Genomic DNA, 68,521 nt, shown 5'->3' with positions numbered 1-68,521 from the left:
AGGCACCCAGTGGGGGCTTGGGGCACAGGAGGCATCCCCCAGGGTCTCAGCCACACCCTCCTCGGGAGCAGATTGCAGTTGTGACCTGGGCGATGGTTGGAAGGAAGCGGGGATGACAAGGGCTGGTGGAGGTAGGCTAGGAGAGGCCTAGGAGAGGGCACAGTGGGGGTGGCTTAGGTGCCCTGGAGGATGCCTCCTGGGTGGAGCCAAGGTTGCAGAGGGCCAGCCCAGGAGTAAAAGTCCAGAAATGAGGAAGGAGGAGAGGACACCCAGCAGTCCAAGAGCTTCCCACCACTCCAGACCCTGTGGTCGCAGGCACAGCCACCTGCCACACTCCCAAGGAGTAACCGCTTTTCAGACGTGATCTGCAGTGAGGTTCAGGAAGGTTTGCTGGCTCGCCTGGGGTCACACAGCGGGAATCACAACCACAGGCTTCGATAACATTCATTAGCTGAAGGTCCATCTGTGTGCTCCAAAGCTCGGTCACAGAAAATTACTGATCTGGGGGAAAAATGGGTTGGTGCTCAGATAGTTCACGACAAGTATTTTTAGAAAAAGGCTTTCATAATTTAAATTTTTAAAAAAATCACCATTAGTTGCCGCGGTCCGGCCGCAGCTGGGTCCAGGGGTTCCTGAAAGGTGGGTAAGGCGTCGGCGTTGGGAGACAGACGACAACACGCCTCAGAGGACGGTGATGCTCTGTTCCGTTTATTGCAAGTACAAGCAGGTTTTCATACTTTCATTTTTGGTAGTGATTAACATTTGCAGTTAGATGAAGCAGAAAAAAATTAATACAAAGGTAACCAGGAATTTGTACAAAAGTTTCTATGGATTCAGTTATATTAAACAAAGATTGTTTTGACCAAGAAAGCCATAAACCAGATAATTAAAAATAGCTGTACGTACAGAATTTGAATATCTTATTGTTTATTAAAGTTCTCAGAATTTGTCATGGGGCAAAAGATATGCTAGATTGAATAGAGGTCATAGGAAATTTATTATAAGGCCTTTGTGATGTTTAACTTAGCTATTTACCTTTTCTGTCTAAAATATTTCTCTATGCACCATGGACTCTGACTCCCTGGTAACTGTTTCTACATGCTTAGTTTATAATAGCTAACCAGCTTTTCTTATTTCTTTGCCTGTTTAGTTCTACTTGATATATACTCCTATTCAAGGTAAAGGCAGGGCTGTTACTCCAACAACTTTTAGATATTCAGGGGCTATTTCATTAGAGGGGATTTTATTCTCTAATCAAGAAATTATTTTATACAACTTCATTAGAATTATGCGAATCAATAAACCTGAGATACAGGTATCTAACAATCCCACCACCTTTTGATCACCAAAACAAACATGTAAGGAGAGATAAACAGGAAATCCAGCTACAGTAAACATTTTTTGTTCCTTAGTTAATAAACACCAGGGAGGTCTGCTTCCAGCTAGCCTTTCCATGAAATTTAGACTATTATAAGGCACTTGGACTCCATCCTTATTGACCATTCTAATGCCATCCCTCATTATATGCTCCTGTATAAGGCAATGGGGGATCTGGAACCCTCTGGAGACTATTAGTTCCTCTTGAAGGATACCATAATTTGCCATTGATCCAATATGCTACCCAGGGGTATCCCTGGGCTGTGGGTAGGGGTCTATATAGTTTTTTCTTGTTTTCTTGAAAGACTCTTTGTATCTGTGGGTAAGGAACAGGCGTGGGAAAGTCCGCCAATAATTCAACCTGTTGTAACGGATTCATGAATTCTTTTATGGGAACAATCAGGGATAATTTCTTACTCAGGTTTATAAACACCTTGTTTAAAACAATTTGGGCAGGATTCAATAGTCTAGGGAGAACTAGTTGTCCCTTCAGAATTTCCCTCAAAGTTAACTGTTGACTCACTTTGAGACTTTTTCTTCTCATGGCCTGTTCTTATGAGAATCAGGGTACAAAGTAAGACCATGATTAACATTAGCAAGGAAATTATTAAAAGCAATCCCCAGAAAAATTACTGCCCCCCTTTGTATGCCATGCTCTCTTCCAGGAAGATGGATTCCTTGAATTCCCTCTTTCCATGTTCAGACCTTGTCAAAAAACATGGTTGGAAGAGGGCGTGGCAGTTAGTGTGTATGTCTTACATATGCACATAATTAAGCTTCGCCAATTTTAAGCCCACAGTCTGAGTCGGACAAAGGCACACAGTCATGTAACCACAACCACAGTCAATCACACAGCATTCCACCATCCCCTGCAGTCAATCCTGCCCCGAGCCCCAGGAGTGAGGGAGGATGGAGGAGGAGCTGAGGTCCGGGCTCCCGGCACACCCGATCTGCTCCTCCTGCACACCCTGAAGGGAGGGTTTACCACCTCCATTCACCCCACAGGGGCCCTACAGTCCAGACAGCGAGTGTCTGTCTCAGGGGCGCACAGTCAGACCAGTCCCAACCCCAGACATCCTGGCTGCAAACCTGAGCCTTTTCTCCTCACCTGGGCAAAGATGGTGGTAAGTGCTGCCCCCTTCTGGAGGTTCTCCCTAGTTTTTGTGGGCACATTGGCTCCTCCCCTCTGTCCTTGGGGAGTCTGGTCTTGAGTATTCTTCAGAACCATCCCAGGTCGAGGCCAACTGAGCCAGGCAGAGACAGCTCGGGCCCGGTGACTAAACTCTTCCCAACTCGCCTTCCCCAGTGTTCCTGTCCCCATACCTATCCCCAGGTCCCGTGGTCTCCACCGGCGACCAGGCAGGCACGGCCCCAGCTTCCCAGAACAGGCAGCCCTTCCTAACCGTCCTCTCTCAGGCCAGGGCCCGATGACCAAGCTGGTCAGAGGTCTCAGGAAGGGGCTGCGACTTTCCTGGCCCCATCCCCGCTCTCTGCCTAGCTCCAAATTGCAGGCCAGATGGGAGAGTCCTCCTGTAGATGTAGGGAAACTCAAGTACAAGGATGGGTTGTCAGAGATGCAGCAGGACAGAGCTTCTTGGGGCACAGACTTGCCTCCTTCCTGCCAGCTCCAGGCCCAGAGCCTGCGCTCAGAAGTGCAGGGGCCACCTTCGCTTTGATGATGAACAGCGATGACAGTGGCGCTACTTCTGTGTGCAGGACTCAGCTAACCCTGTGACGGCCACACACCTAGGTGGTGCCACTCGGGGAAAGGAACTGCCCTCTCTGTCCAGCTTGGGGACATGGGGCTGGAGCCCAGCCAGCCTTCCCAGGCTCCAGAAGGCCTCCTGTCTCCCAGGGTGTGGGCTGGGGGAGTGGGTCTAGAGTAACTCTGGTTCTCTGCCTTCTGGACCCCCAGTGCCCTCCCCGGTGCCCACAGGAGAGGATGTCAGGGCCCTCAACTGTCCCGGTTCAGTTCCCCTAGAGCACTGAAGCCCTTCTCTCCCCACTGGCACCCCATCACGTGGCTCCTGGCAGGGCCCTTGCTCCCTCAGGGTTCCAGGCCTGCTGTCAAACCAGAAATTCTGAGGACCATCCATGTGGTCCCATCGGGGACTCTGTGGCTGGACTGGTTTCTGCCCATGTTGCAGGACAACACAGGGAGGGGCGTCGGGTCCCACACCGCCTTCCTCTCCTGGCCCTGGGGGGACCGGCCACCTGCAGCCCCAGAGCATGGGCCGTGTGGGTCCACCCAGGAGGACCCTGGGGGCACAGAGGGAGGGCAGTCCCCTCACAGCCACTCTGGCCCAGCGGAAGGCCAGCTTGACCCTGATAAGCCAGCACTCAGTTTCTCTGTCACTTGCCACTGGCTGAGCTGGCAGAGTTCCTCCAGATGCAGGGCCAGATGAGGGGAGGCTGTCCCTGCTTGCCCAGTCTGGGGGGGTCTCAGCCCCAGGCCCTGCCCGTCTATCTTCCTTCCATACCCACTGGAGGAGGCTGGTGGCTGCTTGCCCCTCAGTGTCCTCCAGCACAACAGGCACTTAGAGCTAAGTGTCCACGTGCTTGTGTAAGGTGGGCAGTCCGAGGAGGTCACCCCCCAACCACCGAAGCCACCTCGAGAGTGTGGGACGGGCGTGAGGGAGGGAGAAGGGAAGGGCCCGGTTCATCTACGTCCTTCACCTCCTAGGGAGGGCATGCATTCTGGCCACGATGAAATGATTAAAGATGAAAGGAAAACAAGGAGGGCTGGCACCTGCCCCATGGCAGTTTCCACAGCAGCGAGGGCTCAGGCTGAGAGGGGACAGAGGCCCTCCCCACCCAGACCTGCAGCATCTGCACCACCGGGGGCAGCCGGGCTGCCAGCTTACAGCAGCCTGTGTGTCCAGGAGGCAACCTGAGAGGCATGGCAGCCTGACATGGAAGAGCGACAGGCTCACCCACAGGAACAGGGCCGGGGAAGCTCGCCCAGGGACCAGAGTGTCCAAGGTGGTGGAAGCAGACGTGGGCCTGAGGGCGCTGTCCCCAGTGCTGCAGGTGGACAGTTGTCCCCTCTCCTGCCAAAGGGAAGGGCTTCACTTGTGAAGGGGCTGCCCACATCAAAACCACCAGAAGCTCATTGAAACTGTCATGAGGTGCCACCGATCACATAGACGTGAAGAGCAGCAGACACACGACTGCCTGAGTCCATGCACACTGAGGCCTGGGGGCGCTGGGGGGCTTTGGAGGGAGAGGCAGGGCCCTGCCTGGCTGGAGGGACACAGGGTGTGGAGGGGCCAAGGCCACATGCTGTGACCCCCATGGCTGGGCACCTGGGCGCCCCTAGAATTGTCTAGTAAATGCTCTGGGTTGCTTTCCGTGTCCTGAATACAGGCGGCTGCTCAGCACAGAGACATGAGCCCTGGGCACCAGGGGCTGGGGAGGGGGCTGTCCCCACCACAGTGCCCAGGGCTCAGGGTCCCAGGGAGCCCACAGTGACAGACAGTGGCTGTGCTGGCTGCCCCGGCCCCGCCCCTGCCCGTCAGGGATGCCCACAACCAGAAAGACTGCCACAACCACAAGTGTTCTCCATGAGCTTTAATGGGGGTTGGTGCTGCCACCTGCTCCCTGGGCTGAGGGTGGGGAAGGCGGGGGGATCAGCGCAAGGAACAGGGAAGGTGGTGAAGGTGCACCTGGGAGGGCAGGGAGCAGGGGTCTGGGGACGGGAGGGGGCTGGGTCCTCCACGGACCAGGTGGCAGCCCCAGGGGCAGGCTCAGGGCTTCTCAGGGACGTACTGGCGGATCCAGTCCAGGTAGTGGGTGACACGGGTGTAGATGCCGGGCCTGTTGGGCTGGGCACAGCCTTCGTCCCAGCTGACCACACCTGCCTGCAGCCAGGTGCCATTGACCTTGCAGACCAGGGGCCCTCCAGAGTCACCCTGGGGAGGAGAGGGGTCAGCAGTGGCTGCAGAGGCTGGGGTGGGTGGGGACTCTGGGGAGGACAGGGGCCCACCTGGCAGGAGTCCTTTTTCTTGTTCCCGGCGCACATCATGTCGTCATGGACGATCTGGACGTTGTCCCCCGTGTTCAGGCCAGTGTGGTATTCCGAGTCACACATGCTATTTTCCACAATGGGGACCTTTACCTGCTGCAGCGGGTATGGCGGTGGTAGGGGTTCTGGGGGTGAGAGGAGAGCATTCTGCCTCAGTGGGGAGGTGATCACTCTCCTCAGGCAGCTGCTAGGGCCCCTCCCCCAAAGGGAACCCCAGAGCTGGGTCATGGATGTGAGCAGTCCCCACTTTCCTAAGCCCTCCAGCTGTTCCCAGCACTCACCTGAACTGCTCAGATTGCCCCAGCCTGTCACCCAGCACAGAGTCCCCGGCGGGAAGGTCTCTGAGGCAGGAGGCAGAGTGACCAGCTGGACGTGGCTGGAGATGCTCACGGGGTCCGCAAGCTCCAGCAGGGCGATGTCCGCCCCATTCGGAGGTGTGTAGTAGTTGGGGTGAGTAATGATCCGGCTGACAGGCAGCAGTTTGTCCCGGTAGTAGAGGTGCTGCTCCCGCAGCTGCACCCTCAGGACTGCAGGATCCGTGGTCTCCCTGGAGAGAGGGGGCACCCACTCAGGGGGCTGAGCAGCCTCCTCTCCTGGACACCTGGGAAGGAGGGTGGAGCCCCGCCCTCTCCCACCCACCAGGCCCCCGGGACACTCACGGTCCAACGCAGTGGGCAGCGGTCAGCACCCACTGGGGGTGGATGAGGGAGCCCCCGCAGATGTGCATCCAGTACTTAAGTTTGAGCCTCAGGCTCACCTGCCAAGGCCATTTGCTCCCAGGGGCCTCCTGCCCCCCGACAATGCCCACTCTCTCCAGGGCCTGGCTTGGGGCTAGGGCAGAAAGCACACTCAGGACAGGACATAGCTTGGCCCCTGTGCCCACACAAACCCGGGCTTCTGTGAACCCACCCACCCATAGTGGGGCCTGGGGGTGTGGGGAGAAGGGCAGGGACAGGGCTGGCCTGAGTCAGGACTCACCAGGGGCTGCATGGGCCAGGCTCAGCAGGAGGGGCAGGGCCAACACCAGCAGGCTCAGCATCTGCAAGGAGCAAGGAGGGACTGTAGGGCCCAGCTGGGGGCTGGGCCAGGCAGGGGTCTGCAGGCTATGGGGTGCAGATGGAGTTGGGGACCCCAGGGTCAGGGAGCAGTCGGTTCAGGCCTGGTGGAGTCTGAGGCCTCGCTGCGGCAGATCTGAGGCTCAGCTGCTCCGAGTCCTGACACCCAGCTGTTGGGGGTTTGGCAGGGCGTGCTCACCTCGGCCGCTCCGTGCTGCTATTGCCCAGCCAGCTCTCCCTTCCCCATTTATCCTTGCGGGCCAGGAGGGGGTCAGAGGAGGGCTGTGCAACCCTCCTTTGCAGTGTGGAGGAAGTGGGCGATTCAGACAGAGACTTCCATGTGACATATGTCCCCACTGCCCAACCACTGATCTGGGTATCATAGTTCTCATGGGTCCCGATCACCCCAGCCTGTCAGCCAGCACAGATATGCACCCAAGCAGAGGTCAAGCCACCTCACTGGGTGGGTCCTGGCTTCCTAGGTTCTGGTGGCTGAGATGCCTAATCCAGTCTGGTTACGGCTGAGAGGAGAGGAGCTCTAGTACCCATACAGTGCCCTCCAGCCCCTTCCCCCCCACCCCCCCGTGTGCCCGGGCCTCCTGGTCCTGCCACAGACTAGGAACTAGACATTGAGCATTCCTCTCCCTTTCAGCCAGCTGACCCCTGGCACTGTGAGAGCTCCGCTTCCAGCTTCCAGTATTAGACCCCTCTCATCTGCCAGGTGCAGAGAGGACTCCCTCCAGAGGCCTTCAGGCATGCTGCATGCAGGGACAGTGGTGCTGTCCCGACTCTATGCAACCAGTCACTCCCACCCCAACCGTCTACCCACGAGGAACCCATGTCTGTGGGCCACCCTTAAAGAAGTGCAGCGTGGTGCTTTTGGGTCAATGACACCATTGTCACTCCTCCCCACATCTTTGTATTCACAAGTAGGGCTCAGTCGCCCCCACCTCACTGCCAGGGAGGGGCCGACACAGTCCCCCTGGTCCACTTTGGGAGGGAACAACCCTGAGCGTCCTCACCCTATTGCCCTCACGCCGAATGCAGACCCGATTCCAGGTCCAGCAGTCCATGTGTGCGGGCTATCTGAGCAGTTCTGCTGTCGCAGTGGGGCCTTGTTATCTTGGATGTGAGTGCCATCAGCGGAGGGCCAGGCAGTTGGAAGTGACAGTGAGATAACAAGCAGCCAGTGCCAGCTTCCCTTGGACACTGCCCCAGTCAGGCCTCACCACCCCTCCCTGCAACCTCCTGACCTTGCCTGTCAACCGTCCCATCTCCTCACTCTCCCCTGGGCCTCCTGGTCACTGGGGCCTCCTGCCAACCTCCTCCTTCCCGGCACTTTTGAACGGCCTGCGTGCCCACTGCTATCCAGGTCATCACCAGGGATGAGGTCAGGGACAAAAAATCATCTGACTGAAGCAGGCAGAAGGATGCCTGGAGCTCACAGAACACGTGGAATATTTTACGTTCCGCTCACCGATTTTGATTTGGGTTGCCTGCCTGCTTTCTTATTGTTGAGGTTTAAGAGTTCTTTGTATATTGAATAACAGTTTTTAATCGGGTATGTGCTTTGCAAAGAATTTCTCCCAGTCCGTGGCTCATCTTTTCATTCTGTTAACATTATCTCTTACAGAGCAGAATTTTATAATTTTTATGAAGTACAACCTGTCAGTTTTTTCTTTCATGGATCATACCTTCAGTGTTGTTTCTAATGTTATCTGCTAGAAGTTTTATAGTTTTGCATTTTACATTTAGGTTTATTTTAAATTACTAAACCTAAATGTTAGGTTTAATAAACCTAAATTAATAAGACTTAATTCAAAATGGTCTATTTTGAATTAATTTTTGTGAAAGGTCTTTGTCAAGACTCATTTTTCTGCATATGGATATTTAATTGTTGATGACTATTGGTTGAAAAGAGTGTATTTTCTCCACTGAATTGCCTTTGCTTCTTTGTCAAAGGTCAGTTGATTCCGTTTCTGGGCTCTCTGTTCTAGTCTCTAGACCTATTCTCTCTAGAGAGATCTAGTATCTAGATCTATTCTAATGATACGTGTCTATTCTCTCATCAGTATCATTATCGACCTATAGCAAGTCTTGAATAGTGTCAGTCCTCCAACTTTGTTCTTTTTCTTCAATATCATATCAGCTGTCCTGTGTCTTTTCCATTTCCACATACACTTTAGAATCTGCTAGTAGATATTCACAATGTAACTTTCCCCCAGTACTGCACCATCTTAATTATTAAAATTGGAAAGGATGAGTTTTCCATAATTGTTCTTTTTCCTCTAGACAGCCATAGATGGTCTTGGTTATTCCAACTCCTTTATCTTTTCATATTAACTTTAGAATTGGAATGTCCATTTCTGCAAAAAGTAAGGCTGCTGGGATGTCAATTTGGATCACATGATTTATATAAATCAATATAGGGAGAACTGATATCTTAATAATCCAGACATGTGACCTATCTCTATCTATTTAAGGCTTTTAAAATTTCTTCCAGCCCTGGCTGGCGTAGCTCAGTGGATTGAGCGCGGGCTACGAACCAAAGTGTCGCAGGTTCGATTCCCATTCAGGGCACATGCCTGGGTTGTAGGCCATGACCCCCAGCAACCGCACATTGATGTTTCTCTCTCTCTCTCTATCTCCCTCCCCTCCCTCTCTAAAGAAATAAAAATAAAATCTGAAAAAAAAACCCACTGGCATCAAAACAAAAATCTTATAAAAAAATAACATTTCTTCCATCACTTTTTTGTAGTTTTTGATGTAGAGACCTTGCACACCTTTCATTATATTTATTCCTAGTGTTTAAATTTTTGTATTCTATGGCAAATAGTATTATGTTTATTTCTCAATGATTTAGAAGTAGATATTTAGAAGTACAATATTTCTGCATTGTGTCTATTGATTTTGTATCTCACAGTCTTGCTAAATTCATTTATTCTTGTGTTGGTAGAATGCTTTGACTTTTCTGTGAACATAATCATGTTACCCAGAAATAAAGCAGGTTTGTTTTTGCCACAAGCCCAGGTCCCTCTGGAGTCCTGCAGTTCCCTGCTTGTCCACCAGAGGAAGCCCTAGTACTCCCCTTAACACCTGCTGGGAGGAGCTGTGCACTTGCACTTGGGGAAGTGGAGGAAGCTGGCTGCCTGCCCACCTCTTACCTGCCCATGGGTCATAGGGGTTCAGGAAACAGGGGGACAGGTCTGGCTGGGATGCAGGACTGGGTCTGTGACTCTGAGAAGTGGATCCAGGGCTTCCAGTCAAGATGGCAGCACAGGCAGACATGGCTCACCACTTTACACAACCACATCAAAATTGCAACTAAAATATAAAACAACCGTCACTCTGGACCATCAGAAATTGAGTTGAATGGAAATCTGACAACTATGGAATTAAAGAAACCACATCCATCCAGACTGGTAGGAGGGGCACAGATGTGGAACAGGCTGGTCCTACAAGCATGTGGTGGATAAAAATTTGGGAGGGATATCTTGAGAGCCAGGAGTCCTAGGCCCATACCAGGCCCCCAGTCCAGGGTTCCAGTGCCAGGAAGATAAGTCCCCATAACTTCTGCCTGCAAAAACCAGTGGGGATTGAGTTGGTAGAAGACACTTCTGGAGTTCCAAATGGTTACCCTTAAAGAACCCACATGTGGACTTACTCAGACTCATTATTTCTAAGCTCTAGCACCAGGGTAGCTGCTTGAAAGGCACCAGTGGCATACAGGGAGGACCTGAAGTGTCTGGGATCAAGGCAAGAGCTTTGCCTTGACAAAGGTGACAGTTTTCTCTGAGACAGAAAGGTGGGCAGAGGCCATTGTCTGTTTTCTGAGCCCTCTCTCCACAGAGCCACAAAGCTGGCAGGCAGGTGCCATATCTGAGACTCCATCAACATGGATGACACTGTTTGCCCCACCCTGGAGATCCCCTGTCTCCATTCCACACAATTTATGGGCCCATTCAAACTGTTAACTGTGACTTTCCTGTGTGAATGGCTGGTCTTGTCTCAGGCTTCACAACTTCCTAAATCCTATCAAACAAGCAACAGCCAGCCTCAGTGAGCCCTAACCCCTGTACCACTTGCTAAGTGGCCCAAGGCCCAGCACCAGCAGCAGTCAGCCTAGATTCACAGCTTGGCTTCCCCTGAGAATCTTCAAGCCTAGCACAAGTAGCAGCCATCTCAGATTGCTTTATAGCTCAGGCAGGATGACCCCAGGCAGAACCCAGGCAGGGTCTGACCTTGGTCTGCACCACCCAGAAAATCCTAGTGCTTGAGCTCACAGTGGAAGCTACAGACCATGTTGGAGAACTACCACCCTGCCTCTGCACAGGTGATCCTCCAAGGAGGGTGGAGGTGGGTGGTCACTGGTCACAATCAGTCCTTGCAGCTGACTGGCCAAGATAAATCCCTCCCATTGACCTGCCAACAGCAATCAAGGCTCAACTACAAGAGGGGGGTGTACACAGCCCACATGAAGAGTGCACCTTGAGTACCCAGCTTGGGTGACAGGGGAGGCTGTGCCATAGGACTCTAGAGGAAACCTACTATATTATGCAACACTATCAAGACAGGAAGTTGCCCTGGCTGCTGTAGCTCAGTGGATTGAGCACAGCCTGCGAACCAAAGCATTGCAGTTTCGATTCCCAGTCAGGGCACATGCCTGGCTTGCAGGCCACAGCCCCCAGCAACTGCACATTGATGTTTCTCTCTCTCTCTCTCTCCCTCTCTCTCTCTCTCTTTCTCCCTCCCTTTCCTCTCTAAAAATAAATAAATATCTTTTAAAAATCTTTAAAAAATATTTCACTGTATCTTAAAAATTATAAAAAGAAGACAGGAAGTCATAGCAGCTCTACCTAGTAAATAGAAATAAACACAGGGAGGCTCCCAAAATGAGGAAGCAAACATAGCTTAAATGACAGAACAAATCAAAACTCCAGAAAAAGAGCTAAATAAAATGAAGATAAACAATCTATCAGATGCAGAACTCAAAATACTGGTTGTAAGGATGCTCAAGGAACTTAATGAGGACATCAAGAGCATAAAAAAATATCTAGTCAGAAATGAAGAATACACTAATTGAAATAAAAAACAATTTACAGGGAAACAACAGTGGAGTGGATGAAGCTGAGAATCAAATCAATGATTTTGAACATAAGGAAGCAAAAAAGAACAACCACGCAGAACAACAAGAAGAAAAAATAATCCAAAAAAATGAGGACAGTGTAAGGAGTCTCTGGGACAACTTCAAGAGGTCCACCATTCACATCATAGGGGCAGCCAGTAAGAGAAGAGAAAGAGCAAGACATTGGAAATCTATCTGAAAAAAACAGTGAAAGAAAACTTCCCTAATTTGGTGAAGGAAATAGACATGCAAGTCCAGGAAGCACAAAGAGTCACAATTAGACAGATGCAAAGAGGCCCACTCCAAGACACATCATAATTAAAACACCAAGGGCTAAAGATAAAGAGAGAATCATAAAGCAGCAAGAGAACAGCAATTAGTTACCTGCAGGGGGCTTCCCATAGAACTGTCGGCTAATTTCTCAAAAGAAGCTTTGCAGGTTAGAAGGCATTGACAATAAACATTCAAAGTCATGAAAAGCAGGGACCTACAGCCAAGATTGCTCAACTCAGCAAAGATATCATTTAGAATCGAAGGCAGATAAAGAGCTTCCCAGACAAGAAAAGAATTAAGGAGTTCATCATCATGAAACTATTATTATATGAAATGTTAAAGGGACTTAAGAAAATGAAGAAGATCAAAACTATGAACAATAAAATGGTAATAAATACATATTTATCAACAATTGAATCTTAAAAAAACCTAAGCAAACTAGAAAAACAGACACAATCATGGATATGGAGAGCATTTTAATGGTTGCCAGATGGGATGGGTGTGGGGGAATGGGTGAAGAGGTGAGGGGATTAAGAAGTACAAATAGGTGGTTACAGAATAGCCATGGGGATGTAAAGCACAGCATAGTAAGTGGAGTAACTAAAGGACTTACATGCATGACCCATGGACATGAACAGTGGTGTGGGAACTGCCTGAGGGAGTAGGGGGCACTGGGTGGAGGGGGACAAAGGGGGAAATTTTGGGACAAGTATAATAGCATAATCGATAAAATATAATTAAAAGAAAGAAAAAAAGAAGTGGATCTGGCCTCGTGGGAATGATCATGGGGAATGAAAAGTGTGGATGGGGAATGCTGAGTCAGCAGACTCCTGCTTTATGACCTTGGCAGGTGATTGCATGGCCCCTGGTCTCAGTTTCCCCACTAGAAGAAGATACTGAACTGGGCCAGAACCAGGGCTGCTGTCATTATTTTTCCTCCAACCTGGCATGTAGCCCATGTCCTCATGCCATTGGTGCTCTTCCAGGAGGAGGGAGAGGGTCATAGGTCCAGAGGTAGGGAGAGACACCCAGGCTCTGTGCAGAGGCAGGAATGAGGCTGCAGCAAAATACTGTTCACCTGGCAGGCCCTATGCCCTCAGGAGTCATCCTGCAGGTAGAATTTGTTGAGGAGCCAGGAAGCTGGTGAGCCCTCGGCTTCTGCCTTACTCCCCTGGGCTCACCTGGCAGCCATCCCCAGGGTCCCTGGGCCAGCATAGTCCTGGCTGAGGGTCTCTGTATCCACAACAATGACTTCCACCTCCTGCGGACTCTCAGGGGGCTCCAGAGGCTCTGGGGGGACAAGCTGCAAGAGAAGTGGGGTCACCAGACCTGCACTGTGGAAGTCTCTAACAAACAAACCTGCGCATGATGACCCTGGCTTTCACTGGAGGGTCACATGCTGACACCTTTTAGACTTAATATAAAGCTTCAGTGATTAAGAGAGTGCAGTAAGAGCACAGAGTGATGTTTAGATCAACGAAACAACAGTCTAGAAAGAGAAGAGATGCCATATAAAGGACCAATCATTTTCCAGAGAGGAAAAAGATGGCTTTCTTTACAAATATTTCTGGAATGATTGTGTAATCCATGTGGGGAAAAAAAAACCGTGAGCCTTGACACTTGCCAAGTAATATACACAATTTAATTCAAAATGTATCATAGATTTAAATGTAGACATTAAAACTATAAAACATCTGGGAGAAACTGTAGCAGAAAATCATCACAACCTGGAAGAAGGCAGAGGGGACTCAAAAACTGATAAATGAGATGTCTTCAGAATTTAAAACTTACCCTCTGAGTGACACTGTTAAGATGATAAAAGTACAATCCATGGACTGAGAGAAAAATATTTGCAATACATGTATCTGACAAAGGACTTATATCCAGATTCAGTATGGAAAGAAGGAAGGGAAGGAGGGAGGAAAGAAAAGAGAAGAAACTCTTACAACTCACCAAGAAGACACCCTACCCCATTAAAAAGTAGATAACAAGTTGGTGCTGATAGTTTATCAGAGAAGATGTTCAAATGATAAAGAAGCACATGGCAAGATGCTCATCCTGCTTACTCATCAGGAAACTGCAGACTAGAAGGGACACTGCTACTCATCCACTGATATGGCTAGAACAGCAGTCTCCAACATTTTTGGCACCAAGGATGGGTGTCATGGAAGAAAATTTTTCCATTGACCAGGGTGTGGGGGGGTGGCTTTATAGCCTTCCACCAAAAGCAGCTTAATTGTCACTTACCACTCACTGATAGGTTTTTTTTTTTAAGATTTAAAAAATTTTTTTAGACAGAGGAGAAGAGAGGGAGAGAAACATCAGTGTGTGGTTGCCTTTCATGCTCCCCCTACTGGGGACCTGGCCAGCACCCAGGCATGTGTCCTGACTGGGAATCAAACCAGCCACCCTTTGGTTCACAGGCTGGCACTTAATCCACTGAGGCACAGTAGCCAGAGTCACTGATAGGGTTTTGATGTGAGTCTGCAAGCAATTGATTTATTATGGTCTCTGTGTAGTCACACCTCTCTCCACCTCAGCTCATCAGGCCTTAGATTCTCATTAGGAGCAGCAACCTAGACCCCTCACATGTGCAGTTTACAGCAGGGTTTGCGCTCTTATGAGAATCTAATGACACGTGCTGATCTGTCGGGAAGCTCAGGTGGCAATGCCGGCGATGGGGAGCAGCTGTAAATACACACGAAGCTTCACTTGCCAGCCTCTCACCTCCTGCTGCAGCCTGGTTCCCTACAGACCACGGACTTCTGCCAGTCCATGGCCTGGGGGTTGGGAACTGCTGGGCTAGAATGTTTCAGTCTCTTTCCACTCTTCTACCTCCCCCTCCCTTTCCTTCTGAATGGAGCAGTCTGAAGCCTGGAGCAGGGCAGGGCAGGTATGTTTTTGGTTAGGGGTGGTGCTGGGGATTATGCTTCCCCAAGTGGGGGCCAGAGTCCTCTGGGAGGGATTGACCAAAAACGTCAGTGAATTAAGGACAGGAACCAGGTCTCACATGTCAGACCAGGCAGGCCAATGTGAAGAGGGAGAAACTGAAATAAACTCTTTGCTTCAGGATTGGGGAAGGCTCATATTTCAATATATAGAGAGAAATATGGGTGTGGTATGTATGCACATATGTGCATACATGTGCATGCATGTTCACGTGCACTTGCTTGTGTGTGCATATGTGCACATGTGTGAGTGCACATGTGCACACACACATTCTCTGGCTCTGTCCCAGAGCCATCAGCAGCACCTTCTCCTGCATCTTGGGTCTGAGTACCATTTGGCCCTGGGAGGAGCTGGACCCCCTGAAGGGGTGACTGAATCTGGAAATTCTAAGGGCTGGTAGTAACCTTGTGCAAGGAAATAAAGACAGACCTCCACAAAAAGATTTAAACAGCAATGTGCCCCGCAGCTTTATTTACAACAGCCCAAATACGAAACAACCAGAAGTCCATCAACAGGTGAGTGGAGAAACTCACCGAACCGTGGTACTCCCTCCAATGGGGTACCACCTGGCAACACAAAGAAACGCAAATGCAGAAGGTGACAAAACATCTACCTGTGTTACCAAGGTGTGAAACGAGTTCCCTGGAGGGGGTGCGGAGAAAAAGGGCCGACCTAAATCCCTCCGGCAATGAGTGGTGACTGCGAGACTAGGAGCACAGGCACTTCACACAGCACAGCACCCTGGTTGACAAAGTTGATTCCCACAAGGGTGCAGGGTGACAGTCCATTAGGTACACTGGACAGGGACAGGGTAGGGACTGGACGGAGGGTGGCGGGAGCTGGGTCCTCCCTATCGGGGAGGGGGTTGCAGACAAGCACTGGAGGAGACGAGAGAGACCCGTGGGGATGGGTTAGAACTGGAGACACAAGTTTGAAGTTACGGATGGCTACGTGTGAAGACAACTTACATGCGTGTGTGTCTGCACACCAGTTAGTGCACACACACTTGCTTCTCTCAGCTGAGGGCCTAGAGGCAAGGACACCCCAAGAGCAACCAGCTCCCCAGTGCCCAGAAAGCATCTAACAGCATCTCCATGAAAAGGAACCGGGGTCCTTGGAGAAATGGCTGATTCTGGGACTGAGGCGGGAAATGTACAGGATGAGCCTGGAGTCTAAAAACTATCACAGCCCAGAGGAACCTAAGGAGACGGGACAAGTAGATGTCATGTGGGGCCTGGCTGGGATCCTGGGACAGGAAAGGACATTGGGGAAAAAGTAAGGACATTTGAATAAACCAGGGATTTTAGTTAATATAATGTATCATATCGTGTCATTAATTATAACAAATAAACCATACTATTGTGAGATGTTAATAATAGAGGACATTGGGTGCACGGTGTAAATCTAAATCTGTTCTAAATTTAAAAGTAATTATAAAAAAAGGAAGCACAGAAATACAGTTCCAGACTCAGCTGAGCCCGGCAGATGGCTTGGACCCCATGACTGGAGTCTCTGCACCACCCTGACCGCCCCAGTGTCCTGTGGTCTTCACCACAGATCAGATGAGCGCAGCACCAACTGCCAACCTGGGGAAGCCCTTCCTAACCGTCCTCTGTCGGGCCACAGCCTGGTGACTGTTATTCGGGGGCCCTGGGAGCGGGGCTGGACTCCCCCAGCTCCAGATCGCAGGTGAGTGGGAGAGTCCCTCTAAGTCAGCAATGGAGACTTGGGGAGGGGGCTGCCTGATGATCTGCCAGGATGAGGCTTCTCGGGCTACAGACTTGTCTCCTTCCCACCAACACTTGGCCAAGAGCTTCAGCTCAGAAGTGGGTGTTCCACCTTTGCCCTGATGAAAATAAGGGTGACAATTGCACCACCCGCCCAGGCCCTGGAGGCCTGTAATGCCCAGTCTGGGGGCACAGGAGGGTGTGTCTGTGGGAACACAGGTCATCTGCCTCCTGGACCATCTAGTGCCACCCCCAGATCCCCACAGGAAGGGAGTTCGGGGCCTTTGCCTGTCCAGCCTGTGTTAGCCTCTGGCATTGGGATCCCGCTTCCCCTACCTGCAGCCCATTCTGGAGGGGAAGCAGAAGGCCGGCCCTTCCTAGGTATCCATATTCTAACGCCCTGCCCCGGGGATTATGGAGCTCGTGGGCCAAGGACTTTTGCAGACATGATTAAGGTGATGGCCTTGAGGTGGGAGAGCTTCCTGGTTATCCAGATGGACCCAGTGTCCTCACACGGGTCCTTAAAACCACAGAGCCTTTGCCAGGTCAGGAGTGGTGAGGATGGAAACTCAGAGACATGCTCGAGGCTGCCTTTGAAGATGGAGGACAGGCCAAGAGCTGAGAATTTGGGGGCTTCTAGGAGCTGGAAGAGGCCAGGAAACTGACTCTCCCCTGGAGCCTCCAGGAGGAACACAGTCCTGCCCCCACCCGGGTTTTAGTCCCCGGAGACCCATGTCGTATCTCTGACCTAAGAACCACGGGAAAGTAAATGTGTCGTACCACTGAGTCTGGGGGCATTCAAACTCAGGTGATCTTCCTGTAAATTTATCAGACATTTAAGAAAGAGACCTGGCTGGTGTGGTCCAGTGGCTTGAGCACTGGCTTGTGAACCAAAGGGTCGCCAGTTCGATTCCCAGTCGGGGCACATGCCTGGGTTGTGGGCCAGGTCCCCAGTGGGGGGTGTGAGAGAGGCACCCACGCATTGATGTTTCTCTCCCACTTTCCTTCCCTTCCCCTCTAAAAATAAATAAATAAAAATCTTTTTAAAAACATTTAAGAAAGAAATAATACCAAATCTACATAATCTCTTCCAGAAAATAGAAGGGGAGGGAACACTTCTTTTTATAAGGTCAGGATTACCCTGATACCAAAATTAGTTCGACATTACAAAAAAGAAAACTACAGACCAATGTGCCTCATCAACAGAGACAAGAATCTTCAGCAAAGCGTTAGCAAATCCAATTTAGAGATATGTAAGGGTCTAGGAGATGCAATGTGACCATGAGAAGTTTGGATAAGAAAACCAAAGACATTATATGAAAAAACTACAGACCAGTGTCCGTTCTACAAAGACAAACCAAAATCCTTAATCCAGTTGTAGCAAATTGAGTTCCTCAGAAAACGGACAGGATGACGCGTCACCGTCAAGTGTAATTCGTTCCAGGAACACAAAGTCGCTTTGACATGTGAACAACAATCCATGTAATTCATCACATTAACAAACTAAAAAAAAAAAAAAAGCTATTCTCATATGCTTAGGTGCAAAAAAAGAATTTTAAAAAATCCAACACTCATTTCAATTCAACAGAAATTCTCAGCAAACCAATCGAGACGGCGTGCTCCAGTTACACGGAGAAACGGGCCAACGGAGCTGCAGCAGAGTCTGGGGCAGACCCACCTCCGAGTCTGAGGGGACGGAAATACGGACCCAGGCTCCACCGAGCCCCGCCGACCGCTCAGGCCCCGTGACTGGGGTCTCTGTGCCAATCTGCCCTCCCGATGTCCCTGTCCCCTCCCTCCTCGGTGAGCAAAGGGCAATCTTTCAACAGGTGTGCTGAAACACTAGGAACTTCTATGGCAAAATCAGAGGCTGGGCCCGACCTCAGGTCATGTACAAGACTGGAGTCCGCTCAGGGAGGTAGACTGCTGGAACAAACATCACTCGCACCCCTGCACGAACTGCAACTCAACACATTTTCTTGACCCCATCAGAGACCTGAGGTCACACGGCAAACAGTTGACCCAAAATCTGGACAGGAACACGACTGCACTTGGTCACCTGGGGCAGATGCTGCTGCAGCCAGCCAGGGGCAGGTGGGCCCTGGAGCCAGGCTGCTGTCTGGGCAGACTGGGGCAGGCTGAGGCGCCCCAGGCCACAGGGTGAGCCACCTGGGTGGCAGTGGAGTGATGCAAAAGCTGGCACTGGCTGCTTGTTATCTCACTGTCACTTCCATCTACCTGGTCCTCCACTGATGGCACAAGACAACAAGGCCCCACTGCGACAGCAGAACTGCTCAGATAGCCCGCACACACGGACACTGTGGGACCACCCAAGGAATCCCAGTGGGCGGTGCAGAAAGACCTTGGGTCTGAATCGCCCACTTCCTCCACACTGGATTGGAGGGTTGCACAGCCCTCCTCTGACCCCCTCCTGGCCCGCAAGGATAAATGGGGAAGGGAGAGCTGGCTGGGCAATAGCAGCACGGAGCGGCCGAGGTGAGCACGCCCTGCCAAACCCCAACAGCTGGGTGTCAGGACTCGGAGCAGCTGAGCCTCAGATCTGCCGCAGCGAGGCCTCAGACTCCACCAGGCCTGAACCGACTGCTCCCTGACCCTGGGGTCCCCAACTCCATCTGCACCCCATAGCCTGCAGACCCCTGCCTGGCCCAGCCCCCAGCTGGGCCCTACAGTCCCTCCTTGCTCCTTGCAGATGCTGAGCCTGCTGGTGTTGGCCCTGCCCCTCCTGCTGAGCCTGGCCCATGCAGCCCCTGGTGAGTCCTGACTCAGGCCAGCCCTGTCCCTGCCCTTCTCCCCACACCCCCAGGCCCCACTATGGGTGGGTGGGTTCACAGAAGCCCGGGTTTGTGTGGGCACAGGGGCCAAGCTATGTCCTGTCCTGAGTGTGCTTTCTGCCCTAGCCCCAAGCCAGGCCCTGGAGAGAGTGGGCATTGTCGGGGGGCAGGAGGCCCCTGGGAGCAAATGGCCTTGGCAGGTGAGCCTGAGGCTCAAACTTAAGTACTGGATGCACATCTGCGGGGGCTCCCTCATCCACCCCCAGTGGGTGCTGACCGCTGCCCACTGCGTTGGACCGTGAGTGTCCCGGGGGCCTGGTGGGTGGGAGAGGGCGGGGCTCTACCCTCCTTCCCAGGTGTCCAGGAGAGGAGGCTGCTCAGCTCCCTGAGTGGGTGCCCCCTCTCTCCAGGGAGACCACGGATCCTGCAGTCCTGAGGGTGCAGCTGCGGGAGCAGCACCTCTACTACCGGGACAAGCTGCTGCCTGTCAGCCGGATCATTACTCACCCCAACTACTACACAGCTCAGAACGGGGCGGACATCGCCCTGCTGGAGCTCGAGGACCCCGTGAGCATCTCCAGCCACGTCCAGCTGGTCACTCTGCCTCCTGCCTCAGAGACCTTCCCCCCGGGGACTCTGTGCTGGGTGACAGGCTGGGGCAATCTGGGCAGTTCAGGTGAGTGCTGGGAATAGCTGGAGGGCTTAGGAAAGTGGGGACTGCTCACATCCATGACCCAGCTCTGGGGTTCCCTTTGGGGGAGGGGCCCTAGCAGCTGCCTGAGGAGAGTGATCACCTCCCCACTGAGGCAGAATGCTCTCCTCTCACCCCCAGAACCCCTACCACCGCCATACCCGCTGCAGCAGGTAAAGGTCCCCATTGTGGAAAATAGCATGTGTGACTCGGAATACCACACTGGCCTGAACACGGGGGACAACGTCCAGATCGTCCATGACGACATGATGTGCGCCGGGAACAAGAAAAAGGACTCCTGCCAGGTGGGCCCCTGTCCTCCCCAGAGTCCCCACCCACCCCAGCCTCTGCAGCCACTGCTGACCCCTCTCCTCCCCAGGGCGACTCTGGAGGGCCCCTGGTCTGCAAGGTCAATGGCACCTGGCTGCAGGCAGGTGTGGTCAGCTGGGGCGAAGGCTGTGCCCAGCCCAACAGGCCCGGCATCTACACCCGTGTCACCCACTACCTGGACTGGATCCGCCAGTACGTCCCTGAGAAGCCCTGAGCCTGCCCCTGGGGCTGCCACCTGGTCCGTGGAGGACCCAGCCCCCTCCCGTCCCCAGACCCTTGCTCCCTGCCCTCCCAGGTGCACCTTCACCACCTTCCCTGTTCCTTGCGCTGATCCCCCCGCCTTCCCCACCCTCAGCCCAGGGAGCAGGTGGCAGCACCAACCCCCATTAAAGCTCATGGAGAACACTTGTGGTTGTGGCAGTCTTTCTGGTTGTGGGCATCCCTGACGGGCAGGGGCGGGGCCGGGGCAGCCAGCACAGCCACTGTCTGTCACTGTGGGCTCCCTGGGACCCTGAGCCCTGGGCACTGTGGTGGGGACAGCCCCCTCCCCAGCCCCTGGTGCCCAGGGCTCATGTCTCTGTGCTGAGCAGCCGCCTGTATTCAGGACACGGAAAGCAACCCAGAGCATTTACTAGACAATTCTAGGGGCGCCCAGGTGCCCAGCCATGGGGTCACAGCATGTGGCCTTGGCCCCTCCACACCCTGTGTCCCTCCAGCCAGGCAGGGCCCTGCCTCTCCCTCCAAAGCCCCCCAGCGCCCCCAGGCCTCAGTGTGCATGGACTCAGGCAGTCGTGTGTCTGCTGCTCTTCACGTCTATGTGATCGGTGGCACCTCATGACAGTTTCAATGAGCTTTTGGTGGTTTTGATGTGGGCAGCCCCTTCACAAGTGAAGCCCTTCCCTTTGGCAGGAGAGGGGACAACTGTCCACCTGCAGCACTGGGGACAGCGCCCTCAGGCCCACGTCTGCTTCCACCACCTTGGACACTCTGGTCCCTGGGCGAGCTTCCCGGCCCTGTTCCTGTGGGTGAGCCTGTCGCTCTTCCATGTCAGGCTGCCATGCCTCTCAGGTTGCCTCCTGGACACACAGGCTGCTGTAAGCTGGCAGCCCGGCTGCCCCCGGTGGTGCAGATGCTGCAGGTCTGGGTGGGGAGGGCCTCTGTCCCCTCTCAGCCTGAGCCCTCGCTGCTGTGGAAACTGCCATGGGGCAGGTGCCAGCCCTCCTTGTTTTCCTTTCATCTTTAATCATTTCATCGTGGCCAGAATGCATGCCCTCCCTAGGAGGTGAAGGACGTAGATGAACCGGGCCCTTCCCTTCTCCCTCCCTCACGCCCGTCCCACACTCTCGAGGTGGCTTCGGTGGTTGGGGGGTGACCTCCTCGGACTGCCCACCTTACACAAGCACGTGGACACTTAGCTCTAAGTGCCTGTTGTGCTGGAGGACACTGAGGGGCAAGCAGCCACCAGCCTCCTCCAGTGGGTGTGGAAGGAAGATAGACGGGCAGGGCCTGGGGCTGAGACCCCCCCAGACTGGGCAAGCAGGGACAGCCTCCCCTCATCTGGTCCTGCATCTGGAGGAACTCTGCCAGCTCAGCCAGTGGCAAGTGACAGAGAAACTGAGTGCTGGCTTATCAGGGTCAAGCTGGCCTTCCGCTGGGCCAGAGTGGCTGTGAGGGGACTGCCCTCCCTCTGTGCCCCCAGGGTCCTCCTGGGTGGACCCACACGGCCCATGCTCTGGGGCTGCAGGTGGCCGGTCCCCCCAGGGCCAGGAGAGGAAGGCGGTGTGGGACCCGACGCCCCTCCCTGTGTTGTCCTGCAACATGGGCAGAAACCAGTCCAGCCACAGAGTCCCCGATGGGACCACATGGATGGTCCTCAGAATTTCTGGTTTGACAGCAGGCCTGGAACCCTGAGGGAGCAAGGGGCCCTGCCAGGAGCCACGTGATGGGGTGCCAGTGGGGGAGAGAAGGGCTTCAGTGCTCTAGGGGAACTGAACCGGGACAGTTGAGGGCCCTGACATCCTCTCCTGTGGGCACCGGGGAGGGCACTGGGGGTCCAGAAGGCAGAGAACCAGAGTTACTCTAGACCCACTCCCCCAGCCCACACGCTGGGAGACAGGAGGCCTTCTGGAGCCTGGGAAGGCTGGCTGGACTCCAGCCCCATGTCCCCAAGCTGGACAGAAAGGGCCGTTTCTTCTTTCTGGAGCAGCACCCTCCCAGGTATGTTCCAACAATGGGTCCACTGCATCCCCCTGAGACGAAGCCACTGTCACCCCGTTCATTGTTAGGACAAACGTGGCACACACACTTTTGACTATGGTCGCAGCCAGGTGCTGGAGGGAAGGAGACAAGTCTGCGCCCTGAGCAGCTGTGCCCTCACCCAACCCCGTGAACCTCCCTCCCTGCCTCTAAGAGGGCATGGCAGACACAGGGGGACCTACAAGTCAGGCCTGTGATTTGCAGCTGCGTAGGGTGTTGGGCAAGAAAGCCCCGGCCCCACCCAGAGGCCTCTGATCAGCTTGGTCATCGGGCCCTGGCGTGACAGAGAACAGTTAGGAAGGGCTGCCTGGAACGGAACAGCTCTCTGTCATTTCATCTGTGGCGAAGGCCACGGGACCAAGGAACGGATGTGGCAACAGGGACAGTGGGGAGGGTGGGCCAGTGAGGCTGGCTGGAGATGTCTCTGCCAAACTCAGCCCAGGCCTGGAGGAGGGACTCTGAGAAACCCCCCAAGACCAGGTTTCAAGGACAAGAGGCTCATGTGGCTGCAGGGAAAGCTTGGTCCCTGAGAAGCCGGAAGGATGTGGGGCAAGGTCAGGGCCTGAGGGTTGAAGACCTCAGGGCAGGGAGACTGCTAGAGTCGGGCGCACTTTGTAGCCCTAGGCTGACTGCCCAGCTCCCTGTGAGGGTGGGTCTCTCCTGTCTCAGCCAGGAGCTCTGGCAAAAACAACTTCCCGTGTGGTCAGATGTGGTGGTTTCTCCAGCATGTCAATGATGCCACGTGGACTTGCTATGACGGGTTCAACTTTTCCTGCCGAAAAACTCTCAGGATGTGGGTCTGCCTGAGTGGGGGGCCAGAGGCACTGTGGAGCAGGTGCTTAGGAGGGGACCCTGAAACCCCAGTGTTGGCTGTCATCACCCAGGCGTGCCGCCCACTCATGAGGGACTGATTCTGATTGTCATCCAACTTGTTTAAATAAGTTAGTATTTATTCTGCTTTGCTCTGTCCTCCTTCCCTTTGAGCTGAATTTTCTGCATCAGATTATTGCAATGTTTAACCTGAATTTATAAAAGAAACAAAATGAAACAAAGGGGCCTCAGTGGGCACAGCGCCTCCTAGACCCCAAGATGGCCTTCGGGGGCGCGGGCACTGGGGGCGGTTCTTATTGCACGGCTCCCACTCCCTGGTAACGCGGTGTTTCAGGGAGACCAGAGTCAACGGGTGTTTTCTGGACGGGATGGTGGGGACGGGCCTGGAAGGGGAGGTGGAGTGACAGTGACGAGGGCGGGACAAAGCGATGGAGCTCAGGCCGTGAGCTGTGGTGAAGCGTGGCTGCAGGGGCCTCAGGGGCCGAGCTGCCACCCTCGAGGGCACGAGCGCCCTGTGTGTGTTCCCTATAAAAACAAGTGGACGTGAAGACGGGGATGTGCTAGGCGACCTCTGCCTTCTTCCTTTTGGTCACTTCCTAGTCCTGGTCCCACGAACGCAGCTCTCTCTCGTTCAGGGACTGCCGCCAGGGCTGCGGGCAGTCTCAGACCACAGCGGCGGGACTCGGGAAAACCCGGACCTGAATGGGTGGGCGGAGGCCCGCAGTCCAAGGAGCTAACCTTGTTCCATTTTGCCCAGAAGAGCATCTGCCTCCCTCTCCCTGGGCAAGTTTCTCCTGGCTCCTCGGCCCCAGGTGGGGCCCGACATGGGGTCCATGCAGGGCCCCGCCCAGGGCCACCGCCCCACCGAGTACATCCCACCCCAGCGCCAAGCCTGTGTGGCATCATGCCCCCAGCTACACAGGCTCGTCCACACTGTCACCCGCTGTGGGATTGGCTGAAGGTGACCCCACTTTCTTCGGGGGGCTCTGGGGGACTTTGAGGTATAGCCCCTGCCCCTTCTCTGGAGGGTTGATAGAGAGCACAGGAGACTCTGTTTTGTGGGGTTCAGCAGGAGATGGGACCCCTGAGGAAGCTCTGGGTCCCTGGGCCACCCTGTGGCCACTGTCCAAGAACAGGTCCCCAACGGGGCCAGGGGCCAGCAGCTCAGAGGCAAAGCTGGGGACGGTCAGGTGCTCCCCACGGCAGGAAACGGGGCCCCACCGCTCCCCCTTGGTGGCAGGGTCTACCCCCACACCCTCCATGGGCTCACAGGATGGGGTTCTCCGCCGCAAGGTGGTACTGCCACCCTCCGCTGCAGGGGGCCAGGCCGCACCCTCGTCCTCCGTGGGGGGGTCTACAGAGATGCACGGGGGGCTCATCTTCTTCTTCCTGCGTGCCCCCAGGGCTGGCTCAGCCTCCAAGGCTTGAACCTTCACCTCGCCAGTCTCTGCCTGGCTGGCCCCTCCGTCCGGCTCCACTGAGTGCTGCCGGTGCAAGTCGGCCAGGCTGGGCTGGTCCAACAAGGCCTGGGTGTCCACACTGTAGAGCCTGCACAGGTCTGGCTCGCCACCCGCCACGCCGTGGGCTTCAGGCAAGGGGCTCCGGGCTGAACTGGTGATGTGGCAGACCTCCTCGTCGGCTGGGTCTGGGGCCTCCGTCTCCTCCCCACCTGTGGCTGGAGGCCGACTGGAGATGCAGCACGGTCCAGAAGTGTGCTTTCGGGTATGGACACTGGGGAGCCTCGGGGAGAGGGGCGGGGACTGTAGGGAGTCCGCCAAGGACACCTGCCTCGAGGGGGTCTTCCCGCCAGGCTCCCCCAAGCTCAGGCTGCAGTCTCCAGAGCCTTCAACCTGTGTTTCCAGGGAGTTGGTGTGCACGGCCTCCTGCAAGGGCACAGAGTCAGGTCAGACCAGGCAGAGCCCAACCAGCAGCCAGGGCCAGAGACCCCTCCCCACGTGGGCCCACAGGCACTCAAAGCCCTGAGGTTGGGGCCCAGGGTAAGGCAGAGCTGAGTGCCCCTGGTATGGATGTCACAGCCCCACCCACACCACCCTGGGAACCGCCCTGCATGAGGGTGCCAACCATCCATGCAGGTCATGACAAGGAAGGGTCGTGAGGAGTGGAGAGCTGGAGCCTGGAAATCCTGCTGGGCACAGGGTGAGGCTGAGGCAACCTTGCGCGCCACCAGCCCAGTGTCATGCCCTGAGGATGCGGGGGTGGTCTGTGGGTGTGGGCGAGGCCCACAGGACCGGCTGCTGGGGTGCCGTGAAGGACTAAGGTTGCCGCCCAAAGAGGGGATGTGGTCCTTCCTGGTGGCTGGGAACTCTGTCATCACAGGCTCCAGTGACAAAGCACCCCCTTTCCTCAGTGTCCCCCTGGAAAGGATACCCCTGAGGCCCTGTAGGGAGCTTCTCCTACCTGTCTGCAGAGCAGGCGGCTAAAGCTGGGGGAGTGAGCTGTGCCTCGAGGGGGCAGGGTGAGGAGGGTGTTGCTGCTTCTTGCAGGGGAAGACGAAGCTGACGAGACCTGGAGGGAGGCGCAGGACTCCACAGGTGGTGAGTGCTCAAAGGTGACCAAGCCTGGGGCAGGAAGGTGTCTAAACCAGGCAGCTGTCGCCTGCCCTGAGTCTTCCCACCTGCCTGAGTCCTCCTGCCCACGGCCTCCCACCTGCCCAAGTCCTCCAGCTGCCTCCATGGGCCATACCAGAGGGAGTGCTGCCCACGTAGGTCTCCATTTCCACCTCCTGCAGCGGGTGTGGGTGCGGGGCTGAGGCTGGTGCCACGGGCCGGAACATGTAGCTGTCATTGGGCAGTGAGAGCATCCTAGACACGGACACCTTTCGAGCAACGGGCAAGTTGGGAGCGTCGGGCCCAGTGCCCGGGCCCTGCGGGGCCGTGGGCCTGGGACGAGCGGGGGACCCCTGTGCCAGCTCCAGCTCCAACTCGGCGTCCAGCTCGGCATCCTCGCGGGCCTCCTTGTTGCTCTCCTCCAGGTGCTTCATGAGCACGGCCACCACCACGTTGACCAGCACAAACTGGGCCACCAGCACGAAGGTCACAAAGTAGATGGGCGAGATGGCCGGCAGGTAGGTCAGGCAGTGCTTGTCCTCACGCGCACACTCCCGCAGAGTGTCCTGAGGGCAGAGGGGCGGCTGCAGGAGGGCGCAGGCTGACCCCGCCTCTCCGCCCACCTGGCCTGGGCTAGTACCTTCATGATCCCGTTCCAGTTGTCCCCTGTGGACACGCGGAACAGCGTGAGAAAGGCCATGCCGAAGTTGGAGAAGGTGGCGTGCCTGCTCAGGCCCTCACACGGGTTGTCCTCGCTGCACTCTGCAGGGCAGAGACCCTGGTGGTGAGCTGCACCGTGGGGGCAGGGCGCTCTTGAGCCTGGGAGGCCCTGGGGTGAGCCATGGGCCCTGCCCCGGGGCAGTCGTGCTCCTCTGGGCACTGGGCCTCGGCCTAACTCAGGCATCCCCGGCAGGTGGCACCTGCGGGAGGCACATCTCTTCAAAATCAGGGGGAGGGGTGCCTCCTCTTTCTTGGCATGGGGGCTGCCGGAAGCCCTGCTTGTTCCAGGTCTAGATGGGGCAGGCCAGGCCCTCGGTGCCGGCCGGCTCTGGCTCAGCCCCAGGACGCGCACTGACTGCTCCCTAGGGCCCCTCTCAGGTGAGCGCACCCTCAGCGATGGGGCCATCTCGGAGCATGAGGCTGGGCCAGGGGCTGGGACTCAGGCCTGGGGTCTTGAGCATCAGCTGCTGGGTCCCAGGGACCCCTCTGGGTAGGCCCCAAACTACCACCTCTGCCCCCTCACAGGCAGGCCCACTGGTGGCTCCTGGAACCACTGAGTGTTCGGTAACACCAAGTGTGCAGAAGACCTGGCACGGAAGGGAGGGGCACCCTACAGGAACCAGGCTGCCAGACAGGGTCCCCTCCTGCCCTCCCTCTGCCCCGACTGGCTCAAGGAAACCCTGGGCGACCATGAAAAAGGACTCGCTGCGGCCTCTGTCCCCTGGAGGCCACACGCAGACCGGGGCGATGTGTGTGTGCCGCGTGCACGCACTCAGGCTCCCTCGCGGCTCTGCCTCCCTCACCAGGGCCTGAGTACGTATATGGGTCCCTGTGCACGTCTGGTGGGGTGTGTCACAGGTGTGGCACAGGTGCGGCCCCACACTTGTGTGCGCGCAGATGCTCCTACGTGCGCCCAATCACGTTCGCCTGTGTAGTGAAGGGCTGAGGGAGCAGGGGCCCTGCCACGGCCTGTAGTGTCCTGAGCCGCCTGCGGCTACGCGTGTGGATGAGGCTGAGCTTTCCTGGACCGCACTCACCGAGCCTCCCGAACAGCTCCACTCCCAGGGCAGCATAGATAAAAAACAGGAGCATGAAAAGTAGGCCGAGGTTCCCTACCTACACAGGAGAGAAGCAGAACCAAGTCAGGCCTCAATTCTGCCTGCTGTGCACTCAGCACCTGGTGCCCTCCCAGCCATCCTTACCCCTGGCAGGAGGTCAACTTCCCAGAGTTGGCCTTGAAGCTTTGTTCTTAACCCTCCCCCGGCAACCCAGCCCTGGAGCTTCCACGGTATCTGGGGGCTCTTTGTCCTGTGTAACTGCTCAAGGTCCCTCCTCTGCCTCTCACACCCACTCTGCGCCCAGGGCCACCCCTGCCTCCAGGGCCCAGGTGGCCTCCAAAGGCTCTGACAGACTCTGTGTAGGGCTGGCCTCCAGCCTCAGGGTTCCCACAGGAAGGCCAAAGCCAAGCTCTGCAGCCCGAGTGACCTCTGTCCAAGGCTCTGCCACGAACCTCGCCGACCCATCCTCCCGGTGCTGCCCTCCAGGCAGGGCGCCTTGTCTTCACATGCCTCCCACGCCCCAGACTCTGGGACACGGCCGGGCCCAGGCTTCCCTCCCCTCCTGTTACTTCCAGACACCAGGCAGGCACGAAGGACCTTGGGGAATGCAAGTCAGGGCTGAGGGACGCTGGGAAGGGGAAGTGGGACTGGCGGAAGGAGGGCGCACACGGAGGGCTGCTGGGCACGTGGTCGACGGGTGTGTGGACAGGCACAAGGGTGAGTAGGTGATGGAGAGACAGGGTGTCAGGTGGGCACGAAGCTGTGGCATGAGTGCTGGCTAGAAAACGGACAGACGGACACATGGGTGGAGGGCTGGCTAAAAGGGTTAGAACCGTGGGCAGATGGACACATGGCTGAACAGGATGGGTTGGCAGAAAAACTGGATACTGCCCAGACGAGACAAAGGGTTTCTTCCAGCTCAAGCGGCCACAAAAGGTCAGGGTGGGGACTACTGACAGGAAGTGAGGACACAGGGCCTGAATTAGCTCCAAAAGAAGAGGTCTTCAGCCAGCACCTGAGCCTTCGGCGGGGTCTTCGGAACTGAGACAAGCCCACCTTGGCTACCTTCTTTGCTCTCTGCCCGAACCCCACTGTGTCCAGCACTGTGCCAGGGCAGGCCGGCACTGGTTCTCAGTCTCCCCCCGAAAGACGGAGGCCCAGGAGGCAGACAGCCGTTTCCCTCCCAGCACAGCCATCATTCCCTGCACACGTGGGGGGACACACGTGGTTTTCACAAGTGCCTATGACCCCACGAGTGACCGAATGAATGACAGTGAACGAGGCCCTCCCTGCAGCCGTATCTTCTCCGTGGCGTCTGTAGTGCCCCCCGCCCCCACCCCCACCCCCCCGCTGGGGCCGCTGTGCAGCTACCTGAGGCAGGGCTTGAACCACTGTGTCCAGCAGGGCCCGCATGCCTGTGGCCATCTTGAGCAGCTTCAGCACTAGGGCCAAGAGCCGCGTGTTAGAGACAGACGGGCGCCCGGGCCAGTCCGACCCCCCAGCTGGCTGGGCCCCAGGACCACCCGTCCCTGACAGTCCGCCCCCAGCACAGCCACCTGCTGAGGCCTTGGGGCATGGTGAGGAAGGAGGCTGCGGCCGTCCTGGGGCCCCTGTGGGTGTCTACCTCGGGCGATGCGGAGCACGCGCATGATGCGGATGATAGTGGGGTTGATGGGCAGGGCGGCGCTCATCTCGATCTCCTCCAGCGTGATGCCCATGATGGACAGCAGCACGATGGCCAGGTCCAGCTGGTTCCACCTGGGTGGCCGGCTGGGCTCAGTGCCATGCTGCTTCCTTTCCCTACTTGCCCTTTAGAGCAACAGGCATCCCCTCCCCGTCACCCTGGGAGCATCCTGGTGTCACCCACGGGGCGCATCCCACACCTCCGCTCAGCACCCTCACCTTTGCAGACAGGAGGCTGGGACCACGGGAGAGGAAGGCTGTGGCTCCCACCTGCCCCCTCCCCAAGAGCTCCATGGGTCTTTCAGGGTGCCAGGTAGCCCCACCCCACATACCTGTCCTTGAAGAATCTTCGGAACCCAAATGCCACCAGCTTCAGCACAGCCTCAAAGACGAAGACAATGGTGAACACGTAGTTGCAATACTTGAGGGCCTCGTCCAGTGACTGGGGGCAGAGCGTCAGGCTGCAGAGGCCACCCTGCCTAGACTGCCCCTCCTCCTCCCCCCCGCCCCATGGCACTCGGCCCTCCAGCGCCTGGGTTCTGGTCGCCCTGCCCCATCTCTCTCCTGTACCAATCTGAGTGCCTACAAGCAGAGGACAAGTCTGTCTGAGACCCCGCTGTCTAGCACTTACTGTGTGCGTGTGCCTGCGCCACGTCTGGGAGGCATCCCCTCGACTAGCCCTTGCACCTCTTTGGGAACAGCCCTCAGGTGAGAAGAACCTGCCCCTTTGAGCCCAGACTCCTGGCCTTGCCTTAACCAGGCCCTACCCACAGCCTGGAGCAGGGCCGGCCCATGCTAGCTGGAGCTCAGCTTCCCAAAAAGCTGAGTAGGTTCAGACTCAAAGGCTCTGATGCCCCGAGACCCCTCCCTTCCCGTGGTGGGGGGCAGGGGGATGCCCTGTCTTTAATGAAATGATGGCAATGCAGATGTAATTGGAGCAAAATAAAAAGCTGACCATTCTTGCCCGCCTGTCTCCTGTCAGCCCTTCCTGTCTGGCTTTTTCCTGGACTGTGGTATCCACAGCCCGAGAAGTTGGATTCATGGGACACTTCAACAGCCAGTTTCAAGATGGAGCCACTCGAGGTGTAGGGAGGACCCTCCGGGGCAGGTGGTCCTGAGAGCTTCAGCTGACGTTAAGAAGAGGACTAAACCCCAGTGAGGGCTCACCCAGGCCTGCAGATTTAGGATCCCACCCCCCAGTGCTCAGGGTAGCACCTCCTGATCCAGGCCACCCGCTGGGTGCCGGACCTCACCCATGGCCCTCCCGGGGCTCATCTCCCACACTGGTCCTGGAGGGGGGGCGGGCAGGGCTTCGCACCCCGAGCCCCACCTTGGGCTGGTTGTAGTGCTCCATGGACATGGTGATGACGTTGACCCCGATGATGAAGGTGATGAAAAGGTCGAGGTAGTGGCTGGTGCACAGCGAGTGGATGGAGCGGCGGGTGGGCGAGTAGTCGGCGTAGTAGGGCCGGCGCTGGGCCTCTGCAGGGAGAGGGCGCCTGTGACCAGGGCTAGATGACAGGGGTGGGGCTGTGGGGGAGCCCCAGGCTCAGATGCGAGGGGTTGTCAGGACTGTGAAAGAGGGGATTTCTCTTACGAAGGGTAGTCTATTCTGGATAAGAAGGGGCTCCCTGTGAGTCTGGCTCCTGCTGCCAGATGGGAAGGCAGGAGGGGAGGCGTGAGTGGGCCTCTGGGGCAGGCCACCCGCCAGGCCCCTTGGCTTCAGGAGCTGTGGCCTCAGGGCGGTGCCAGGAGAAGGCCTGGAAGCTGAGACTGCACCTGGCTCTGCCCTGGGGCCCTGCGCAGACCCTGCCCTGCCAGGAGCTCCCAAGCTGGGGACTTGGGGTGCTCTCCTGGGCTGGCATCAGGGTTCAGAGACACCTAGATGATGAGGGGTGGGCAGATGGGATCTTTCTCCCCTCCCACCATCTCCCAGTCTGGGCATGAGCTGTTCTCCGGCCACCAGGCCCAGAGTCCCTCCTGTCCTAGTCCTCTGAGGGACCAGTGACCACTGCCTCTTGTTTGGGGTTTGCCACGCTTGTGGTCCATCTGATGGCCATCACCTGGGGGTCATGCATTCACCAACTGGCCTGTCTGCACTACATGCTCTCCCTGCAGTAACCTCTTTAAGGCCTATCAGTACCCACTGAGCTCCCACTGGGTGAGGACACAGCTGCCACCACTGCACGTGAGGACCTGCCTCAGCCATAGAGTCATGCGCGGCTGTGGGCCAGAGGGTGAGAGCTCTGGTTGTCCCAGGGCCTGGGAGGCCAGGGCCAATGCAACTGACCCTGACCTGGGACTCTCATGCTCCTGGGTCTGGCATGCAGTCACTAAAGAGGGAGGCTCAGCTCACGCAGCCAAGGGGGCTGGTGGCCAGCAGGGCCGAGCCAGCACTGAAGACACGGAGCGGCCACAGGCTGACAGGCATCTCAGAGCAGGGCAGGGACGCAGACAGGCATACAAGCCAGGCAGAGGGTCACACATGAGCTTGCAAGCAGCAGCGTGGACACCAGGCAGGCGAGTGGATAACCCTTCCTCCCACTGATGCCTGGCGCCCAACCCTAGCTGTCCCATGCCCACCCTGCAGCAGACCCCAGCAGGCCTGGCATCCGCCTGTGATGTTCGCCCTTCCACATGGCAGTGGCAGGGGGCAGAGGCCAGGCCAGCCTGCAGCCCCATGCAGGGGCTGGCAGAAGCAAGGGGCTTAGGCATGCGGGGTGAGGGGCAGGTACCTGGGTTGGGCAAAGTGCCTGGAAAGACAAGGAGATGGTCTGAGCTGGCCGCAGTGGGCAGGACACTCAGCGGCCCTCTCCTGCAGGAAGCCCTCCTTGTTCCCAAGCTGGGTAGGGTCTCTCTAAGTCCCTCTCTCTCTCAGACAGCTTGGCTTATTTCCCGCCCCATGGCATGAGAATGCATGGGCGTGAGCCCTCCTCAGCAGTGATGGGGGAGAGAAATGGGAGTCTCATTCATCTCCTATGCTTCTTGGGAGGGGCCCCCTGCCTCTTGCTGCAGCTGCCCTCCTCTGCCTGGCCTCTCCTTGAGGCCCCAGCCACCACGTAGGCCCAGGCAAGGCAGGCAGAGTGCAGAGCCATTCGGTGAGGCCAGGGCTGGGAGGCCCATGGGAGCAGCGCCAGGTAGGGGGCTTTGGGTGCCCACTGCACACAAGTGTAAGCGAGACCCAGCCTCAAAGCCTGTCACTTGGCTGGCTCCCACTGCCTTGCTGCCCGCTGCCCTACCATGGGCACGCAGGCACCGACCCGCCACCGCCACCAGGAGTGCCTTACTCCTGCGTTTCCTTTCCAGGCGTCGCTGCCGCTTCTCCTCACGCCGCCGAGCCTCCTCGGCCTCCTGGTGCTGCCGGCACTTGTGGAAGTTCTCCACCACGACACCCACAAACATGTTGAGCACGAAGAAACTGACAATGAGCAGGAAGGAGATGAAGTAGAGCAGCATCCAGGGGTTGTGGTTGGGCACCGGCTGCAACACATGAGGATGTGTGGGTCCTCACTGCCCGAGGGTCCTGCCTGGGGACAGCCGCACCCCCCAGGGCCCCGTGGTGCTGCAGCCTGCAGGGCCAGAGAAGGGCCCCCGTGACATGGAACTGTCTGCAAGTTCTCAGGGATCAAAGACGGCATCTTGGAGGTTCTCCAAGATAATCCAGAGGATACCCAAAGGGTGCTCTTGGAGGGCCCGGCTGCCCACAGCCTGTCCGCACCTGCTGGTCTATGCCCACAGCGTCCAGCCCGTCATACATGATGTTCACCCAGCCGTCCTTGGAGGACAGCACGAACAGGGACATCAGCGCCTGTGGGGCCACAGCAAGGGCGGTTACTCCTCACCGCCTCCTTCCTGGGGCACCCCCACAGGCCTCCCACGCTGCTCCACCCATGGCACCAGAGCCCTGCGGCCCCCCCCCTTCTCTTTTGTCAGGAGACTAGGACGAGGCCACTGAGGATCACCTGAGGTACAGACCTCAGGCGCTCCAAATCCAGCCCTGCCCTCAACCCGCTCCTTTGCCCTCCCCTCCCGCCCACCCTCACCCCACCCACCTGGCCCAGGTTGTCGAAGTTGTACTTGCGCCGCACCCAGCGATAGTGGGCCGCCCGACACTCTGCCCTGGTGGATATGTTCCGGGTATCAGCGCCCTCGCAGTAGTAGAACTTGCCCTTGAAGAGCTGACGGGGCAGGCGGTCATCCAGAGGGTCGACCCTGTGCCCCCCAGTCCACCAGCCCCCACAAGGGGCCTCCTGGGCAGCAGGGTGAGGGGCAAGGCTGGGCCTTCCTGGGGCCACCCAGTGGCTGTTGACCACAGGCCACTGTCTCTCGCACAGGACACCCACGAACAAGCGGGGCTGCCCACCTGCACCCCCAAGATGCCGAAGATGATGAAGAAGGCACAGCAGATCAGGACAATATTGCCGATGGGCCTAAGGGATGATATCAGGGTCTCCACCACCAGCTTGAGGCCAGGAGCACGGCTGATGACCCTGCACAGGGCGGAGGGGCCTGCTGTTGGGTACCCCAAGGGGGCGGCCCCTGTGCAGAGGGTGCAGCCCACACAGCGATGCTGCCGAATCCCAGCCCCACCTCCGCCTCATTTGTCTCTGCCTCCTTGCCGGGCCCAGCGCCCCGCCCCCCGCCCACCTCAGAGGCCGGAGCGTCCGTAACAGGCGCAATACACGCAGGATGCCGAGGATCTTGGCACCGCCAGCGGAGGCCATGGCCACGATGATGTCGACAAGAGACACAAGGACTAGCAGCCCATCCAGCACATTCCAGCTGCTCTGCAGGTAGGCGTGGTCACCTGAGACCAGGCCTAGGGCCACCACCTGTCCCGGTGCAGGGGAGGAAGAGCCCAGGTGTGAGGTGCTGCAGCAGACGGGGTGGGGGACGAGGGCACAGCAGGTGGGGCTGCTGGGTGGGGTGGGGGGTGTAAGGCCAGAGGACAGACCCCAGGTCTCTCCCGGATATGCCGGTACCTTCACCATCATCTCAGCCACGAAGATCGCCGTGAAGATGTAGTTGGAGATGCTGAGGAAGACACGTTCCTGCAGAGACAGGGTGGTGGGAGGGGCGAGCTGCACCCAAGAGACCCCTCCCCTCCCCAAAAGGAAAAAGGGGGCCTCACGGTGCTTCCTGGGTCGATGTCCGGCCTCTCCAGGGCAATGGTGATACAGTTGAGGAAGATGAAAACCAAGACAATGTGATCAAACATCTTATGAGCGATGATTTTCTGGCAGGAGGCACGGAACCTGGGGGGCCAGGGGTCCTGGGTGAGGGGTCGGGGACAGCCTTGCCGAAGCCCTTGCTTCCCCTCAGTCCTCAGACGGCAGGCGGGAGACCCCGAGGCCCGGGAGCTCCCTGACGGCCAGGCACTCGAGGACTGAGAAGGGCTGTGCTTCCCCCACCCAGGCACTCCTTACCTGTTCTGCGGGGAGAAAAGGTACAGTGCCCAGGACTCACGGCTCCGACACCACTGAGGCTTGTAAGGCTCCAGCACCTTGCGCAGGCGTGAGCAACAGCTCTGGGGAGAGGGGGCAGACTCTCAGGCCCACCCCAGACTCTCCCAGCCCTGCCCCTCACACTCTTGGGGTCCCAGTTGTCCCAGCTCACCCTCCTCACACAGGCACTGGGTGAGTGACCCAGGCTGGCATCCGCGGGGCCAGCTGAGTGGACGTTCTCAGATTCCCACCCACAGAGACCCCCCATGCCTGACAGCCCTCTGCCTGTGGAACTGGCCTGGGGAATGGAGTGAGTGCCTCACCGAGAAGGTGGCCCTCCCTCTTCTCCTCCCCCTTGAAGGCCCACCTGTGGCTGAAAACTCAGGGCTCAGAACTGCCCTGAGCTGGAGGTGGAGCCAGCCCTGGGGCTAATCCTGCTCCTGCTCTCCTGAGGATCAACCGGGACCCATCACCTGGGTCAAGGCCTGCTCAGCTTGTCCACTTCCTCCCCTTCCTCTTGGGATCGCCCCCATGAGTGCTGTGCGGGGTCTGCTCTGGGGACCAGCCCGTGACAGGAGGGAGGCATGGGCCCCAATGCCCACTCACGTCCTCCACATCGTCGTCCAAGTCGGCCAGGTCCTCCTTGTGACCATCTATTCGCAGGAAGAACTCGCTGGGCAGGGCCAGCATCTGCCCATTGCAGTCATGGAGCTTGGTGGGCAGCAGAGTGGCTGGTCGCAGGAGCTGCACGTCCCGAGCGCTGCGGTGGTCCAGGGACTCAGCACGCCGCAGCGGGGTGGTGCGAGAGCAGGGCGAGGCCGCCACCTTGGGCCGGCCATCCTCGGCCTCCTCGTCTGTGCTGCCCTTGCCCTCGCCAGACAGCAGGGACTCCCGCTCCCCGCACTGGCTCCGGCGCTTGAGGCTGGGTGCACGACCCAGGCTGTTCCAGCTTGAGCGCCGGCTGCTCCAGGCACTGTTGGGGCCCCAGTGGGCACAGGGTGAGCTGCGGAGGCTGGGCTGCAGGGGAGGGGGGAGGAGAGAGGTGGTCCAGTCCCCAAGCACCCCGAAACACCCCAGGCTCCAGAGCACCCAGCCACAGGAGCCTTTCCCACCGGGGCACCCCAAGGTGGGATTTACATGTTGACCACCACCAGCACTGACACCTGTGAGTAAGATTTGCGAGTGCAGACCACCCTGCTAGGGGGAGGCAGCAAACAGCTATTCCTCGGACCCGAGCCCGAGTTGCAGAGCAGGCTAACAGTGAGCAGGAGACACAGCCAGCAAGTGTTATGGGGCAGGTCTCCCGGAGAGCGGGCGCAGGCCATCGGCGGGCCTGGGACCAGCCACTGGCCATCCTCGGACACTGCCACAGCTGACCTTGATCTCTGGGGTGCGCTCCAAATCAGTTTCTAACTGGCAGACCACGGCCTTATGAAAAGAAGTTCGGCCACCGTCCTACGAGGTAGATCGACATCGATCGAGGGACTTACCCTGCCACGGCATCCGTCCTCTCTGTCGGTGTTCCTGTCCCCTCCCGGGTCCAGCACGCACTGACTTAACCCTGCTACACCGTCCCTGCCCACCGCCCGCAGGGCTGCACCGCGTCTCGCTGCCGAGGCGCCGGGCCCACCCCAGGCTCACCGGGGCAGCCCTTCCTGCTCCCCGCAGGAAGACTTCCTCCGTGTCTCACCCCACAGCCCTTCTCCTGTCAGCGTGGCTTGCTCTGCCCACCCCTCCTGGGCCCTTCTGAAAAGCCACTGTGGCCACGTCCCTGGGGACGGCAGGCACTTCCTGCCTCGTGTGGGAAGTCCCCACGGGACACTGCTGGTCCCGACTCAGGGAGCCCTTCCTGGGCCGCTGTCATGATTCACGTGCTGTTTTTATGCCTTTTTGCCACCTCTTTCCTGTTTTTCCTTCTGATCTTGCTCTGCTACCTTTTATCTTTTATTGTAACTGGGAAGATAAACTTCCGCCCAACACTTTACCAGAGAAAACAGGTCAAACGTGCGTGTCCGAGGCCAGTCTCTGCGCCCCTCCCATACACACGGTGACTCCGGCTCTGTTCACGGAGAGCAAGCGCTCGGGGCCAGGGGCTCAGGAGGGAACTCGAGGGGTGGCAGGGGCGGGGGCGTGGAGCCCTCCCTCATCTTTGGGGAAGGCCCAAAGGTGCCCTGAGGCTGGGCCAGGAGACAGTACCCACCAGAGACTTCTGGTCCCCCAGCGGGGGGTCCACGGAGCTGCTGCTGCCCCGCCGTGAGTCCAGGAGACTATGGGCTGTGTCCAGGTTGGGGGAGCTCTTGGGGGTGGGCATGGGTGTTGCCGCCGTATGCATGATGACAGGAGGTGGCAGGCTGCCTCGGCCCTCCAGGTGCCCGTTGGGGGTCATGGCCAGGGAGTACATCTTCATCTCTGGAGGGGAAGGGGCCACCAGTGCCTACAGGGCTCTCGGGAAGGGGAATCTGCCCCCACAGCACTCACCCAAGGGAGTCCCCTCTCTGCCAGGCCAGGGCAGGCATCGCCCCGCCATCCCCCTACACACCTGAGGCTCTGTGGTCTCTGAACTTGTCGAAATCCTCTTCCAAGTGGGTGGATGTTTTGTCTTCGTCTGTATCAGATCTGTTGGCGTCTCCCTGTGTCCCACAGAGCAGAAGGCATGTGTGAGGTTCCCCTTGGGTGGCAGCCACCTGTGCCAAGCAGCCCCTTGTGGAGCTCCCCACAGGGAGCTCAGAGAGGTGGCACTGGCTGTGCTGAGAGGCCCGGCAGGTAAAGTGAGAGGACGGTGGGGTCTCTCCGTGTCAGTCTGTGCACAAGTCTCACCTAATGTGCTGGGGTCCCGCCTCCCGGAAGTCCCCCTCACCTCCGCCTGGAAGCCCTCCACCAGGATGGCCACCAGCAGGTTGAAGAGCACATAGTTGCCGAAGGTCATCAGGGCCACGAAGTAGAGGGCAGCCCAGGAGGAGGTGGAGGCCATGCCGTTGTAGAGCACGACGTTCCAGTCTTCCTGGGTGAGGATCTGGAGGAGAAGGGGGGCGTGGGGCCCCGGGCCCGAGGCCGGGATGACGTGGTGGGGAGAAGAGGGGTGGTGGGGTTAACCCCACCTGGGACAGAAGCTCTGCACCAGCCAGTACACGTGCCCAGCATCCCAGGGGGCGGAGCCACTGTCCCTACCGTGGCCAGAGCCTTGCACAGCCCAAGACACGCACTCGAGCAGGCTGTGGCTCCCCTCTAGCGACATTTGTATCAGGGGACAGTCCCCACCCATGCTTTACCTGGAACACGGTGACAATGGCCCACAGCAAAGAGTCAAAGTTCTTTCTATCAGGGACCGTGTCTCCAGTGTCTGTCTTTAGGCTGAACTTGCAGCCAAAGAGGTGCATGCCCAGGATGCTGAGGGTGAGAGGCAGGGGTGTGGTGAGTGGAGAGAGAAGGGGCACAGGGCAGTGAGGCAGGGGAGCCGCTCTGCCTCGTCCCCTGCACACCGAGCAGCTGCTCCTCTGCGCTTCTCCCCGCTGCACCCCCGGCACCCACGTCCATGGTGGGAAGACCAAGGCCAGGGGAGAAAGGGACAACCAGAGGCCAGCAGTGGCTGGGGCCTGGGATGCCCATCTCCCTGAGCCTGCCTGGGCTGTCCTCCACCCCGGCCTTTCTGGGGCCCGAGTCACGGCCAGGCCGGCACAGCAGGTGCTCAGCAAACGCACTCCAGCCTGGCTGTCCCCACACCTTCTGCAATCCTCCATTCAGTCCCCAGCCTTCCCACCCAGAGGTCCCCCCGCCCCCCCGCTAAGCTGTGAGTCCATGAGAGCTCAGCCCAGCCGAAGGCCCCACGTGCCTCAAGCCTGCATATGGAAAGCACCCAATCAGTTCTGTTAGGATGAAGGAACCAGCCACTGAGCTTCTGCAGAACCTTTTGAGGCTCCTGGCTGCCCCTACAGCCCAGGCCCCCAAAGCCAGTATAGTGGGAAGGGGTCCTCCTCTGTGGGGGTCAGGGCCCACCTGAAGATGAAGATGAAGAGCATGAGCAGCATGCAGAAGGTGGCCACGTTGTCCATGGTCTTCATGAGCACCACCAGCTGGCGCCGCAGTGCGGGCATGAAGCGCACCAGCTTCAGCACCCTCAGCAGCCGGAAGGTCCGCAGCACCGACAGGCCACCGTCCGCCTGCCCGATGATCTCCCAGACACTGTGGGCCAGGCCAAGGGTCAGAAGGTGCTGTTCTCTGACTGCGGTTCTCCACACCTACCCTGACTCTGAACTTCCTCTTCCTGGAAGCAGGAATGCCAGCCCGGGAGCCACTGTGGCCTGCACTCAACCCCATGATGAGCAGCAGGTCTAGCTGCATCAGGGCACCCAGGGGGCTGAGGGGCTGTGGCAACAACTCCAAAGCCACCTAACCAGCTGCCATCCCTGGCTTTGGCCCCAACAGAAGCTTCTTGGTTGAGAGCTTTCCTGTCCCACACGTTTCATAGCCGTGCCTGGCTCATCCACTCTTGTTCAAACCCCTCCCAGTTAGGGCAGGGGCTCTCTGACTCCCAAGGGCCCCACTTCCACCTGGGGGAGAAGGAATTTCCCCCCCGATTCACCTGCTCCCTTCTATATGGACTTTGCTGCAACAGACACCCCAGAGGTGAGCTGACGTTCCCTGCAAGGGCCGAGGCCTAAGCAGAGGCCAGCCAGGAGGTTGAAGGGCCACTGAGCACCTACTCTGTTCCTGCAGGGAACAGCTCCAATAGGTTCTAGAAACATGCAGCTGACCTAACTGTGCGTGCCCCACAGTGCCTGCTGAGAGGGGCTCGGTCCCAGCGAGGGAGCTCACCCGAACTCCCATCTCTGTAGCCCACCAGAAAAGGCACCAGCAGTGCCTCTCCCTCTGAGGGGGGCTCTGCTCCCTGACACTGGAACCTCCCAGGACCTCGTGGCAAGGGTGGGAAAAGGGACCTACCTGATGACCACGATGATACTGTCAAAAATGTTGTAAGGGTTCCGGATGTAGCCCAGCGGGCCGCAGGCCAGCAGCTTCAGCAGCATCTCTAGGGCGAACATGCTGGTGAACACGATGTTGCTGATCTCCAGGGCATTGGTCAGCTCATCCGGCTGTGGGCAGCAGAGGGACCATCAGGGCAGAAGAGTCACTATCCCCACTGACGGGGAGCAAGTAAGGCTGCATCAAGGAGCCAAGGGCTCAGAGGCTACAGTGGGCACCTCAAGAACCTAACTGGCTGCTGTCTGCAGAAGGGAGCTAGGCCCCAGGGATGTCCCTTCCAGCAGAACCCTGACCCAGCAGCCTCCCCGCCATCACTGTCTCTGACTTGCCCCGGCCTATGTGAGCCCTGGGGCCCGAGAGACCCCCTGGGCCACGAAGGACAGGCCATGGGGACAGGGCCTGGAGCACCTGTGCTTGGGGCCAGGATGGGGGTGCTGGGGGCACAGACATCAAGGGTGGTGCCTCCGAAAGCCGCTCTGGTCTCTGGAGACCTTACCCTTCTTGGCTGGCAGAAGGCCCCAGAGGCCCATCCTTACTGGGGACGTTCTAACCTGCCTGTGTGTGCTCACATGCACATGCCTGTGCCAGTGTGACTTGCATATGTGCTACCTGCAGACATACTGCACATGGTGGATGTGTGCACAGCCAACCACGTGTCTGTACACATGCCCATATCTGCATGGGCGAGCCGCGTGTATGTATACATGTGGACATGTACAGCTGTGTGCCTGTGTGCATGCCCATGTAGCAGTGTGGACATGTATGGCTGTGTGCCTGTGTGGACATGCATGGCTGTGTCCGTGTGCCCATGTGGCAGTGTAGACATGTGTGGCTGTATGCCTGTGTGTGCCCGTGTGGATATGTATGACTATGCACCCGTGTGTGTGTGTGTGTGCCTGTGTGGTGCAGGCTCTCTCACACCAGGGGTCCCTTGAGGTCGGCTGCTGCCCCTGCCCTGCGTCTCCCCCTCACAAAAAGAACCTCCCACACAGGACCTGCTTTCAGCTGACACTGCTTGATTTCTCCTAAACTGCTCCAGGATGAAAGAAAATGGCTTTGATGACTTAAACAGACGGACAGGTACAAGATGGGAAGTTCATTTGATTGCTAAAAGTGAACAGGCCTTGGTCCCAAGAGGGTACCACCCCCTACCAGACCTGGCTGCCGCCCCCTGCAGGTGTGGCCCTGTCCAGGGATGGTGTTCTGGGTGCAGCATCCAGGGGCGGGGGCTGGGCACCATGCCAGTGCTCCTCCTGGGACCACTCCACACCACCACCTCTTCCGGGGGAGCCACCGGGGGGCTCCCCAGCAGGTGCTGCCAGTAGGTCTGGCTCACGTAAGGGGGGTCTATCTCTGCAAGGACGGGGCTGAGGATCCCCTCCTGAGAAGAGCCACCAGATGACCTGATGAACACCCTCAGCCCCCTGCTGCCTCTGGGTCTTTGGTGGTCTCAACCCCCCTCCCCAGATGGAGAAAACCTCGCAGCAGGAGCCATGGTGTCTCTGTGTTCCAAACTTAGCAGAGACCCAGCCCAAGGAGGAAAGATGAGCGTTTGTTGAGTAACTGATAAAAATCATCCGGCTCCAACATCACCCACCCTCCACAGCCCCACTGCGAGTCCCCCAGAGGCTGACACCTTGAGACACAGAAGGAACGTGTTCCCCAGGGGTCACGACGACGGTCCCAACTCACATGAAGGGCAAGTGCCCCTGTGCCCGCCCACCTGCTCGTGGTACTCGATGCCCATGCTCAGCGTGTTGGTGAGGATGGCCGCCATGATGCCACGGTTGAAGTACTTGCTGTCCACGATCCTGCGCAGCTTGCCGCTGACGACGGACCACCCGCGGACGAGCCCGCCTCGCTGGCCAGAGGCCGCCTGCGGCTGCGCGCACCTCCGCACACCGCCCTGGGCCGGCGTGTCTGCCGTCGGGGTCGGCTGCATGGGGTCGCGGCGGTCCCCGTGCCGCAGGTCCTGCGTGAACTCGTAGACCGCGTTGCCTTCGGAGCCTGCGCTCTCGGAGTCGCTGAACTCCCACTCGGGGTCTCCCAGGGCGCCGGTGCAGTACGGACAGTCCTTCAGCTCGCAGGTCAGCGTGCCCGACTGGGGGCTGGGCAGGGGGCAGGGCACACTCAGGCCCGACAGGTGGCTGGGGGCCCGGCCCAGTCCTAAGTGGCGAAGGGCACAAGCAGGATCAGGCCACTCAGCAGTCACACCCGCAAGTGCCTGGGACCCGTGCCCACATCGAGGCTGGTGTAGGGTGAACAGCGCACACCTGGCCACACTCATACCTGGGGTCATACACACCCCTGAACACACTCACATGCACATCCAGCCATGCACGTGCACACCCAGGGACACACCTGGGCACACTCGTGGACACCCTGTAGAGGTGTGCTCCGCTCACATACAGGGGCAGGGACACGGAGGGGCAGAGAAGCTCATCTGTCCTAGGACGTCACCATCCAGAAATGTGATGTGAGCTACTTTTTAGCAGCCATGCTAAGCAGGTGAAATTAACTTCGACACTGCATGTAACCTGACACGTGTCACCCATCACCACTCTACCACAGATCAAGCGCGGGAGTGGCCGAGGAGCGCTGTGTGCCATTTCCTTGAGCTCGGTGTCCGGGGCCCAGGCACACTCTGCATGTGAAGCTGCGGCTTCGACTCACTGGTACTCAGGGGCCCACGTGGCCAGAGCCTCTCACACGCTGGGCACGAGGCGTGAGGACACGCACAATGGCCCCAGCACACACCCTATGTGTCCCAGGGGCACCGTGGTCTAGTGGTCTAGACACTTGCGTGCACCACGTGGGAGGGCCTTGCAGCCTGCACGGGGCCCAGTCTCTCCTTCAACCACAAGTCCGAGGGGGATGAAGCAGAGGCCCCAGGTGGGGGGATGGTGAGGGGCGCCTGGCCCCCTTCCTCAACCTTTAAAGGCACTGTACCCTTGACTCCTCCCCATCCCCCTGCCTCAGTCTCCCCATCCAGAAGGGATCCGGCCCCTCCTCAGGAGAAGGCGCCAGGCCATGAACACAGGCAGACAATCCTCCTCAGAGCCAAGTGGGGGCAATGCTCTGCCAGCTTCAGAATTGTCTCGTCGATGTAGCAAAGGCTCACAGTCCACTAGGCCAATGGCTGCTTGGGGCTGCTACAGTGGGGATGGAATGGGTACCCAAGTCTGTCCTGTCCCTGCAGTGTCAGAGTGCGAGGTACCCGAGGCCCTCCCCTCTTCCAAGGCGGAAAAAAAAAGAGCAGGGCCTCCCTGGAAGGCACACAGGCGGGGACAACATGCCTGGGTCCCATCCCAATCCCAGCAGGGCGAAGCTGGGGTCCTTACCATATTCCCCAACCAAATGCTGGATCTTCTCATAGGGGTCATGGCTGCTCAGGCTGAGGGAGCTGTGACCTCCAGCTCCTGGTGGCCTACTGGCCCGCTTCCCCTTGGGCCCAGGGCTGGCACCACCTTTGCTGCCACCAGCTGCTGAGGGCAGGATGGTGGGGTAATTCATGGCACCCAGGCCCATGGCCAGCTTGAGGCCAGCGGCAGTGGCCGGAGCCTGCACCCCCTGGGACCTCTCCTGAGGTCCTTCCACGTGGCAGTCTGCGTGGTACACGCTGTGCACCGACTCGGTGTCCAGGGGTCCGGGGCTGGCCAAGGGCGGTGAGGGCAGCGCTCTGGCCCGTACCAGCCTCGTGTCTGCAGCACCTGGGTCGGGGCCAGGCCGCCGGGGGCTGCCGTGGCTAAAGTGGTAGTGGTGGTGGTGGTGGTGGTGGTGGTGGTAGACCAGATGGTGAATGGAGGCCGCATGCCTGTCCGCCCGCCGTGGCCGGTGCCCGGGGCCCTGGCTGTGCAGGGTGCTGCTGGGGTCCACCTTCTTGCACCAGCGGCTCTGCCAGCGCGCACAGAGGCGTAGGCCACGCCGCTTGACTTTGCGGCAGATGTGGCCCACGTACTTGAGCAACTCCTCGTAGCAGCTGCCCGGCTCTGAGAAGCTGGCCAGTGTGCTGTCGTCCGACAGGTAGCGGGCGCGCTGCTCCCGCATCAGCTGGTTCTCCCGCTGCTTCGTCTCTGAGAACTGCGTAGCGATCACCACCAGGCACAGGTTGATCATGAAGAAGGAGCCCACCTGTGGCGGGCGGGCGGTGTTGAGCCTTCCAACAGCCTGTCCGGGGCCTTGCTCACCAGGCTGTGTGCCCCAGGGAACTGGGGAAGAGGGGACACGGAGACCCATCTGCCCCGGAGGCCGGGCAGTGGCTGTGGTGTCTAAACAACAGTGACTCAGTCCCTCATGAGAGAGACACTGAGTCCTACTGAGCGCCGCCCATTCCGGGGGCCAAGGGTATGGCTTTGAGTGTGGCCAGCGGGAGCACCCCACCATGGGTGGGACCCCTGCTGAGCCCAGCTTCCGGGACAGGTGGTATATAGTAGGTGCTTCTCATCTATTTGGGGACAGATGGAGGACACATGGGGAGACCCTCCTTCCCATCATCTGTGAGGCTCGCCCCCTCCTCCTCAGGTCTGTCCTTGATGAGACCCTCTCAACTACAGCCACCCTTCCCTTTCTAGTCAGCCCTTCCTCTGTGACGCGGTCACCATGGGAAACTCTCCTCTGCTCGTGAGGATCGTCTGAGACAAGGACGGCTGTCTGCTTCTTCTGTGCACTGCTGGGTCTTCGCAGACCCTGGCTGCATTAGGCGAGGGACACACCTGGGGTCACACGCACTGGGGAGGGAGGGCTATTCCTGGGGGTTTGTGTGCAGAGTCCCGACTCTTGTGCAACTTCCAGACAGGATCCGGCCCTGGGAGAGCCTGGGGTCTGAGGCCCCCTGGAAGTGCATGCTTGCCTACCACCCATGCCTGGGCGGCTTCGGTCCTCCTCCACCCTCCCGGACCCCCCCACTGAGGACTGCATGGAAGCCCCATCACGGGCCCCACCTGTCTGCCCAGCAGCCCAAGGGCAGCCCTGGGTCTCCGCAGCCCCCGCCCTGTAGCTCGGCCAACGCCGGGGCCCCCGAGGGCGAGTAGAGGCTGGGATGGCATGAGACGGGGGCACAAGCAGGCTCACGAATGGACCCTGGGGGCCAGGACGACATCTACCGAGGAGCTTACGGCTCTGAGATTAACTGTGGCAACTCAGAGGCACCTCCACCTACCAACACCCACGGCCCTAGAAGTCTTGCCCTGCCAACTGGGACACGTCCCACGCCCAGTACTCACGATGATGAGCAGAATGAAGTAGATGAAGTTGTAGAAGGAGTGGGCGTCCATGACGTAGTACATGATGTCCACCCAGCCTTCCAGCGTGATCACCTGTGTGGGGGCAGGTGGCTAGGCACACAGATGGCCCAGCCCCGGGAGGGTGGCATCCGCAGCTCAGCGGGTCTACGTCCCCTCGGGGTCCAGACATGGGGCTGGCGGGGCAGGCAAACACCACCCCTCCTCACGGCCCTGCGCACTCGGCACCCAGCAGGACCGGCAACGACGGGGCCCTGCCGTCCAGAGTGGAAGCCCACCTGGAAGATGGCGATCCAGGCGTAGCCAATGTTGTCGAAGTTGATGGCACCGTTGTGGGGGTTGGAGTCGCCAGAGCGGCAGACGTTGTAGTACTGGTTCCAGTTGATGCAGGCGTTGTGGCCGGTGCCGCTCACGCCCTCGGCCTGCGGCTGCCCGTAGGCCTCCCAGCCCAGGGTGCACTCCACGCGCAGCTCACGGCGGCTGGGGATGTGCGAGCACTTCTGCATCCCGTTGTCTCGGTGTGAGGAGCAGATGAAGGGGTTCTCGTCGCCCTCCTCGGTCTGATAGTACGGCCGCAGGAAGGTGAGGTTGTTGTTCCTGGGGGCGGGAGGCCCGGGGCGGGGCACGAGGACAGAGAGCCCGAAAGGAGCATGAGGGAGAGACAGTGGGGGACACAAAGAAGCAGTGAGAGAAGATAAAGAAGCAGAAAATAGGTACAGACACAGAGAGACAGAAAACGAGAGACAAAAACAGACATAAAAACAAAGATAAAGAGACAAAGACCCAGAAGCCAGAACCCTGGGCCCAAGCTAGAGGCATTTGGGAAGGGTGAGCCCCTGGGGGCGGAGCCTGCAGGGGGCTGGCCACTCAGAGGAACCGTGGAGGGAGCGGGACTTGCTGGTGGGTGTGGCCTCGCACCTGGCAAAGGTGCTGTCCAGGAAGCAGCGATTTCGCAGCAGGCCGGCCCACAGCTGGACGCCCACGATGCCAAAAATGAAGAAGACGAAGAAGCAGAGCAGGAGCACATTCCCCAGCATGGGCAGGGTGTCCAGCAGCAGTGTGACCAGGATGCGCATGCCTGCGAGGGGTAGGGTCGGAGTCAGCACGGGAGCCTTCTGGAGTGTGCCCTGCGCCCCCAGCCCCTCCCACTGCTCACAGATGGGTAGGGCAGCTAATCTGGGGAACATGCACCATGTCCAGCAGACACTGAGAGGTAATGATGCCTCTGGGTCAGGCCCACAGCAAGGGGAACAAGGCTGCTGGCCAGGTGCAACCCTCTTCCCTCTGGACGATGGCCAGAACCATGCCCTGCTCAGGCCCCAGGTCTGGTCGTGAGTCCAGCGATCCTAGCTCCGGCACAGAGGTGCAGCCTTAGGGGCCGCCAGCAAATGGGCTTTGGTCTGCCTCCACGCTGGGGAACCTAGAGGCATTGCAGCCGGTATGGGCTTGGGGAGCAGAGCCCTGCCCTGGAGGGAGGCGGGGTGGGGGTTTCCCATAGCACAACCCTGACCCACCTGCCTTTCTGTGGAGTTGATGGCCCCAGCCCTGGGGGGTATGTGACTTCTCAGAGAGGGCTGGAGGACAAGTCCTAACAACCTGGACTTGGGTGGCAAGGCCACCAGGACCCAGGCCAGGCAACCAGAAGGCTGTGTACACAGCTGCATAGTACACACAGAGCACCCGCCCTCCCCTCCCATGTATACACTACAGCCTCACATGGGCACTGCCCCCTCCCCAAATTCAGCCACAGCGCTGAACACTCTGAAAACACCGAAAGATCCCGAATCATCCCGTGTGGGCAGGTGACTAGTGTGAGGACAAGCCATCTTCCCAATAAGCTGCCACATAACTTCCCAGAAGCTTCTCCATGCCTCCCTGATGGGCCGAAAAAGCCACCAGGGCCTGAGCAGCCCCCTCACCCAGTACCACCCTCCATGCTGCGCAGGTGAAGGGTCTGAGTTTCAGGGTGGCCAGGGTCCCCCGAAGCCTGCCCATCACACCCCAGCTCGGTCAGGGTCTGCTCTCTCCTTCCCAGAAAAAGTGGCAAATGCTCAGGGACCACAGTCCCTCCTCCAGTGCTGGAGCCACAGTGTCCAGAAACCAAGGCAATGTGGCATCCTGGTCCTGTGTCCCAACAGGCCCTGGAGAGCTCTCAGGGCTGTTCCATGAAGCCTGCTCCATGCCGGGGAGGGATGGTCACTTACTGGGCACACGGTTGATGGCGCGGAGGGGCCGCAGCACACGCACTGTTCGGATGGCTGAGAGGCTCACATTGTGTCCATCCAGAGAGTACTCCATCATGCTGGGGGAGGGGGAGAGGGAGGGAGGCTGAGGTGGTGGGCAGGTGACCACATGCTGGAGAGCTGGTCCCCAAGCCGTGCGCCCAGCCAGGCGGGGTCCTGAGGCAGGAGGGGCATGACCCTGAGTCACCACTGGGCACTCCCTTGCCCTCCTGGACATCCCATGTCCATCACACCATCGCCGTGCTAGCACAGGGGTCCCCAGGACAAGTGTCCAGCGGACATAGGCCATACTGGCCTCCCGCCTCCCAGGGACAGCTCAGAGCCCTCTGGAGTGCACCTGTTCTATCCCTCTCCCTGGGGGTCCCAGAGCCACCTGTGGAGCGGGGGGGGGGCTCCCAGCCAGGCCTGGTCAGACAAGAGGCTGCTTCAGGAGCTACAGCCCCAGGCCAGCCCTGGCCGAGCAGGGCAGGGCTGCGGGTGGTGTGGAGCTGTACCCTGCCATGACGATGAAGAAGTCCAGCCTGTTCCACGTGTCACCCAGGTAGCACTTCTGCCCGAACAGCCCCAGAGCGACCATCTTAATGACCATCTCCACAGCGAAGAAAGCGAAGATGAAGTCATCGAAGGCCTGGCAGGAGGAGGGCCTGAGAGTGGGACCTACGCCCTCCACATACCGGGAGGGGGTGTCCCCAAGGGTCATCCATGGCAAGCGGGCCAGCCCCGCCCCCACCTGCCCAGGCCCCCACCTCCAGGATGCTGCAGCGCTCTGAGCGGCATTTGACGTCCTCACAAGGCCGGAACATGCCCAGGGTGACGCAGTTGAGCATGATGACCAGCATGCTGACGTGCTCGAACCACGTGGGACAGGCAGTTAAGGGTTGATGCAGGAGGCTGGTAGATGGCCAAGGGAAAGCAGGAGGGGAGGCTGCACCCTATCCCCCCACTGCCGCCAGGGTGCCGAGCCCTCTACACCCCTGCACCTGCCCCATCATCTGGGTGTTAAGGGACAGAACCCTGACACCAACCCTGGGTGCAAAGGAGAAACTGAGGCACAGAGTGAGACCCTATATGGAGGCTGGAGGCTATCTGCTGCCCTTCACCAGGTTTCTCCCAACTAGTGACCTAAACCAAGGTCGCACACGCAGGTGCACATCTCACAGCTGCCCGGGCTCCGGCAAGTGCTGCAGGTATCTGCAGACTAAGGGGTGGGGGGGGCCCAGAGCCCCCTGCCCATGGCACTGCCCTGGCTTCCCTGTGACTCCAGCAGACAGAAAGCCCCAACTGTGGCGATGGGGGGAGGAGGATGTGAGTTTCAGGTCAGTTCGGTGACAGGGCCTGGAGACTATGCAGCCCTACTGCATGCTTGGACAAAGGGTAACGGGAAGTGGATGAAGGACAGGTGGGGGAGGGCCTACACCCTCCTATCCCCCACCAGCCAGTCAGTCCCGGGAGGAAAAGCTGCCTGGACAGCCACACCCAGGAGCATCTCCCTGCTGGCAGGAGGGTGTCCGGCCCAGGACAGGGCCTCAGAGTGCTGTCAGCAGCGAGTGCATCTGGCATACAGTGTGTCCAGCACAGGTGCCTCAGCCACCCTGTGGGCTCGCTGGCCCTGGATAGAGGAACAAGAGGCCGGCCACTCAGAACCTCAGTGAGAACTTCCGCCCATTTGAGAAGTGGCCACCAGATGGCACCATGGCTTCACGCAGGCCATGGTGTGGCAGGGTCACCTCCTCAGCTGCCTCCAGCAGGGGTGCACCCCCACACCTGCACCAGCTGGTTCATCGGGAAACCAAGGAGCCCTGCGGCGGGCCAGCCATATACGGTATGAGGAAAGGTCCCAGATCCCGGGCCGGCAGGGCCAGGCAGGAGCCCAGGGCCACCAGGATGGGGCCAGGGCTGTGTGCAGGGGGCCCCTAGCTGGAGGGCTGAGGCTTCACTCGAACCCTATGGATACAGGCAGTCAGCTGTCTCTCATAGCTAGGAGGGCCCAGGACCTCAGGGGAATTCCACGTACCCACCCCCAACACCATCCCCAGGTCAGGAACCCTCCTACACACTCCCACCCTAAGGTGGGCTTTCTGTGGGGTTGTCGGCCTGCCCTGCTCAGGCTAGAGAGCAAGGGCCCCCAGCCCACCTTGAAGCTGGTGCGAGGTGGATGAGGGAGCTTGGAAAACACCACTGGTCAGCAGACAGCCCTGGGAAATCCAGGACCGGGATCCTGCAGGCTCCACCCCGCCTGGCCCTGAGGCGACAGGGATGGGAGCCTCGGCTGCAGCACATCCTGGCTGCAGGGCCTTCGGGTCGGTGCCTGCCTGCTCCCCGCCCCATGTTTCCCTTGGTGGGGCTGGGAGGTGACCACAGCAGCAGGACCCCTGCCTGTCACCTGGCTGTGCTCCCTAAAGTAGCTCTGGGCACCCACGCTGCACCTGCTATATGCGGGTAGGGGGGCTGGGGATCCATGCAGCCCCACCTTCAAGGGCCTCTGAGCCCTGAGTGACAAACCGGCAAGGGTTGTGCTGTGATGGGTCAAGGAGGAGACTGGTCTGGGCAGGCTCAGGGCCTCCATGCCTACAGGCAGATGCACTCGGTGGTAAGGAGCAGGAGGAGGTCACACCCGGTGTAACCCCTCCTTTGTGGGACCCCGAAAGCCAGCCTCGCCCCTTCTCCCCACAGCCTCCCAGACAAGAGCGGGGGTGGGAGGGCGGAACAGCAGTTGATGCTGGCAGCCCATGCCCACAGCGCAGTGTGCAGCGTGGCACAGGGCCACCAATGTAATTACACATTCCCACCGAGAGTGCCGTAAGTACACTTAATGGGTTCAGCAGTAACAAGTGCCTTTGCTGTGATTTAGCTGTGGAAAAACAAGACATGGGCGTCCTGCTAAAGCAGCACCGAGGGCCCTGTCCCCCAAGCCCCATGGGGACCGGCTGCACGGTCCGGCGGGGCAGCTCTGCAGTCAGGGCCTGCAGGGCCTGCACCAGCCCTGGGAGGCCCTGCCTGCTGTGTGTCAGTCTCCGTGAGTGGGTGAGTGGAGAGGACAAATCTATGGCGAAAAGCTGCACCAAATACCCACGTCACGCCTGTGCTCTAGAACGGCTCCATCTCGCATCTTGAGGAGCCCGTGAGGTGGACTCTGGTTCTGCCCCACAGACTGGGGCTGGGGCCTTGGGTGAATCACCTAAGGGGCCTGAGGGGCCTGGGCTGTGTCACAGGGTACTGGGCCCACCCATGGAGCGAGTCTTGGGTACCAGACAAGGATGGAAGGGACAGCTACAGGAATCTCTGGACCTGGAGGCTTCTTGAAGGAATCTGCTCTGGACCCTGGAGCTGGTGTCAGGCAAAGCTGAGAACCTTGGTCCTCGGTGGTAGAGTGAAGGTGTCCGGACTGGTCTGGGCCAGGCCCCTGAGAAGCTACTCAGGTCAGGAGGTGGAAAGGCCCACTCCCCAGCACGGACTACAACCCAGAGTCCCAGCAACTTGCAAAGACAAGTCAGCTTGGGGTCCCTGGGTCAGCACCTTCCCAACCTCTGACAAGCAAAGCTCACCCTGACCCTGCCGGCCCCAGCCTGCCTCCCTGCTCTTGAGGCACACCCTGAGACTCAGGACAGCCAGCCATGGCTAGTGACCCAGGACACAGCAGGGAGGCCATGAACGCAAGCTCATCTGAGAAGTGGAGACGTCACCACCACAGTGGCTGGAGTCACAAACCCAGTCAGCACAGCCCAGGCACCCGGAAAGTTCTCCATTCATCTCTGCAAGCACTCACCCTTTCGGGGCTACTATCCTTAAGACACACCCCTGCCCTTCTCCCCCCGTTACTCCAAACTGGTGCCTGGGAGGAACGAGGTCCGGGGTCCTGCACCTGGGCCTGGAGGCCTTGCCGTGGTCCGTGTGGAGGTGCACACACGTGTGCTCGGCTCTTGAGAGAAGCGCCATGCAGCCACCCTGCCCTTCTTGCCCTGGGGTGATGACCAGCCCAGGATGCACGGGTCCCCTCCAGGGAGGGCTCGGGCTCAGTCAGCACCCCCGCACACAAGGCCGACCCCCACATGTCACAGCTGTGCCCTAGTCATGCCTTGGTGGAGAGCTGAGGACAGACCATGCCAACTGGCCACTCATCACATGAAGCCCAGTGACTTCTGGAGGCTTAATTACACAGATGGATTTTCTGGGTTTTAATTAAAAATCCTTTAGGTTTTAAATCAAGTTTTACAAATTAGAATCAATTTCCACTGAGGGTCCAAGACAGCCAGGCTGACATGTGGTCAGGAGGCGGAGGCCATGCTGGCGCGGGGAGGCGGCTCTCGAGCTGCCTGAGGCCTGGCCACAGAGGGGCACTGGGTCTGGGCCTGGGTCCACAGCTCAGTGCAACGTTCTCCACAGCGGGACCGTGCAGCCAGGAAGGCTCTTCCCCAGCCTGGTGGCCTCAGGAACGGCAGTGAGCCCCCCGAGCCAAGATCCATGACTGCCTTGGGCCCAGCTCCTTGGCCCCCAGGGAGTTTCCTGATGCTCCCTTTTCTGGACAGCTGTGAGAGGGACTACAGGCCCCTGGTGTAGAGCTTGGCTTGGAGAGGCCTGGAGTGACTCTCCCCATGAGCTGTGCTCCCTCTTAGACACAGCTCCAACACACCCCAAACATCCCAATGTCAGGTCCCCTGTGGCCAAGAGAAGGATGATGCCCTGTGGGACAATTCAGGCTGCGATCTCTGTCCATGGTGCTGAAGCAACCCTGTGCAGGTCATACTCAGGGCTGGGGAGGGGCACTGCTCATCCAAGCTTTAAGGGAAACCACCCCATCAGTTGCCCTAGCCAGATAGCTCAATTGGTTAAAGCATTGTTCTGACACACCAGAGTTGTGGGTTCAATCTGATTGGGCACATAAAAAATCAACCAATGAATGCATAAATAAGTGAAACAAAAAATTGATGTTTCTTTCTCTCTCTGTCAATTAAAAAAAATCCCTTTCTCATTGCTGGGAATTCCCAGCTGGTCGATAAAAGCCGCCAAAGGTCTCTTTTTAAAGATGGCACTGGCCCACAAGTGCCTTCTTCCCAGGCATGTGCATGAGGAGGCCCCCAGGGGCACGTGACCTGCCTTGTTGAGTGCCACAGAGCCCACATGCCCATTATCTGGTAGGAATTACCTGGAAGGGGAGGCAAAGCCTGGGGCTGTTGGGAGCGTGTGTGGAAGCCAGAAGAAGGGGCACATAGCCACTTAGTGCATGTTAAGGGCTGCAAGCCCCTCACTGGCAGCAGTGGGGGACCCTGACATGAGCTCTCACCAATAATAGGGACCTCCAGAGTTCTGGAACAGGGCGGGGCCCCCAGGATGGCCTGCAAAGTGCAGGACAGTGTGCACCCAAGGACGGCCCTGGCCCCTGAATCAAATCCTGTTAACAGGCAGCATCCTCAGCCTCCCCAGGACTGCTCGCGCAGGGTGCCCAGGGCCCACAGAGCCAGCCGCTTCTCACGCTGCCTGGCTGAGTTGGGGGTGAGAGAGGGTGAAGGATTCACCCAGATTCTCTTCTATGAAGTGTCCAAGGGTCTTCTATAAAGGCTCCAAGTCCCCCATCTCGCCCCGCATCTTGCAAACCACCTGCCCCAGACACGTGGAGGGAGGGAGGCATTTCCACCACACTGAGAGCGCTGGGCGGTGGGCTGGTCCTGTGTGCAGGACAAAGATTTTGTAAGATAATTTTTTTATCCTCGCCTGAGGACATTTTTTTACATTGCTTTTAGAGAGGAAGGGAGAAAGGAAGAAAGAGAAACATTAATGTGAAAGAGAAGCATCGACTGGTTGCTTCCCATACCCTCCCAGACTAGGGATCGGGGCCCGGACCGGGAACTGTACCGAGGGTTGAACCAGCAACCTAGGTATGTGCCCTCTCTGGGAACTGAACCTGCCATCTTTTGGTTATAGAACAATGCTTCAACCAACTAAGCCACACTGGCCAGAGATGGAGGGGTGCTTTAATCTGTGGAACACAGACAGGTGAGCTGGGTACCCCTTGCTAAGATGTGGTTCCAAACCCAGGGCCACAGACCAAAGAGGGACACGGTGGCACAAGGAATGCAATCCCCAGGAATGGCTGCTGCCTGGCCCCCATTTTAAGAAGGGCTGTGTGGGTACAAGGCTCTGATCCCACAGGCCAGCTCTGGCCAGGCTGTCATGAGATCATACAGACACTCGGGGACAGGGAGGAGAAGGCACCAGCTGCTGACCCTACCCTATGCTGCCTGCTGCTACTCCCCAGAGCAATCTGCTCAGCCGGCTAAGCTCCATTAGGCTGAATCCACAACAGCTTGATGTGAGCTTCCTGAGCCCCTTTGGGCACCAAGGCATGGAACAGGAAGGGGGGAGCCCAGGATCGGATAGCCCAGAGCCTGCCACTCAGCACACCCCAGCCAAGCGATGCTGACTCCTGCTGGGACCACTGTAGCCTCCCCCAGTCCCTGCTATCTGTCCTGTATGCACAGTGGACCTCTCACTCTTCCTCACCCCATTGCCGGAGCCTCCGGGCCTGAGACACACAGACCAGAGAGGTGGTTCTAGGCCAGGGGTGTCAAACTCATTTTCACCAGGGGCCATTCCAGCCTCACAGTTGCCTTCAAAGGGCCAAAGGCAATTTTAGGACTGCATGAATGTAACTACTCCTTAACTAGGGAGCAAGGAGTTCTGTGCTGCCGCCAGGTGGAAACAAGGTACCAGGCTGGATAAGACAAGGTGGGGGGCCGGATTCAGCCCCCGAGCCTTGTGTTTGCCACCTGTGCTCTAGGCCATCTTGGCCAGCTGCAGACAGGAAGAGACTCAGGGGGCTGGTGAGCACCGGGGCACTGGCCACGTGTGGGCTTGCAACCACAGGGACTGGCCTCCAGTCCTGGTCAGACTCGTGATCTCAAGCCTTCCCCTGTGGCATGGACAAGTAGCCCAATGGGCAGGGAGATGCAAGAACAAGATCAAAAGGGTGGACATCCAGGTAGGCCCAGGACTTCCACACTCATGCACACCTGCCCCCAGACACAGCCAGTGGGCGACTGAGGCCCTGGTACCCTGGGCCAAGGGCTCCCTGCTCAGCGTGGACTCCCGGTGGGCAAACCCCTCCATGCCTGGGGGGTGGGGACACTGGGTTAGCCTTTCCCCACTGCTCTGCTCAAAGAGACTGCCACGCCTAGCCCGCACCCCCACACTGCCACCACCTTCCCCCACAGCCCCCTCATTCTCAGGAGCACTCAACCTTGCTTTTCCAATTTGCTCAAGAAGAAAAGCACGTTTATTGGTGGGATAGAGCCCATCCTGCATGAATGACCCTGGGCCAATGGAGAGGGAACATGAGCTGACCCCACTCAGATGAGAGGGTCAGGAGGGCAGCGGAGAGAATGGCAGCTCCAGAGCCCAAAGAAGTACCCCACACGAGGCCAAGCTGGCTGCAGACTAAGGGGCCCAGTGGGCAGCACCCAGTGCAGAGACCCGCCGCTCAGAAAACAGCACAGCCCAGACTTTTGGCCAAGATGGAGGCGTAGGTAGACACACTGTGCCTCTTTGCACAACAAAATTAAGGACAACAACAATTTGAAAACAAAAACAACCAGAACTGATAGAAAATCGACTGTATGGAAGTCCAACAACCAAGGAGTTAAAGAAACATTCATCCAGACCAGTAGGAGGCTAGGTGGTGGCCGGCGGACCCAGTGAGGCAGAGGATTGTGGAGCGGGACACGCGAGGCAGCAGCTGGCAGACCCGCCGAGGTGGCAGATTGCCGACTAGGCAGTCCCACATACACATGCAGATAAACCGGGAGACACTAATGGGGAGCGGGACAGACTGTGCAACCTAAGGTCCCAGCGCAGGGAAATAAACCCTCAAGCCACTCATTGAAAACACCTGTGGGGGTTGAAGTGCCAGGCGAGACTCCCAGCCTCACAGAGAGTTCCTTGGAGAGACCCACAGGGTCCTAGAACATACACAAGCCCACCCACACGGGAATCAGCACCAGAAGGGCCCAATTTGCTGTGGGAAGCAGCAGAAGGGACTGAAATCCAGCTGAGAGCAGAGCAAGCACCATTGTTCCCTCTTGGACCCCTCCCCTATACACAGCGTCACAACCCAGCAAATGTTACAGCCCCACCCTGGTTAACATCTAAGGCTCCATCCCTCACTATGTAACAGGTGCTTCAAGACAAAAAAAAAAAAAAAAAAGGCCCAAATGAAAGAACAGATCAAAGCTCCAGAAAAAATACAACCAAGCGATGAAGAGATAGCCAACCTATCAGATGCACAGTTCAAAACACTGGTAATCAGGATGCTCACAGAATTGGTTGAATTTGGTCACAAATTAGATGAAAAAATGAAGGCTACACTAAGTGAAATAAAGGAAAATGTACAGGGAACCAATAGTGATGGGAAGGAAACTAGGATTCAAATCAATGGTGTGGACCAGAAGGAAGGACGAATGAACCAACTACAACAGAATGAAAAAACAAGAATTCCAAAAAATGAGGAGAGGCTTAGGAACCTCCAGGACATCCTTAAATGTGCCAACATCCGAATTATAGGGGTACCAGAAGGAGAAGAGGAAGAGCAACAAGTGGAGAAGTTATTTCAACAAATAATAAAGGAGAACTTCCCCAATCTGGCAAAGGAAATAGACTTCCAGGAAGTCCAGGAAGCTCAGAGAGTCCCAAAGAAGTTGGACCCAAGGAGGATCACACCAAGGCACATCATAATTACATTTCCCAAGATTAAAAGGAAGGAGAGAATCCTAGAAGCAGCAAGAGAAAAGGGGACAGTCACCTGCAAAGGAGTTCCCATCAGACTGTCAGCTGATTTCTCAAAAGAGACCTTGCAGGCAAGAAGGGGCTGGAAAGAAGTATTGCAGGTCATGAAAGACAAGGACCTATATCCCAAATTACTCTATCCAGCAAAGCTTTCATTTAAAATGGAAAGACAGATAAAGTGCTTCTCAGATAAGGTCAAGTTAAAGGAGTTCATCATCACCAAGCCCTTATTATACAAAATGTTAAAGCGACTTATCTAAGAAAAAGAAGATAAAAAATATGAATAAAATGACAACTAACTCACAACTATCAACAAGTAAACCTAAAAGAAAAGAAAAACAATGAAAACAAAAACTAAGCAAACAACCAGGACAGGACTAGAATCAGAGAAATGGACACCACACGGAGGAAGATCAGTGGGGAGGAAGAAGGGAGGAATAGCGGGGAAAAGGTACAGAGAAGAAGCATAATTAGTAGGCATAAAATAGATGGGGAGAGATAAAAAAGGGTATAGGAAACAGAGGACTGAAAGAACATATATGTACAACCCATGGTTATACATATAACCATGAAAAATATAACTATACATATAACTAAGAAAAAGAAGATAAAAAACATGTACAGTAAAATGACAGCAAACTCACTATTAACAGCCACACCTAAAACAAAAACAAAAGCAAACTAAGCAAACAACTAGAACAGGAACAGAACCACAGAAATGGAGATCACATGGAGGGTTAGCAACAGGGGAGTGGGAGGGGGAGAGATGGGGTAAAGGTACAGAGAATAAGTAGCATAGATGGTAGGTAGAAAATAGACAGGGGGAGAGTAAGAATAGTATGGGAAATGTAGAAGCCAAAGAACTTATGACACATGGACATGAACTAAGGGGGGGAATGTGGGTAGGAGGGGGTGTGCAGGATGGAGAGGAGTGAAGAGGGGGAAATGGGACAACTGTAATAGCATAATCAATAAAATATATTTTAAAAAACAAAGGAAAGCAGCACAGCCCGGCTGAACTCCAACCCTCCCGGCCCCATCCACAGGTCCCTGAGAACCAGAGCAGTTTCAGAGAGCCGTCGGGGCTCCCAGGACCAGCCACCAGCAGCGCCTTCGGCCTGGGTGCGGAGAGGCCCCGTGGTCAGGGCCAGTGTGTCAGGCAGCACCATTTGTGGTCCTACAAGGCTGGCTAACAGACGTCAGGACATCTCTGTTGCTGGGTGTGTGAGGCCATGGAGCACCACGTGGCAGCTTAGAAGGAGGTAGTGGTGCTGCTTGTATTAGCACAGAAACACCGCCGGGAAGAATGGAGCGGGAGGAGCCAGCAGTGGGAGAACAGGCGACCTCATTCATGAAAAGGCCACAGCACGGAAAAATGCTTCTTCAGGGTGTGCTGACACACAGACGCACAAGGCACAGGGAAGTTCTGGGGACTCACAGGAGGACCCATGTGTGGCTCACTGTGGGAAGGGGGTGAGATGGCGCCCAGGGGGGAGTCAAGAGGACACTTTTGCTCTCCCCACTCCTATTGTCTGGGTTTCTGCACAGTGTGGCTATGCATTGCTTGTGCAGTGATAGAAGCAAGGGGTCAGAAAGCCCAACTGTATGGTCTGCAGTTGGCGGCATAAATGAGTTGGGGGAAGGGTCCCCTGCCTAACAGGCTCTCCCAGCAAATGGGAGGCTCCTTGCCCACCCAGATCAGACACACTTAGCTCCTTGCTAGTGGAGCAGCGGGTGCCCACAGTCTTCTGTTCTGTGCATCAGCTGGTGAACTACAGCTTCCAAGTTGCCATGGCAACAGACTCACGCCAAGCTCCTCCTTGGCCAGGCATCTTAACAGGGAGCTGAGACATCCATCACTAATGAGGGGTTCTCCCAAACCTTCTTCACACCTGCAGGGATCCCGAAGGAAGGCTGGCGGTGCACACCCCAGACCCGTACCTGTGGCCCTGTGACTGTCCCCACCTTCTGTTCTTATGCACCCACATACAGGCTTTTCTGGGCACCTCTAAGGAGCCCCAGGAGGGTAGACAGGATGGATGACAGCTGAGCAGGGCCCTCTGTGAGCGGCCAGCTCCACATGGACCTCGGGCGGCTCCGGACAGGACCCACAGAGACCGTCTGAGTGCACTCCCACCCAGGGAGCTCGTACAAGCCCAAGGGAAGACATAACAAGTCACCACAGTCTCAAAGCTCATCATAAAACCCAGTGCTCACATGTGACCACCCAATGCCACGCCTGGGCACACACACGAAGGAGCTGAGAGTGGGCACTCTGACAGATGCAACACACATGTGCTCACAGCAGCATGACTCACCACAGCCAAAAGCTGAACCCATGTCCACTAGTACACAAATGGGTACATAAAGCGTGGTGGGTCCATTCAATGGACACGTGCTTCCACACAGATGAACCTTGGAAGTGTGATGCTCAGTGAAATAGGCCACACATGGGACAGGAATTGCAGGATTCCACAGACAGGTAATGAAGTGTCCAGACAGGCAAATCCTCAGACAGTGGTTTCCTGGGGTGTGGCCGTGGGATTCTCTCTGGGGTGATGGAAATGTCCCGGAACTAGAAAGAGTTAGTGATGACCCAACACTGAGTGTGCTAAATGCCACTGCACTGTTCACTTCAGAAGATTTTATTCATTTACTTTTTAGAGAGAGAGGAGGAGAAAGACAGAGAGAACATCAATGTGTAAGAGATTTATCAATTGGTTGCCTCTCACACGCCCTCAACCGAGAACCTGGCCCACAACCCAGGCATGTGCTCTGACTGGGAATCGAACCTGTGACCTTTTGGTTCATAGGCTGGCACTTGATCCACTGAGCTACACCAGCCCAGGGCTGAGCTGTTCACTTTAAAATGGCTAATTGTGTGGTATATGAGTTTCACCTCAAAAATCACTATAATCCATACATTTGGGTTTTTCAACAACAATCTGTTCTGCCTGAGCCCCCAGCCTGCAGTAGGCATCACTCAAAGCACAGTTAGGATGGAGATGCAGAGACCCAGCACACGGGCAGACGAGTGGGGACTTGTCCTGGCTCTCCTGCCAGGTGGCCTCCCTACAGGGCCCAATGCCCCCCCCCAACTTGGATGCACGCCACCCTCTGGGTGATGTGCTCCCCAGCACATCCTGGGGGCCCCCACCATCCCAGAGGCTTTCTGGTGGGCTCTCGCTGACCAGGCTTGGGTGACAGACACTGTTTGAAACCTGCCTCCTACAGGTAGATCCCAATGCACGGGAAGGGCGGGGTCAGGCAGCAGAGTCCAGCAACTCCTCCCAGAGCTCAATGGCCATCAACGAGAGCGAGGAGGCTCAGGGATCCCGTGACCAGCAGCTGGGGCTGCAGGTGACTCACCAGGCAGGGCTGAGCCTAACCAATGGGGAGCCAGGTCCTCTGCACCTTCAAAGGCGAAGCTGCAGGTGTAGGCAAGGTACTGAGGCCATGCCACTTGGCAGCCCACCCTGGGCTATCAGCCCAGTTAACCTCTGACCCCACAGCTAGATGACCCCCCTTCATCCCCAGCTTTCCTTTTGTAAGTGATGCCCAAAGGCTTCGGGGACTCAGCTCTGGATGGAGGGTTTTGCTCCTGATCTCAGAGATCTGACCTGTGAGGCAGCCTGAGGGGGTTCCCTTCTCTGAGGCACTAAGAATCTCCTCTGGGCAAAGGGTATGGACCCTGCCTACACCCTGTGGGTGCGTCACCACCAATTCCCCACTGCCAGCCACCATCTTGCCATCAGTAGGTCCAGGAAGAGCCCCCTGAGGCTGTAACACTTCTGCCTCAGTCTGGGGGAGCTGGCCCCACCTGAAGCACTAGCATAGCCCCCCCAGGTTAGATGGGCCCTCTCCGGTGGCTTAGGACAATTGCTCCATAAGTGTTCTTGGTTAACTAATTAGTGAGGCAGTTAATTAAGCTCAAACTGCACTGGCCCAGGGCAGGGTGTTCATCTGCAGATTTTAGGGTCTCTGGGCCATGGGACAGGGAAGGCACTGGTCATCTGGTACACACGTGTACACACACGCACACACGCTTGCCCCCATGGTGGCATCGGATGTCCTGACCCAAGCTCCAGGGTTCCTGTTAGGTGGGACTGACCCACAGCCTCAGACACCCCCTTGCGGCACCATGGATGGTCAGCGATGGAGACACCAAGGCCGTGTCCAGATGGCTGAAACGAGAGGTCCTGCACGGTGGAGGGGACCCCGCTGTAACTGTGCCAGACCCACGGGAACCCCCTGGAGCTAAGAGGAGCCACACAAGGGGGCACAGACACCTCTGTGGCCACACCCCTTGGCTGCAGCCCAGCTGCCTCATTTGAGGACACGTGGGAGGGCCACCACCTGTGGGAACATCGCCCCCTCCAACATGGAGGAGCGCTGACCTGAGGCTCTGGGGGAAGGCACTGGCCCCCACGGCCTCAGGGCAAAGCCAGCCACTGGGATTCTCAGCCCACTGTGCCACCCAAGACCGGCCCTGGCCCCAGGGAGTCCCATCTCATGGGGGAAGTGACAGAAACCTCATCCAACAGCTTGTGGGAGCAGAGAGGGCCCTTAGGGCTCCCAGAGCAGGGCCTGAGCACATCCTCCACCCCAGTGCCCAGACGGGCACTCAGTCAGGTCTCCCAAGAGGGCCTCTGAGGGCAGGGGCAGGCAGCCACTATTGAAGTGTGCTTTCCCCAGCTGTTGCCATGACGACGAGATGCCAACTCCTGAGAAAGACCTGGTGCAGCCTCTGAGAACAGAAGGGGGCCTCTGGAAGAAGGGCCCCCCAGCCCACCCTCCATCACTCCTTACTGTCAGAGGATCCCCCCCAAACCTGCCCTGGGGGAAACCATCCCACAGGGCTTTAATTGAGGGACGGGGTGGGGTCTGGAGGATTTCCTTAGTTTGGGACAGCAGGAGGCCAGAGGGGGCACAGGTGCTAGAGAAGGGTGGGTGTCCGCTGGCCGGGCTGCAAGCAGGTTACTCTGAAGTCAGAAATGAAATGGCCATGTCGGGGGTCACTGGGAGCCCCTCCCACAAGCTCTGCATGAGGAAGTCTCTGCCAAGGTGCCCCTTCATCCATCCCTGCGGGGACAGGTGACTGCCAGGCTGTGACGCCCCTCGGAATCATGGGTCTGCCCCAAAGTTCTAAGATGCCCTGATACTGTGGGGTACAGCAGTACCCCGACTCCCCTCCCTGTTCCGTCACGGGGCCATGGCCTACCCATGGTCCTGACAGGTGGGGGTAGCCAAGGAGGGTCTGGTTTAGAAGCAACTGTGAGGACCGAGGCTGGGGTCCCCACCTGCAGGCTCTCTTGGCCCCCTACCCGGTGTGCATCCCATAGGCCTCACCCAGACTGAGCCCCAGCTTCCTCCCAGCTTTCGCTCTGGCTGGACTCCAGTGCGGGGAGCCCTTCCTCTCCCTCAGCCCATCCCCACCATGGCCCAGGCCTGCGTGACTCACTAGCTCTCGTACTCGGTCGGCTGGCCAGGGTGGGGAGCCAGCTGGCCAAACATGGAGCTGTTTGTTCTCCCTGATGGCTCAAGGTCACATGGGAGGAGTCGGAGCGGGGCTGGGCTGTCCCTGGGAAGCTGAGGGGCTGCGGGCCCACGCCCCACAGGAGCCACCCAGTTCATCACCCTACTAGTGGATGACTCCACTGCCAGAACATCCTTTCTCTGGGACCCAAGTGTGTGTTCTGAGAGCTTCTCCCTGTGCCCAGTGGCTCAAGGGGAAGTAAGTTCTGACCCCAGCCTGTAAGGAACCCCTCCCCAGACCCCTGAGCCCTTGTGGCCCAGGCCCTCAGGACAGAGGGGTGCTGCGGACCTCTGGACGGGCAGGACTGGGTCTCTGGCTTCCTACACAGCTTGGGGTTAGGCCCAGGGGCTGAGGCCTGCCTCCTGCCCAGCAGAGCCCAGTGCCTGGAAACTGCCATGGGGTTCTGAGCAGCTCGAGACACGAATGCCCCCTCCCCGCCTACGTAATTACTGAGCTAATCTGGGCAGTGCATTGTTCTCAGCTCAACAGTGGTGTCTGCACCCATCGGCCATGGTGGGGGGAGGAGGGAATGAGGCGGGCAGTCCCCTGACCCCAGCCAGGTAGGGCCCACTGGCAGCAGGCACGTGGCACATGGAACCCAGGCCCTGGCAACAGAGCCAGCCGGTGCCACGGCAGGCATGTGCACCGGGCACTAGAGACCAGCGTCTGGACATGCGTGTGCACCGCCTGTTCCTGCGTGCTTCCTCCCACACGCATCTGAGCAGGACTGTCTGCGTGTGCACACACTCACCCACACCCACCAACCACAATCTCACACACTGTCACACACACACCTACACACACACTCTCACGCAGACTCGGATGCGCCCCTTCAAAGCACTGGCCTTAGGAGGAGCTGGAGGTCGGCTACTCAGGAAGCAAGGTCCCCGCCCGGAGCACTGAAGGAAGTGCTCACACAGACACCACGGAGCCAAGCACCTGCCCACAGCTCCCTCTTAACTGCACATCCTCAAAGAGCATGCTAATTAGTAAAAGTGCTAATGTCTCTGCTTAGCTCTTAATAAAGACCTTGACTTGGCATTTTTTTCAAGGCACAACTGGGCAGAGAAGTGCCCTACGTCTCCACCTGTGGTCACCGTGCCTGCAGAGTCTGGCCACGCAGCCTGCAGAGCCTCATGGAGACCTCGCCAGTCACCTTGTGGTGGCGTAGTCAAGTCTCGAGTGCCACGGGAGGCCCTCCTCTTGGGGAGCGTTCCAGCCTGACAGTGGAGCCAGCCCCCAGCGCTGTCTGCGCCATGTTTCCAGGCTCCCCCGCAGGGTCTCCATGTCACAGCTCTGGCTCCGTTCCTGCTGGGAGCAGCTGAGGGCTCAGAACCACTCCTAGGACAGGGTCTGGGAGAGGAAAGCTTGGAAGGAACTTGGCCTTGCCAGGTGAGGCCTCCTTCCCAGCCACACCCGTGCCCATCTTGGAACCCTTCGGGGGCTCTGCACAACCCCACCCAGACCCTGAAAAGGAAAAGCGTGGGCAGCGGGGGCGGGGGGCACAGAGCCAGGAGGGGCCCCTGGGGAAGATGACCGCCTGCCCATGGGGACAGGCTTGCAGGGCCTGCTCCAGGCAGGAATTCTCCAGGCCAGAAATAACTGCCTCAGCACAGCCGCACAGCTGCCCGAGGCCTGAATTAGCGACACCATGGGACTGGACGCTCCTTCCATGGGAACGAGGCTTGCAGTGCCCCACTGCTGGCCTGCGCCCCAGAGAGGCTCAGGGCCTGTAAGAAGCTGGATGAAGAAGGCTCCTTCCTGCAAGAAAATGGGGTGAGCCACCTGCCCGGGAGCTGGGAGGTAGAGACAGGGCATCTACCAGCCCGGGCCTACAGCACCTGGGACACGTCTTCCTCACCCCAGGGCCAGGAGTGCCCCTGGATAGGCCTGGCCTCCTGTGCTCTGTCCCCTAGGTGGGAATCCACGGTAGCTGAGTCCCTCCTTCCTGCCCTTGCTGGTGACGTTCGTGGTCTCATCCTGTGTGTTAAGACCCAGCTCACAGCTGGGACACATGCGGCCGTGGTGGGGACACGCACTCCACATGGACATAAGCCTCTGCACCAACACGAGCCCAGCTCACCCTGCTGGCACGCCCTGCAAACCCTGGCCTGCCCACAAGCGCTGCCTGTCAACCGGGTGTTGAGTAGAAAGAAGGAAGGACAGGCCCCCTCTGGGCCTGCTCTCTTATCACACTAGGGCAGAGCCCAAGGGCTAGGTCAGCCACAGTCTCCCTCTGGGGTGGGGGGCAGGGAAATGGCTCCAGACCCTTGAAGAGGTCAGAGACCCCAGAGTCCAACTTCCACCCACAGGCAGGACCAGACACCCTGTCCACCAGCCCCCCTGGGCGCCTTTCCAAACACGCTGATGCTCAAGAATCCCTGGGGTATTGGATGAAAATACAGCCCCCTCCCCCAACGGCGGGGACAGCTGGCTGGGGCCCTGGGGCGTAGTGTTTTCCCCGCCAGGCAGGTCCGGGGAGCAGCGTGTCAGACAGGAGCTAACCCCTCTCCAGCCTTTGGAGTCAAGGGCCCTCCGCAGCCCGTGCCCCACCAGACAGGGCTGGGCCCCTCTGCAGGACGTCCCAGCAGGACCCAAGGCTGCGCCATGGTCTCACACTCTGTGGGGAGCGTCCAGAACCTTCCAGACAAGTCCCATCGCTGAGAGTTAAGGTGGCCTCTGTTCTCCGGAGCAGCCCCAGTGGGCTGCTGAAGACAGGCGCCTGGACAGACACTGGACACAGGGACTGTCTAATGGCCCACCAGGCCACTCCCAGGCACCACCGCTCCCGAGACTCCGCCAGGGCGGTGACGTTCCCACAGCAGTGGGAACCTCCTGCCTGTGGGACGCAGTGTGAGTGGGGCACAGACTCAGCCAGTCACACAGCAAGCAGGACATGAGCCCGGCTCCACCGACCAGAGAACCCAGCATCCTGGGGACCACAAGAAGGGGGTGAGAGCACGGGGCCAGTGGGGAGCCAGGCCAGGCACCGAGAAGTAGCAGACAGGAGATGACTTCAGGGCAAAATCACTCCCGACGGGAACCTGGGGGCTGGCTTGTGATGTGAGAGGCCACGGGAGAAGCAGGCAGCTTTCAGCCACAGCTGAGAAGTGCCCAGCCTGAGCTCTGTGTGTGTGTGTGTGTGAGAGAGAGAGAGAGAGACAGAGACAGAGACAGAGACAGACACAGCAGGAGCCAGGAATGGCCTGGGCTGTGGGGGGCGGGGGTGGAGGCCAGATTCCAGCGTTCCTGTCTCACAGATGGGCACGCAGAGGGACTCACTGCTCCCGGTCAGGCAGTAAGGAGACTAGAGGAGTCTCCTATCACACCAGGGCACCTCTTTCCAGCCCCTGAGGAACCCCTCGTCCAAGCACATCCCCAACCAACACTGCTTCCTCTGGGAAGGCCCGGGCAGTCTGCTTGCTCCTCACTGGGAGCTGCTCCCCCAGCCCGACTCACCACCCCCCTCTGACCCCCAAAGGCCCCCTGGCCTTGGAGGTTGGGACACTAGGTGCCTGACCTCAGTCCTCCCTCCACCAGCCAGGTTATTAATAGCAGTGCCATTTTAAAAAGACAGCCCAGGCCCTCAGAATGTCAACTTCAAAGTCAAAGGAGCCAGGTGTGGGGTCAGTGACGCAGCACTGCCGCCCCCCACACCTCCAGCCACTGCTCTCCAGGGCCGGTCCCCGCCGGCCCAGCCCCAGACCTGACATTTACACAATGCCACTGCTGGTGTCCTTGGAGATACTGCCCACAGTTGAGGGCCGATGGCCCTCTGCACAGACGATGAATAGATTCCCACAGCTCGGGGTCAAGTTCTGGCCAGGGCCATGGCGTGCAGAGCACACTCGACGCGAGGAATCCTGGAGCCAAGGTGCAAAAAGCCCCTGGTGCCGGGCCCAGGGGATGCTGGCTCCTTGAATCCTTCTGCCCAGGCTGCGGTCACCTTCCCTGCTTGACCACCCCTGATGGGCCAATGCCTCTCTCTAGGCCCCTCCCAGCCCTGCCCCTCAGCCCTGGTTAAGGGCTCGGCTGCTTCCCTCCAAATTCACAGGTGAAAGCCCTGGCCCCCAGGACCTCACAGCGACAGTTTAGAGAGAGGGCCTTTAAAGAGGTGATCGAGGTGAAATGGGGCCATATGGGTGGGCTCCGGTCCAACCTGTCATCCTTGTAAGAGGACAGGATTGGGACACAGGCTCTGTGACCAACCACACCAGCCATGCGATGACACCAGGAGGAGACCGCCTTTAGAGGCCTCGGGGGGAACCGGCCCTGCCCACGCCCTGCCCCGGGACTCCCAGCCTCCGGGAAACGCCCGATGTTGCAGCCACCGGGCCTCTGGGGCATTGCTTCCGCGGCCCTGAGCAGATGAGTGCTCCCACCATGGGACACCACATCCTTAAGGGCCCTTCCTGTCTGCTGGTCCGTCCTGGCTGGAGCCCCTTGGGGGTGTGGCCACGATGCCCTGTCCCCACAAACTTCCAGAAGTTTGGGTCAAGAGACCTGGGGGAATGGCCGGGGCTGGGACACCGGCTGCCCAGAAACAGAGACAACTGGAAAGTGGAGGCTCCCCAGCCGGGGCGGGTCTCCTCCAAACACCCCTGCTCTCCTGGTGGGTAAACTGAGGCTCAGGACTTTTCACCTGCCGGTCACCAGAGAACCCAAGCCTGGCCAGCCCCAGGACCCCAGTGTCCCCTCCTACCTCGCTGCCCAGAGCAGTGCCTGTGGACACTCAACCTGGCACCCTCGTCCCCTGTACTCTCTGGGAATCCTCCCCAGACAAGCAGACTCAGCCCCTGTCAACCCCAAGGGGCTCTGCCCTGCCACAGACGCCGCTCTTGGCCTCCCCAGTGGCGGCCAGGACCACTGTCTCTACTGTGTTGCGAAGTGCCCTCACCCTCCCCGGGGCCAAGGCTGTCCTTGCCACTTCCCAGAGAAGACCCAGCAGCTTGGGTTACATGCAGAGGCAGGCTCCCTGTGCTGCCCGAGGCTGGCCACCAGCTCTGCAGACACAGGCCCACAGGTGGCTGCTCACGGCTGGGCTTCCGGAAAGCCGCCAGTGCAGACGGGCAGGAGCAGGTGGCACGTCTCCCCACAGGCCAAGGCCCTTGTTCCGTCAGCAGTCACAGTCGGCCCCACCCAAGACAAAGGAGGGAGTCCTTCAGACAGGTGACACCAGCTCCCCTCAGCACTAATTAGAGTTCCACACAGCAGCACAGTCACCGCCAGGAGTTGGGGAGGCCCTGGCACAAACATTTCAAAAGACACAGTATTTGCATTTATGGGCTGAAAGTCTTGAAGCTGAGAAGCCAGCTGAGCCATTATACCAGCCAATTTGCAGAGAAGTCGAAAGCACCGCAGGCAGAGACTGCTGAACGACACACACCCACGTGACTGGACATGCGGCGGCAGCCACAGGAGCACCATCCCCTGGACGGCCACCAGGATGTCCTTGAATATCGCAGCCCTAGGCCAGAGTAGACGGGGGACCAGGGAGTGGAGCCCAGGTGGCAACAGTGGGGAACCCACACTCTGCCTGACACAATCACTGGAGCACCCTTGGCTGATGTGACCTCTGCAGCCCAGCCCCAGGGAGCCCACCCCCTGCGACACCCATTTACCGTCCTGCCATGGGGACACTCCTAGTCACCCCTCAAAACCCCCACCAAGGACTCCTCTGCTGACTTGGTCCTCCACTGAGCAACCACTGTGTGTCAGGCACCACTTCAGGTGCTGGAGCGTGACCGGGTGCACCTTCACAGCTCTGGGCAGACCATGCAAACGGGTGACAGGTCCGGCAGTCACAAGTGCCAACAAGGATGTCCATGCAGTGAGGGGTGTCTCAGGCCTGAATCCCCCTCACACCTCGGTCTGAAAGGAAAGGAACCCCTTGGCTGCTGAGGGCACTCCCACCCTCGCCCTGGCCCTGCAGTGGGCGTGGAGTGGGGCAGTGACAGAGTGGCAGGGATGGGGAGTCCCACGGGCAAGCAGAGTGGGGGCCAGTGACGTGGCAGTATCCTGAGTTACTGAGGCAACTCCCAGTCCCAGCTCCTTACCTCACTCACAGCACCAGACAGTGAAGAGTGGGGATCCTGTGGCTGCCCCCTCCCAGCACAGCTGGGGCTTCGTGGTACAACGCAGAACGGCTCACCAAGGAAAGGCACTGAACTAAAGGCAGACAAGGAGCCCTCCTGGGCCTCCTCAGAGCACTCCTTGTTCACCCCCACACTGAGGGATGGACCCTCAGGAGACCCAGCACACGGCTGGCTTTGCTTGGTTGGTACACTAGTGTACACAGTAGGACCTCACTCCCAAATGGATCATGAAGACAGCATGGTACATAAAGCTGTGCACTGGGCTGGTGCACACAGTAGGACCTTACTCAATGAAATCATTCTGTATGACCTCAAATTATGTGGGGCTTGGGTTCAGTCCTGTGCACACAGTAGGAATTCACTCTCAATGGAACGAGCACTCAGTAGGGCCTCACATCAGGTGGGGCTGTGGATGGAGGACTCTGCATAGTGGGGCCTCACCTCTGAGAGTCACTGAGCTGAGGGTCCTCTGAAGGAGAGGCACACTCACAGGTTATGCACACAGTAGGCCCTTGGTACCCAGCTGCCACCACACAGCTGGTGGCCCAGCCCTGACGAGAGTAGGTATCTTGCACTGGCCACCTGCCCCCCCCCCCCGCCAGGCTGACTGCAGGCTGGGGCCCCCGGGAGCTCGAAGCCACTCAGCACGGGGATTGGCCCATCCTGGCTCCCCTCCAGCTACCCGAGTCTGAATCGATCCCCTAATAACTCGATCCATTAATGTTTGAGCAAAATTCTTGTAAACCATCA

The 68,521-nt window shown here is 58.1% G+C and overlaps 3 protein-coding genes across 5 annotated transcripts; 1 reads left to right on the top strand and 2 right to left on the bottom strand.

Moving 5' to 3' along the window:
• Positions 1-4,932: 4,932 nt before the first annotated feature.
• LOC123825586 (tryptase beta-2-like) lies at positions 4,933-6,732 on the bottom strand. The gene is made up of 6 exons (XM_045849124.1): positions 6,656-6,732; positions 6,380-6,440; positions 6,061-6,232; positions 5,683-5,948; positions 5,363-5,526; positions 4,933-5,288 (listed from the first exon to the last, which is right to left on the bottom strand). The coding sequence occupies exons 2-6, from the start codon at positions 6,438-6,440 to the stop codon at positions 5,124-5,126; spliced, it is 828 nt and encodes a 275-aa protein (XP_045705080.1). The 5' UTR covers positions 6,656-6,732; the 3' UTR covers positions 4,933-5,123.
• A 12,235-nt stretch (positions 6,733-18,967) lies between these two features.
• On the top strand, positions 18,968-20,748 carry LOC123825553 (tryptase beta-2-like). The gene is made up of 6 exons (XM_045849068.1): positions 18,968-19,026; positions 19,241-19,301; positions 19,449-19,620; positions 19,733-19,998; positions 20,155-20,318; positions 20,393-20,748. The coding sequence occupies exons 2-6, from the start codon at positions 19,241-19,243 to the stop codon at positions 20,555-20,557; spliced, it is 828 nt and encodes a 275-aa protein (XP_045705024.1). The 5' UTR covers positions 18,968-19,026; the 3' UTR covers positions 20,558-20,748.
• Positions 20,749-23,528: 2,780 nt separating this feature from the next.
• CACNA1H (calcium voltage-gated channel subunit alpha1 H) lies at positions 23,529-48,226 on the bottom strand. 3 transcript variants are annotated; one of them, XM_045848971.1, is made up of 33 exons: positions 48,112-48,226; positions 47,860-47,993; positions 47,327-47,424; positions 46,041-46,200; positions 45,401-45,719; positions 45,105-45,197; positions 43,224-44,013; positions 41,606-42,048; positions 39,841-39,992; positions 38,896-39,081; positions 38,172-38,289; positions 37,760-37,915; positions 37,442-37,532; positions 37,103-37,311; positions 35,509-35,919; positions 34,885-34,985; positions 34,590-34,713; positions 34,441-34,509; positions 34,106-34,290; positions 33,822-33,948; positions 33,511-33,636; positions 33,177-33,266; positions 32,746-32,938; positions 32,194-32,211; positions 30,789-30,940; positions 29,791-29,900; positions 29,400-29,533; positions 29,147-29,217; positions 27,755-27,833; positions 26,638-26,759; positions 26,134-26,563; positions 25,849-26,009; positions 23,529-25,313 (listed from the first exon to the last, which is right to left on the bottom strand). In XM_045848971.1, exons 1-33 carry the CDS (start codon positions 48,202-48,204, stop codon positions 24,345-24,347), a joined length of 6,714 nt encoding a protein of 2,237 aa, XP_045704927.1. In that variant the 5' UTR covers positions 48,205-48,226; the 3' UTR covers positions 23,529-24,344. The 3 variants fall into 3 exon arrangements, with proteins under 3 accessions (XP_045704927.1, XP_045704929.1, XP_045704928.1); XM_045848973.1 differs by having other exon boundaries at positions 33,822-33,888; XM_045848972.1 differs by lacking the exon at positions 32,194-32,211.
• Positions 48,227-68,521: the final 20,295 nt, after the last annotated feature.

Source organism: Phyllostomus hastatus, unplaced genomic scaffold, assembly GCF_019186645.2.
Source record: "Phyllostomus hastatus isolate PE091 unplaced genomic scaffold, TTU_PhHast_1.1 phas_contig_64, whole genome shotgun sequence".
In the NCBI taxonomy this organism is placed as follows: domain Eukaryota; kingdom Metazoa; phylum Chordata; class Mammalia; order Chiroptera; family Phyllostomidae; genus Phyllostomus; species Phyllostomus hastatus.
The sequence above is the reverse complement of the archived record's forward strand: the minus strand, read 5'-3'. Positions and strand labels throughout refer to the sequence as shown.

Bases quoted from the DNA above. Each gene is read 5' to 3' on its own strand.
- LOC123825553 (XM_045849068.1), top strand. From the start codon at position 19,241: ATGCTGAGCCTGCTGGTGTTGGCCCTGCCCCTCCTGCTGAGCCTGGCC. The intron at 19,999-20,154 runs GTGAGTGCTGGG...TCTCACCCCCAG, and splicing joins GGGCAATCTGGGCAGTTCAG to AACCCCTACCACCGCCATAC. The intron at 20,319-20,392 runs GTGGGCCCCTGT...TCTCCTCCCCAG, and splicing joins AGAAAAAGGACTCCTGCCAG to GGCGACTCTGGAGGGCCCCT.
- LOC123825586 (XM_045849124.1), bottom strand. From the start codon at position 6,440: ATGCTGAGCCTGCTGGTGTTGGCCCTGCCCCTCCTGCTGAGCCTGGCC. The intron at 5,949-6,060 runs GTGAGTGTCCCG...CCCTCTCTCCAG, and splicing joins GCTGCCCACTGCGTTGGACC to GGAGACCACGGATCCTGCAG. The intron at 5,289-5,362 runs GTGGGCCCCTGT...TCTCCTCCCCAG, and splicing joins AGAAAAAGGACTCCTGCCAG to GGTGACTCTGGAGGGCCCCT.
- CACNA1H (XM_045848971.1), bottom strand. From the start codon at position 48,204: ATGCTGGTCATCATGCTCAACTGCGTCACCCTGGGCATGTTCCGGCCT. The intron at 29,534-29,790 runs GTATGTGGGGTG...CCGGCCACCCAG, and splicing joins CGAAGATTCTTCAAGGACAG to GTGGAACCAGCTGGACCTGG. The intron at 25,314-25,848 runs GTAGGAGAAGCT...GTGCCCTTGCAG, and splicing joins GCCGCCTGCTCTGCAGACAG to GAGGCCGTGCACACCAACTC.